The sequence below is a fragment of the Micropterus dolomieu genome, linkage group LG07, assembly GCF_021292245.1.
Source record: "Micropterus dolomieu isolate WLL.071019.BEF.003 ecotype Adirondacks linkage group LG07, ASM2129224v1, whole genome shotgun sequence".
In the NCBI taxonomy this organism is placed as follows: domain Eukaryota; kingdom Metazoa; phylum Chordata; class Actinopteri; order Centrarchiformes; family Centrarchidae; genus Micropterus; species Micropterus dolomieu.
Genome location: NC_060156.1, coordinates 16,581,277 through 16,646,535, shown reverse-complemented (window position 1 = coordinate 16,646,535; position 65,259 = coordinate 16,581,277). Strand labels below are relative to the sequence as shown.

Below are 65,259 nucleotides of genomic sequence, written 5' to 3'. Positions count from 1 at the left end.
TAAGTTCCTTCCAAAATGTCAATCATTAAATCATACTGTACCCTAGTACAATAGAAAGAAGAAAGGCTGGAGAAGGGAGGGCCACGAGAAGCCAGTGAACACCTTCGATTCAGCTGTAGGCTACATGTTACCAACCAGCTTGGCAACATGGACTGGAGCAAGAGTTTCAGAGTGGTGAGTTATTAATCTGTAACAAAAGTATTTTTCATTCATAAAGTTTTAACTAAGCTCTGTCTCTACATCACGGTAACAACTTTATGTCCATTGACTGCCTGAAGGTAGCTAGTGTTTGGAAGGGAGAGGAGAGGTGTGTGCTGCAGCTCAGTGTTTTTCCACCGTTGTTTTTGAGAGCATGTCGGAGTAGCTGCTTGGCGAGTGTTATATGAGGTGCATTTAGCTTTCAGCCCTGTGACGTCACAGGGATGAAAGGGAAATGGCTGGACTACAAACAAGCTGTTTTCAGGCAGTTCAAAGCAGTGTTTTCTGTGGGAGATGGGAACTCCTTTTGGGCTGGACTTTGGGCTTTTTCACTTTGCAAACCTATTACATGCACAAAAAAGGTATATAACTCAATGAAGGAGAAGGAAAAAGCCTAAAAGCAATACAGTTTTTTTCAGTTGCTAACCTGTACTGGTCAAAACTGAAGTCACATTGTCAAAACTCTTCACACAGTCAGCGAAACAGAAGTGTATGTAGGCCAAACTGTGAATCATTTTTCATTGCTTTCACACAAAATGCATTCAATGACCACTTTCTCCAAAATCCATGAACTCTTTTCCCATTACTACTTCACCACCTCCAAAACACTGTATATCTGCAGCACATTTTTCAAATGCTAACACACTGTGTCCAAAACTGTTCAAAACACGTTCAAAACAAAATGTTTGCAAATTTCCTGCATATTTTGATATATATAGAAAATCTTAGTTTTAGAGAAATATGTGTAATGTTTTGAATGTGGTTTTACTGTAAAACTGCAAGCTGAATCTAAAGCAGGACATGTGCTTATATTTTAGCAGAATTGGTTCAAGGGGATGGTGCATCAATTACAGACTGTGGTCATTGGGTCTCAGGTACCAGTGTTAACTATGTAAACAACTGAAAAAAAGTGTATTGCAGCACTAAAATGTCAGGAACTTCTTTTTTTCACAAGTAAATTACTGAATGCATTTCTGATTCATTCTTGTAACATATACTATAGTACAGTCAATAAAGTGAAATATGTTACAGGTTTCTTCCATTTTTTCCTCAGTCGCTTTGGTACATTTGCTAAACTATTTGTATTGGTAAACTATGGCTAAACTTTTGATGACAATGATTGAAAATGCACAATACTGTACTTTTTCTGTATGGCATAGATCAATTTCAACAGTACAGAGTTACAGTAAACATTGCAAGAGACTGGACAGGATTCACAGTTACACTTTTACTGTATGCACTGTAATTTGTTGTCATTGTGATGCAGAAAATAAAAAAACAAGACTATTTTACAGCACTGCATAGCACAACGGAAACAATTACAAAATGAGAAATGGAAACATGAAAACACCCCCTCAGGTTGATGTTCCTGTCTATTGGGCCACAGATTCTTATTCACAGCACAACATCAGAATTTCATCAGTTTACTGTAGGACACATTTACAAGTCTAATAGACATATGTAGGAAAATGCAGATTATGACGTGTTCAACCATTTTGCATCTAGTGACTTACGCAATGAACTTATGTCTAGATGTTTTGGGGGGTAAGACTTCTCAACAAAGAACCAGTATACTGTAATACATTGTGATCAACATGACATACAGTAAGCAATTGATAATGTAGGAAACAACAGACAAATACATAATAATTTGCATAAATGTGTCAAATTTCTCAAAAGACTGAGAATTTGCTTTTACATATGATGCGCACAAGCGACTAGATGATGTGGAGGTTGAACAAGTAGAATTTCAATTCTGATCTGAGAAATGTATGAAGTGACTGAAAACAACTGTATTCTATAATGAAATACTGATTTATATGAAATTTCAAGGATAAAAGTTCAACAAATTTAAGTAATGCTTCCTGTTGTTAGTGTTTTGTAGGTCAGTGTGTTATGAGTGACAATGTATGCTTTCTTCAGCACTATATAGATGATGGCAACATTCTGAACAAAGACAGAAACTTCCTAGCTGGCCTTGTAGTCATTATTTTTGCTCTTGAAATTAATCTGTCTTGTTTTGTAATGGTATTAAGATCTTATTAGTCAGGGTACATAAGCTTCAAATATGTAATAAAAACATTATTTATTGAATGCCCCTCACACACACAAACAACAGCATCGTAACCTCATCCATTTGAAATGCGACATGTTACGAGTTGAGACACGATATCTAATAAATTGGACGTTGATAGGGGCTGTAATGAAAATCTATATGGAGACAGAGGGACACACACGTGAACATGCACACAGCTACACACGCACATATAGACCAGTAAGTCTGTGCGTGCACACAGGCTCTGCTAATGACAGAATCAGTCATAAAAGAATATTCCAGACACTGTTACATAATATTAATCCAACACTCCAGAGAGAACGTTCAAGCAAATAATTTAAAAAACAAGAATATTTGCTTTAATGTATTATTAGAATTATTTATATGAGCCAATGCTCTCTTGTGCAATTAAAGTGGAGAAGGTAGATTCTATGTATGATCACTGGCAGACATACACATACACACATACATAATGATTATACCATCACATAAATATGTAATGTCTATACTGAAATTAGAAGGATGGGGTTTTATATTGTTCTACCCTTCCTTCCTCATCTTTCTCACTTTCACTCCTCCTCCCCCATCCTCTCTTCTCTCCCTGCTCTCTTCTATTGGTCTATTGGTCTGAAATATTAAACATTTCAGAATGATCTGCGTCTATCTTCCTCCTTTACTGTGAATCATACAGCTTCACTTGAAGCCAGACTCTACATATTGAGGAGAAAGCTGTTCTTTTAGGTTATCTTCATATAGTCTGTAAGATTTAATGGCATATTTCTCCCAACATGTTTGAGCTGGTGGTGGGTGGAGATCACAGAAGATCACATGTGCATTATGTGGTTCGGTAAAATACTCTGTCTGCTTGCACATTCATCAGTCAGAGGCTGGCTGTGTGGGTAGTGGCTACAGGAGTAGTGGAGTGGTTTTGGCAACCATGGGGGTGGGAGGATGTGAGGAGGTGGACTGAGTGCCAGAGAACACAGGAAATGTCCTCCTCAGGCACTGGACACCCCCTGTGGGATAAACAACTAAGATCGTCTGCATCCTGAATCAACAGTATTGGAAAAAAACATCTTCACAAACCCAGCCCTCATCAACTGACGGAAAATGTACATTTAAGGCTTTTTTTTAAGAGTTTATCTTTCATTCCTCAAAATCTGTTAGGAATGTGATTAATATTCAACATTGTCCTTATTGCCAACAAATCCCATGAAAAGACCAAAACCAACATTGAAGTGGATTTGATTTGATAGCCTTTTTTGGTCCCAGAGGGGGAATTTGGTTCACACCTTAAAACAAATAAATAAATACAAGACACAAATGCATATAATAGATGTTATCAACATCCAAGAAAGTTAGCATTAGATATTGAGCACTGTGTGTCCATCATTCCTGTATCAAGAGTATATGTGCAATAGCAACTATACCTACAGTTTGTATAAAAACCCAACAGCTGACAGAACAAATTATTTCAGACATCTGTTTGATTTGGCCCTCCTAGGGAAAGTTAACCTCCTCCCTGATGGCAGAGGTCAAAACTCTGCAAGAAGAGGGTTTTGAGGGTCCAGAAGGACATATAGGAAATATAGAACATTCCCAGCATTATCTTGGTCTTGCAGGTTGTGGCCTCATGAGATAGGCCTTGACAGTCATAATGTGTGATAGGAGCTTTGATATGCAAGAAATTGGGTGGTTGACAATCTAGGCTTTCATGTGTGACGGTACTGAAATAAGAGGATTTACAACCGTCTTCCACAGTTTCCCTTGTCTTCATCAGCAGCAATACCTTTTCCTTAGTTACACGTTGTCAACCTTTAATAAATACAGACGAGACACAGCATGGGTCTGTCAGCATTAATTCAGATCATTTGGGAACTTTCAGTCAGGAAAGGCTCTCAGCTAATGAACATGCCTCACATGCACTGGCAACAACAAAGCTGAGTCTTGCTTTATAAAATAATATGATCCTCTACTCAAGATTAAAGGATCAGACATCTCTTCAACACCTCCATCTATAACAAAGAAAAAATAGAAGATGATTATGACGATAAGCCTGACCTGTTATATACAGTATGTCCAAAATAAGTGCCTAAATCACAGAAGATCTGATGACAGAGACTGTGACAAAGGATAAAAATGAACACAAAATGAGACAAACAGGACTGCCAGCAGCAGGAGACAAAATATATAAAAATATGTGTAAACCTGCAACATTTAATAAACTAAATACAGTTATACTCTATCCAAAGCCAAGCAGCGTACGATTAGCTAATTTCATTATTTTGTGTGGTTACAGTTTACGTTAAATAAAGCCCTAATCAGGACAGACACATTTGCTGTGGGAGCTGGTCCTGGATACTTCTATATCAGAGGTTACGATAATGCTGTGGTGGTGGTGTCCTTCTCTTTATTTGGTTTGGGGACATTTATACTTCAGCACCCCCACCCAAACTTAGCTTGGCGTTTCCCAAATTCACTTTTATCTCGTAAAATGTGACATATTCTTTTTGAAAAAACAAGAAAGTCTAACCTAGGACTTTCCTGTTAGGACTAGGACCAAGCAGCTTTACCCTCCAATACAAGAGCAATGTTTATTTCTATTTGTCTGAGCTGGAGAGGATGCTAACATTTGGCCTAGGACATTGAGCTTCAGCCTGAGTCTTTTAGTAATATATCACATATGTAGCTGTCGGAGGTATATAGGCCCTTCATTTTAGAACCCTGTCTCATATTTAAATGAATAAGCTAGAAACAATAAAAAGCCAGCTGGAAACAGCTAACTTATTGAATAAGCATTAATTAGGCAGCTAGCTATGGCTGACAAAATTTGCCAGACTCAAGCATAATTGCGGCAGACAAAAACAACTGTGGTCGACTATAATGAGACTGCTTTTGTTTTTTCGGAACTAAAGAAAAGAAAAGATTACCATGAATTTGTAGGGTAAATCTGCAATTGCTATCACTGTAAGCTAAAAGTAAAAGTAGAAGTGTGGTACTAGAATGGAAATCTTGAGAGACGTGGCAGCAGTCAGGGAAGGGTCGATTTAATGAATTTTCAAGCAGTTATTCAGTGAATTTAAACTAAAAAGTGATGTATAATATATATAAATGTGCATATTATAGTTTGAAAAAAAACTGGTATAGGTGGTATGGGGGGAGAAAATGTCTTCATTAGGAGGAGGTCTGTGTTTGTGCATGTGTGAGAGTGAAATGATAAATGGGTGACTGGGTCAACGAGTGAATCAAATACTGGCAAACCATTCTGTTGCCACTGTTGCTTTACATAACGGTTTGTCAGCTGATAGAGGAGCAGAGGAGTCAGTGATGGAGACTGTAAACATTAAAGTTTCCAGAGCACAGAGAAAGGTCAAAGGCGTCAGTTATCTCTCTGGAGGGGTTCACATTTGCGGTTCAGCCTTTATAGCTTTACCCTTGTTGCCCACGATGATGGAAAAGACTCATAGTACACAAATATAAATGGTTGGAAACACACACAATAAAGAAGGTAACCAAGAAAGGCGAAGTCCTGATAGGGCTGTTACATCCTTCACACATGCTGTCGCCATAGGGCTCCATGTATGTAATTGTATGTTTAATCTAGAGTCTCCTGAGATGTTGAAGGACAGCCACACTCTGAAATACTGTTGAGCCAGCATGTGTTGCCATGGTGTAAGCACATTTTCTGACATGCTCAGACCACTGCTGAAAAACAAGTAACTCCCATGAGCAACCCCCCCAACAACTGTGTGACAGCATGTGTGTCTGTGTGTACATGTGCATGTGTTTTTGTTGATGCAGGTGTTACTCTGGCCTTCACAAAGGCTAATGGAGGGCCCATTAACACCACAACAACCCTAATAGTACTGTAAATACTTGGTCTGCTGGTGTGATGATAGCTTTGTTCAATAATTCAGCAGCTGCAGAGAAAATCAACAATCCAGTTTTCTACAAGAACAAACACCATTGGAGACAATGTCATCACATAATCGGGGTCACAACTCACAAAGGGTACAATATTATGTGCGGTGTGTATAGCACTACCTCAGTATATAAAAGTGAAATGGTTTTATTTGACCCACTTTTGTGGTCTTTTTTTGTTGACAACCTCACCATACATGTGGTTATTGAGCATTCTCAGCATAGCTGCTGGTTGGCTTCAGCATGCATGGCCCTTTCATCTGTTGTAGTTGTGCTTCTTTTAGTGGGAGCACATTTGTTAATGGTGCTTGAGGTAAGTGATGACTTCATTCAGCGTGTAAATTAAGTAGCCAAGTCAGTGAGAGATTCCTGCATCCAGCTTGTAATATTAACTGAGGTAATTTAGCATGAAACATGGTAAAAGGTTATTTACTAAGTATGATATGCTGTTATAGATTTGTCTACTCTGTAAATTACAATGTAAGTCACAGTGTAGTCTTTTAAAACACACACGATACGTACTGTGCAGTGAGCCAAGAGCTCTCTCCCAACCCTTTACACAATGAAGTGACATTAAGATAGATGGCAGTGTCACGCATAATCAATTGTGCGTTTCTTCTCAACATATAGTTTAATAATAATTAGTGGCTAATTTACATTATGATGTGACAAGACCAAAAGCTGAAGAAAGTGTTGCCATTAGTTTAGTTCATCATGACTGAAATACTGAACTGACTGACTGAAATAATCAGTCATGGATGAGATAGTTCAATCTTTCTTATTTGTGTTTAGACTACAATACAGATCATTTTCAACTAATCATGTGTGTTCTCCTTATTGAAGTCTGGTAAATTACAAGAAGGAAAAGTTGTGCTGCGCTGAAAATGTAATGTTAACTGAGTATTCGAGCATTCACACCCTTAGCTGCTAATGTTCACACAACACCCACTATCTCTCAGAAAGAACAGTACCTAATCACTATTCCTCATTGGTGTGAAGACTGGACCTTACAGAGTGTACCTTTTTTCTCTCTGTGGTTTAATACGGCAAACATGAACTGCATGTAAAAATGGATGCATACTGTACATCCCCACACTGTGCTATTCTCCCTGTCTGAAAGGCCCTTTTCAAATAACGGATGCTCTGTTCAGATAAATGAATTTGTGGCACACCAAATATCCACAAACAAATATTCCTGCTCTGCTTTCTCTACATATTAATCAGCTGTTTGATTTCCGCATGTGTAGTTATGTCAGAGCCAGGTTGCAATGGGATGTGACCTCACACAGTGTATTTCATGAACTTTTTGCCCTCTCTCTTCTGTCTGGCAGATCACCCTCCATTTTTATGGACCGTTTCTATGGTTCCCTTTTTGTCTGACTTCCACACTCACCATGTTCATTCCTCAGTCTCAGTTTCCAGTTCTAGACACGGAAGGTCCATGAATGCCAACCATCTGATCATACTAACGGTCCAGAAGGGCTGGGCAGACCGTCCTGTACTGACTGCCAGTCATTTTACCACAATAATTGTCCCAAATGCTGTGCTGCTTCCTGCTACAGCTTAAATTCTGAGATTGCTGTGAATACACTTCAGTAGCTTCTTTAGCAACATTTTGGTAATGTGCTTCAAACAAAGAGTTAGATGACAAGATAGATACCACTTTAATATCTGTCCATGAAATATGAAGCTACAGCCAGCAGCCGGTTATCTTAGCTCAGCAGGAGGAAGCAGGGAGGTTCTGAAGTTTCCACTGGTTGTCTGACAACCTTAAAGTGACGACAAGACTTTAGGAAGTCCCTGCTAAAACCCCCGTAAAACATGTCAGTTTTACACTTTTGCTTTTGTACTATTAAACAAACAAGATATAACGTGTTAATTAGTGAGCTTTAGAAGAACTGGCAGGCGGATTTTGTTACCTTTTCCCTGTTTCCAGTCTTTATGCTAAGCTAAGCTAACTATGTGAGGTAGCAATGTATTATTATAATAACATGATCAAGGGCAGTTGTTTGCTGTCAGCAAATGACATTGTTTCTCTATTCATTTTGTGTTTATCCCTGAGAGAGATAAGCCAGTGTCTCTTTAGTGGGATCTTCCTTCCTGTTGAGGTCTCCTCAACAGATGGGCAAGTCGAGGCAAAACAAGATTTTGGGCTAGAGAAAATATTGACTGGTGCTAATGGTGTTTTAGGGTAATTGCAAAGCGCCATTGAATGTATAGATAACAGTGCGGGGTTACAGGAGAGTACTGATTTGCCTACAAATAAAAGCGGAAGGTACTGAGTGTAAAGCATTGTAGCGTAAGAAGTGTAAAGAATTATTTAAAAGATTAAGCGTGATATATGAGATGAATAAAGAGAAAAGATAGATTGAGAGTTATACTGGAAATCCTCCCACAAATTCACTCCCACTCTTCCTCTTCTGCCCACACACTCTCTGTTACTGTGACGTCCACTCTTCCTTTTTACTCCTCCGCTTGGCTGTGGAGGCGTTCTGTTCTCCTCTCATTCATACACTGCCACGTTATTTCCATATTTCTGAGTGGACACTGTGCACTGAGTTGAAATTTCTGTGGAGGAAGAGGAGATGGCAGAGGAGGAGGAGGAAGTACCATGTTTGGCTTCATCCGAGCACATCAGATTTCCGATCATGCTGAGATCGTGATCAGACATCACATGAGAGCCAAGCTGTGCAGATGGAATTATGTCATCTACAAGGGAAATTGAGCCAAAAACATGATACAGGAATTTTTCTTCAATTACTACGACAGTCTCTCTAATTACAAAAATAATACAGTTTTATTATTTTAGCTAAAAAACAACAAACATTATGCATTTTTAACTTAGTTCCTCCCACCTAAGTCCCTATTATGCAAACCACAGGAGTCATAGCGACCCAGAATGGTCAATAGCCTTCCCTTTCCAATAATCATTGTGAGAAACAAGAATGTGTGCTGTGCCATGCAAAATTGGTGAGATCAGTACATTATGATCTGCCAGTGCCTAAGGAGATATTTAGAACAATCTCAAGAGTATCATTTTCATTTTCAAGTTTAGGGAGGATGTTTACTGTGAACTGCTCAAGCTACTACACTTGCAGTGTGTTCCAAAGGGTATATTATTCATGTGTGTAATTGTGTGATGTGTATTATATGTAACCCTTTGGCACATGATGTGAAATCCTGACCTGAACAGTGAGAGACACTATGAAATTTCTGAACTTTCTTTTTTAAAAAAAGGAACAAAAGAAAGTCATTTTGACACAGATGACTGATGTAATTGATTTAAATGCTAATGATCCTTTATGAACTTCATTTTTTATTAAACGTTTGAATGTGCTTCACACTCTTTTATTTTTCTCTTGTGAATTATCTGCGGATTTGCCCTTCAGTCTGTTCCTGTTTTAGATCTTTGACACACTTTACAGTACAACAAAACATAAACGATGTAATAGATGAAGTGTTAATATAATTTCACTAGGAAGGACCATGCCACAACAATGTATCATTTAAAGGTTAAATGGAATTTCAGAAGGTACAGATGTTTGAGGATGGATGGATATAAAGGCAAAGGGTGATAGTGAAAGAAGGATGTCGTCTGTCAGGCTGCTCTGGGAGGATGTACTGAAGACAGAGGGAAACTCAGTGTGGGGTTCTGTCTCAGATGTGTTTTCACTCAAGCTTATTACGGGACCCCAGATGGTACCTATGAGACATAAGACAGGTGTGCACCAGACTGAATAGGAAGGGATGAGGGGAGGGGGAAGGGAGGATGAAGGTATGTGGGTAGAGATGAACAGAGGACGAGATGAGGTGGAAAAGTGAACAGATGAAAGGAAAGGGAGGGTGGGTCGCACAATCTGAGACAAACAGATCAGGATGGGTAGACCAGGTACAGATAGGCTTATTTGGTGATTGTGATGGCCACAGCCATGGCCCTTACAACCATGTTAAGAGCGGTAACCTCATGCACAGTTTATGCTGTTTTCTTTAGGATTAGTTTATATACTTTTTTCATACACATTAGCCATTTGTTGCAAATATTTATTTGGTTACAAATAACTCACAGGACACTTCATTTCACATACATTATACTTTATTTAGTTGACCATACAGAAGCATCTTTTTGGGAGCACGCACCATTAGTTACTTTTGGATTGTCATTCTGTTTGTATAATTATTTGTTTCTGAGCTTACCAGTGTTGGATGCCACACCTAGGAGGGATCCAGGAAGTCTGCTGGCTTAAAGGGTTGGCACTTGGAGCAGGAGCAGCTTTAAAGGGGAGGTGGCCTAATTGGACACTACCACTGCTTGTTATGTCCGGGGGGGTGGCTTTATTCTCTCCTTAGATATTTTGGGGTTTAGATTTATATTATATTGGGTATTTTTGTTGAGTTAAGGTTAAGTAAAAGTACATTTCTTTTGGAATAAGTTTTTCAGGTAGGTTTTGCTGTTATTTGTAGTTATGTAGTAGTGTTGTTGTTACTCTTCCTCTGTGTGTCAAAATTGGTCTGATCAACCAATATATAAGTCCCCATTCAAGGCCACATTACCACAGACTATTTCTACAGTATAAAGAAGTTCCACTTATAACTGCTCACAATGAGGTCTGTGGGTTCATACACCTCCACTGTACTTGATACCACTTTTTGAAATACGGGTAAAATTACTCTGTAGGTTAGTTGTTAGGATGTTGAAGACACATGATACAATTAGTTAGTGGCACCAAATGCTGCAGATTAAATTATGCTTATGCCTGACACAGAGATGAAGACATGGAGGCTTAAGAGGTCAAAGGGCTTAGGGTTGCACCATGTCCAGTCAACACATGATCATTTACTCATGAACAAGCAGATGGGGAAATGGGGGAGGAACCCATTTCAAAGGTGTTGCTAATGGTCTTTGTGTCAGAGCTAATAATGGAGCTACAGCAGGATGGAAACATCAATCTGGCAGCAAAAGAAGATATAAAGTGAATGTTTCCAGCTAGATATTGCCTCTTCAAATGCTGAAGTAACAATGCAAAATAAAAAGAAAAAAGAAAAACATTATTAGTTTCTCGCCACCTATAACAGCAATGCTATATGAAATGGACAGACAGTAGAAACAAAAAGTTAAGTATTTCTTATCCTGTGTGTAAGAAAGGGAAGCATTTTCGCCAAAGCTCTCACCGTATGTACCTCTGATTGTAGCTGTTGTGTAACCCAGGTTGATGCAAACGTCCCTCTCTTACAGTTGTGTGTGAGAATGTTTGTGGATGTTTGCCCTGTATGGCTTCTGTTACATTTAGTGGCGCGTACTGTGTTTCAAACTAACCTGAATTTGGCCTGCTGTGGTCAAGGGGGTGTCGCTGAGGTTGTGGCCTCAGTGCTTGATCCACTCAGGAGAATAGTTAGGGTGATACAAACCTCCTGACGCATTCCCGCACTATATCGTAAACACATTCTGGAAAACACAACATATTCAGTTACAGGAACTTTAAGTTCTTTTATCAGTTTGAAATATATTGAATATAGTGAACTCTCAGCAACAATCAAGGCCAGTCTCTAATTATAATTCAGTTTGTTCATCGCAACGTCATCTGAGCAAAAAAAAAACCTGTTATCACAAATTGTAATTCTATATATTATTATTTGATCAATTTGCTGTCAGTTTGCTCATTATGCATAATTATGGGCAGATTATTGCACTAATGTTTTACTAGCATAATCCCCAGTTCTCTGAAGGTGATTGTAAGTCTTAAATCAGGTCTTAACTTAGCAGTGTTAGCAAACAAACGATAGGATCAAAAAACTTAAAGAGGTTGTGGACTCCAAAGCCCCTGAGCAAGGCTGAGCGTTGACCCTAAGCACATGGCATTAACATTTGTGTGTATATGCATTGATGATGATCGTGATGATCATGAATTACAGTGATTTATGGGATTAATTTCTTAAAGTGAAAACCCCATCCTCATATACCGGTTTACATCCATACTTTAAATTACTTGTTATTTAATAAAAAAAAAAATAGCACTCTATCTATCTATCTGTATTTTCCAATTTTCAAAACAGCACCTACTGGTTACAAGCCTTCTCTAATCTGGTTTGAGGCTACTTGAGGCTGTTGTCATTGTGTAATTCGTAGGCGATGATAACAATTACATGGTGTGGTGTTAATAAGTGTGCTATATATAAATGTGTTTTTTAGTTATTTAATGATCATTCTGCAATAAATGTGAGTTTGGTCACTTTCTGTGTGATGTGAGATATATTAGGCCTAATTTTCAGTAATGCTCAGTCAGTGTCATACCGCTGCTTTCTACAGATACATTCCTCACAACAATAATCGACATGATATTAATGATCAAAAAGGAATAGCGTTGCTGATGATATTAAATGTTTGAATGGGCCTTCTTTTCATTTTTAGAGTATGAACCAGTTTTGAGCTTCATTTTTAACTATTAAAATTATAAATTTGTATGTCAAGTTGAATACAGTACTTGCCATAGTTCAAAATGCTGCCAAGTACCTGTATATTCCATTAACTTACAATCTGTTGTGTTTAATTGAAGCATTTCACTCCAAGGTAGTAGAGCTCTCTAATAGAAAAAGTGATGCATGAAATGTGCAAGTGAATATCTCGGAAACTCAAATGATTCTCTTTTCAAAATAATTTGTTATGAGACACAACGTCCCGCGACCCTGTACGCGGGATAAGCGGTTGATGGATGGATGGATGGATGGACATAACGTACTATTAAATGTACTGACACATGTATCAGTAAACACCAGACAACAATTAAATACAAGCCGTAAACTAAGCTTTACATTTTCAATCATCACTTGAGAAAAACATAACCATGGTACAAAACAAAAACTGACTTGGATTTTTGAGAAAATATGTCAATAGCTTGTTGTGTTACAGGTTGTGAATGTAGCCTTCGGCTTAACTGCAGACACCTCGGCCTTGCAGCAAGATCTTGATCATGGTCATTAGGCCGTTGATCTCAGTCATACTTTGGTCATTTGGCCTTTGTTGTGGTATGCTGTCCAGGGTGACTCCTACTTCAGTGACCTTGACTTGGCAGGGGTCAAGGCTTGTTAGACATGTTTATGAAGATAGCCAGGGGTCAAAGCCTCTGTTTTCTGTTTGTCCGTCTGGTGACAAGAGAGGAAACAGGGGATAGGATTCCGGTAATAGATGAAAGACGAGAGTGGAGATGAAAGGAAGGGTTATCTGGTTCTCTGCGGAGCGCATCGATCTGTTTGTGTTTTCATGGGGTGAACGGGTTTGTTGGCCACAGTCCCAGCAGAAGTGCTGAGGTATTGGCTGCATCGCACTGTGAAAGTGTTGGTGCAGAGGCTGCACTAAAATTAGGGTTCAAGATAGATTTAAGGTCAGCGTTTACTGCTTCTTGTTGGGATAATAGCCAGTGGCAGTAAAAACAAAAAAACACTGAGCGCTTGTGAACAACTGGATTGGTGGGCTTTGAGATCATGAATCCTCAGTAACTTACCTACAAAGTGTGCTGGTGCTGCCCTCTTGTGGCCTGTGAAAGCATAGTACAAGACATCACAATCGAAACATACAAACCAAAATGAAAAAGAACACCTTTCATAAATGAATAAGAATATTCTACAATACAATTTATTGCAGGAATTACACAGTAAGGGATCTGGAAAATCTAAAATGTCAATGAAGATTTTCTGTTTGTTAATTAGTTAAGATTATTCCCACTGTAATCAAGTTTGTTTTATGATAGCAAACACTGCTAATATTGTATATACTTCATGGAGCATTATATCACAACCAAGCACAACACACAAACAAAAACAGGTTACGGTCAGTGTAGAGTGACTGCTGTAACTTTAACAGTAGAAAATGTTGCATCTTTTAATAGCTCTGAATGGGACAAGGGGTCCAAGAGGCCTTCTTCCTCCTACTGAGCAAGACTGTTATCCCCAAATACTATATAGTAAGGGATAAACAAAACACAAAACTATGTTAAGACCTATATAAAGCATCTTAACTTGCATTGGCACTTAAATATACAGTCCTCCTTATCTGTCTGTGTTAGACTTGGATGTACAACAATGATGCAATAACCCTTCAGTCTTAATGAAAAATACTTTTAGCATTAAATCAACAGGGATAATGACAGTAAATGAAAATAGAAAGTACATGTTATGCGTACGTATATATATATATATATATATACACACACACACACACACGTGCATTTCTTTGGGATCAGAAATATTTGGTTCACATAATGTGAGAAGAATAAATCCTTTAACACACAGCTGTTATAAACAAAGTTCTGACAGAATAAAGGTATAGGGAAGGTGATATATTTGTCTATTTGTTTTTGTGGTTGTGCAACAATATATATGCGGACATCCCAAAACACGCACCTCTTCCAAGCTACTTAAATCCATTCATATATGTACACTCACACACATACATACAAACACATGCATTTACACACATCTGCCAATGCTATTTCAGTGCTGTTTTGTATGTTACTAAGACGCTGTTTGTCAGATGTTGACACACTGCTTTTGGATCTATGAAATCTCAGATACACTCAAGTCCAACATTTTCTCATAAATCTTATAAATAAAAATGGACTTAATAACACACAAAGTAATTCAATAATAACCTGAGGAGAGTATGTCGAATTATGTTAGTGAGGAATGCATTATATTTACAACAGCGTGATAGTGATATATGGTGATTTAGCAAATGACAAGCGTCTGTAACCAGTGGTAAGTCCCATCCTTTACATGACTATGTTTAAACAAGTTAAAAGGTGTGAAAATCTATAATAATAAGTGGCTATATCTTTGAATGCTGTGGCACTGGTAGGGAAGAGAAATAAAAATAAAAAGACAAAATGAATATGGGCAGATACGTAAGACTGAATAGCACCTGACACAAACAACCCTTTAAAAAGAACACCAGTTTACCAGTTTAGGGGGCATGTGCTCAGTGCAGTGGTAAACTGGCAATTCCTTAGAGACATGTTGTGATCTTGTTAGTTAAATGTTCTGCATAGAGCAAAAGGCCACTTGGTCTCTGTGTTCTGATTTGTAGTTTGTTCCGCAAACCACATCTCTGTCCCTCTCCTCTCACACATGCAGGGAAATAGCACCATCCTTTGAAAACAGGAAGTAAAGCCAAGTCGAGGACGTCAGCAAATGCAGTATTGCTCGTAGGTTAGGAAGGAGTTTATGTCCTCTTCATGCACACTTGACAGCGGCTTATATGTGTTCGGAGATTGCCTGCTTTTAGCGTTGTTGGGACAGGCTTCCTGGAAAGAGGTGGAGAGAAAAATGTCACATGTGCACCTATAAAACCAAGCATAATATAAATATGGAGGTAATGTGATAATGGCAACAACTGAAAGCAACAACTGAAATAGTAACTTAACACCTAGCTGAAAAGTGTTTCCCCACCCCCTCTGGCTGAAAGTGTCAAGCTAGTTTCAACTCTGACCACACACAGCATCACTGAAGGGTGTGGTTGGTTGTAGTCAAGGTGTGCTTTGTTGCACCTGTAACCACACCCAAGAGTGATGTCACGGGGTCCTGGAGTACACTTGTACATCACCGCAGCAAGGTGAAAAATTAAACCACTGGACCTTTTCAAGGGTCTTAAGTTACTCTTAATACGAAACAAGAAATACATTGTCTAAGTGTTTCTGTCTTACGTAAACATCTCATTGTCTTCAATGGTGGCAAGCCAAAAGCTGTAGGAGTTGGCGTAGTAATTGCAGGTTCCACGACCGTGACACTCGATGAATGGAGCACTGCGGAATTCCTCCAGGCAGGAACCAGGAGAGGCCAAAGCCTGGCCTGAACCCTCAGCACCTGCACTGGTGTGCTAAACAAACATGCACAATGAAAACATTATTTCACATGCTTTGGCAAAGTAAACGTATGTTTCACCTACCTATAAAGCCCGTTTAAATTTAATTAAAAAACAGCTAATTAACTTATTCAAGCCGATTCTGAAGAGAGCCATTAAACTACATTTTATAATAATGAATACAAGAATTCCGCTTGATCTACTTCCTGGATAAAACCTGGGCTTGGTTGACATATCTGTGGTGTAAGGAAGAACTGAATGTATATGATCATTTTTGCCTTACCATGACAAAAGAGTAGCCAATCCATAGAGAGTCCCACCCATGAGGGCATTGTGGGATCATGATGGTCTGACTGTGAATTGCTATTACCATGGCTGGGGCTTCACACACAGCACACCTGTACACACACACACATATGTGAAGTGGGTATATATAGATATACACACATATATAGATATACACACCTAAAATATAACAGTTTGGATACAAATGCTGCCATACCTGCTAATGAATGGTTTAATGCTTTCACCAGTGATAGGTGCCATGCTCATGGGCATGGGCTCAGGGGAGGTGAGCCAGTAGGAGTAGTCATTACGGGAGGCAAAGTTACACACGTTGTTGATGTTACAGAACAGGAAGGGCATGGGGCTGAACTTCCTTAGACAGCTGCCGGCCGTACCTAAAACACATATCAAGGAGACATGTAACTCATCCTACAAATATTTTACTTACTGCTTCCCCTCCTCTTTTTCTCTACCCCACTTCTTTTCTTTATTCTTTCTTTTCTCTTTCTTTTCTCATATGGTGTTTCTTACCTAAGTCCTGTCCATGAGAGCGTTCGTTGCCTTGTACGTAGAGCAAGGAGTAGCCATCATATATGAGCGAGGTTCCCTCAGGACATTGTGGAATCTCCACTGTTTGGCTGTGACGGGTTACCAGGAACCCGTGATCCATGGAGGAGGGGCCAGGTGGACCCACTTGACCTGGAACACCATCGGGTCCTGGGGGGCCAGAGTGTCCTCTGGGTCCTAAAGACATGGACTAATTAATGGCAACAACAACAACAGCAAATCTTACTCACACCTTTCGTTCCTGCAAGCGTCTCACCCTGTGGCCCAGGCAGGCCAGGCTCTCCTTTGGCTCCAGGCTGACCATGATATCCGGGAAGGCCATCTTCACCTTTTGGCCCTGGAACACCTGTCACACCTGAGATCACAAAAATGATGAATTTATTAGAAAAATGGATGCAAGGATGTGAGCATGAGAAAACTGACATGATAGGGCACATTTGTAAGCAAAAAGTCACCTTGCTGTCCTTTCAGTCCATATGGCCCAGATGGCCCCTGTGGTCCCGGTAAGCCTTGAATGCCAGGGAGCCCAATGTCTCCTTTTATGAAGGTGTGTTGGCCAGGGGGACCAGGGGGGCCTTCAGCGCCTGAAATATACAATATCTTTATAAGACATTTTCCAGTTGTTCCTTTTGATTTGTAGCAGTTTATGGAGAACAAGTTGTAAGATTATCAGAGACATGAGTAAGCACTGACCAAATTTTACTGTAATGATTCTAGCAAGTGAGATAGAGAAGACACTGAAATGTTTTCCCTCCTGTTTTACCTTTTTCTCCTGGGAACCCTCTGTCTCCAAATTCACCTTTGAATCCCAAGTCCCCGACATTACCCTTTGCACCTAGAGTTTGTGTACAAAAACAGTGTGTTTTAATGGTAAATTATCTCAATAAAAACATATCTTTTCTCTCATCACGACACATGTCTTTCACACATGAATGCACACACACACACACACACACACACACACACACACACACACACACACACACACACATACACACACAAACACACCCCTCACCTGGGAAGCCAGGGACACCCTGCAATCCCATCTCTCCCTTCAGTCCGTCGATACCTGGAAGGCCAGGTTGTCCCTATAACACACAAATACACAGTTACACGAGGTGCTGAAGAGGATAAGACTGAACTACAGGCACGTTAATTAGTGTTTCTTTAAAATCTTTTTAAGTCAATTTACAGACAAAAATTTTTTTTGCAGCATTAAAACAGCACTGACATGCATCAGCACTCTTGCATCAGATTATTGTTACATACTATGTACTAGTTCATAACATGTACAGTAAAAAAGCTTAAGTTAATGGAAAACAGCCTCATCACATACAGGAAGTCCAGGAAGTCCAGGGTCACCCTTATGTCCCGTCTCTCCCTGGAAACCAGGGTTACCCTGGTCTCCTTTCTCTCCCTTTAGGCCATCTCTGCCTGGCACACCAGAGGGTCCTGGTGCTCCTGGGGAACCTGTTTGAAGAACACATTATATATATATATATATTTCTATACGAAACTCTCTTCACTAACGGTGGCTCTATACTGGACTACAGTTTGGCGACTGGTCCAAATAATAAATTGCTGGCATGTCATGTATGTGACATACCTCCTTCTCCGGGTTGTCCTGTTTCTCCCCTATCTCCCTTAGGGCCCTCGAGAGAGGCACCTGGGAATCCCCTCTCTCCTGGCTCACCCTGGGGTCCCTCTGAGCCTGCAAGTCCCTTGTCACCTTTGATACCAGGGACACCTGGATGGCCTGGAGTGCCAGGGAAACCGGGACTACCTTTGTCACCTGGAGAGAGAACGATAAGGCCACATGATGAAACTCTGATTGGCTTCAGTGATTGAGGGATTAAATGAATCAATGATGAAGGAACTCTAACCTTTGCTACCAAGCACTCCAGGTGGCCCGGGGAAACCTCGGCCAGGTAAACCTGCAGAGAAGGATAAGACGGATAAAAAATGTTTGGATTGATAGTGAAAGGCTTGCAGATGTTAGGATGAATCAAAACCTGAAAACCCAAAGTAGATACCGCCTTGTCTTTACAATTAGTGGTTGTCTCTACTTGGAAAAGGCATTGCTATCTGAATCTTTAATGGGTGCCTTCCGGTATCTATGTTCCCAAAAAAAATCAGCATCAACATAAATAATGTGGCAGTGGTGGTTTGGGTAAGGGTCCTAAGCCAGAGTGACCCTGTAGAATTTATCAGGCTGACTCAGGCTACTACAGGCTCACTGTATTGTAACAGCAGTGTAGTCACCTCCTAACTTCTTGGACACTCACCTGGGTCTCCTCTCTCCCCAGAAGTTCCAGGGATTCCGTCCACTCCGGGCTCTCCCTTCTCTCCAGTAACACCAGGAGGTCCCTGCAAGCCGCCTTCACCTGGGATGGAACAGGTTAACACACTTTGTTAGTTTTGGTTTTTCTAGCAAGCCTAAATAGGCAGTTGTTTGGGACAGGTATATGAATCCTTTCTTTATCTGTTTGATAAGCAGACCGTTCCCTGAGCTGTCTTTGATCTTTGTGGAAAAACATGGCAGCTAATCTTGAAGGCTCCTTATTTATCCAAGAAATGGGTTTCTGATTAATCTGATTTGAGAAAAAGGCCAAGCAGCTGTATAACGCTATATTATTTTATGCTTACAGTGGAAAAAAAATGTCAAAGTTCGGGCAAGTCAACTATCTGATAAATGATAATGAATAATCCTGTTACTTACCAGGCCGTCCATCACGACCAGGTTCTCCTGCAGACCCTGGCAGCCCAGGGATACCCTTCTCACCTGGTCTACCTGGCTGACCTGTATAACACACACCACGATAACAACTCACATGGAATACAAACATGAATAATTACTTAGTGTTGTAGACAAATAGGATGAATGAGACAACACAGACTGAAATCTGACCTTGATACCCGAGGCTTCCTTTTTCTCCCTTGGACCCTTGTGGTCCTGGCTTGCCAGGCATACCCTCATGACCCCTCTCACCCTTGTCTCCTTGTAAACCTGGGAATCCTGGCTGCCCTGTCAGACCCTGTGAGAGAAGAGGAATTGAGAGGAATGCTAAGTAAAGATAGGTAGGTACAGATGATCATTTAGAGGAACAAGTCAGAAAAGAAGATGTTGAAAGTGCGAAGACAGTAAAACTGACAAAACATGTCCATTAGGACATCTAATCGCCTAGGACTCTGTTAGGCGCCAGTTTACATTCTTTAATCTCGACATTTTAAGTTTATCCATTGTTTTTTTTTCAATAGTGGTTATTTGTGGTTTCACTGTCTGTGTAAATAGTCCACCAAGACACAGAGAGAGGGAGAGAGAGTATGTGGATCGCATCACATTCACACTTTTAACAAACAGTGAGCCAAAATGAAATGAAAACTTTTTGGACTAGAAATACAAAACCCTATGCTGAAAGCATTGACACGTGTAGTAATGCACATTACTAAACATACACTCATACAGCAGAATTTGGTGATCATATGTTTCTCGTTGCAAGCTCCTTGAAAGTTGACTTTTCTTCCAAAGGTACCATGTACACACACTTTTGACTCCAGGTTTTTCCAAGATAGTGTTTTATCCTTTGTACTGATAATTTAACTGTGAGTTGAATGGCCATCCAAGCCTTGCTGGTGCAACCTGTCAATTTTCAGTGCACAATAGAAGTATCTGCCTATGTTCAAAGAATTTGTGTTATAAAACACAACCCATGTTATAACAGTGGGTTACCTTTTCTCCTGGAAGTCCTGGGAGTCCAATACCTGGCTCTCCAGCTGCACCCTTATCTCCCTTTAGTCCATCTGTGCCTCTAAATCCCGGATGTCCCGGTGTACCAATATCTCCTTTAGTACCCTTTGGACCAGATATACCTGCGTGAACACACACAAGCAGACAAAATGGCAAGACATGTACAAGAGTTGCGTTAAACTTGCATTAAACAGCGTTTGTCACAATTTAATGTGAAATGTAATAAAACAGATTTTACACTTCTAAATTTCATGTTTGTAACACACTAAACATGTTTACACACACACACATACACACATACTCTCACACTTGTTGGCATTCCCATGACCCCACATTTTGTGTGCTTCACTTGTGCGTTCTTACCTGGTATACCCATCTCTCCTAGACTGCCTTTCTGTCCAGGTGGTCCCATGCTGCCAGGCTCTCCAGGAGAACCAGGGTCTCCTTTCTCTCCTGAGACAGTGGGATTGAAAATTATCTATTTACCACATGTACTGTAGTCTATGTGGTTTAAAAATCCTAAAAATCTGCAATGCTGTTTAGTTGGTCACCTGGTTTTCCAGGTGATCCAGGATCTCCATCTTTGCCTGGCATTCCAGCGTCTCCAGGAACTCCACGGTAGCCCTTCTGTCCAGTGGCCCCAGGCTCACCTAATAAAAAAAAAGAAATTCGAAACCAAATTGAAATATTTCTAATATCCAAACTCACCAATGGTCCAATTTGTAGCAGATTTTTATGTCACGCATATACTTGTACTGATCCATAGGCCTGTATGTTGTTTTATACCTGTATCTCCACGGTCTCCCTTCTCCCCTTTCATATGTTCCATGTCAACTTCGCTCATGTTCCCAGGAGGTCCCTGAAGTCCTGGCTCTCCTCTTTCTCCTTTAGATCCAGCCTCTCCAGTATCACCTTTTGGTCCAATAAGACCGGGATCACCTGAGAGAGATTGAGGAAAAGAGAAATTCTAACTGATAAATCTAAAAAACCTAAAAATGAACGCTGTATGAGAGAGGCTGAAGAAAGCTAGTACGCAATAAGTATTTTTCACAGTTTGGTCTTACTCACCTCTCAGACCAGGAGATCCAGGTGTACCAGGTGGTCCAGGAAATCCTGGTACTCCCGGTGTCCCTATGACCCCCATTTCGCCTTTGGGACCTGGCAAACAAACACACACTCAGTGAGATTACTGTAAATGAAAAAGAGTAAATTCTCTAAATAATACACCCAATGCAGCCTCCTCAGTATTGCACCACTAAAAGCAAAGACTGAAAATTTCATAATTATTTTCCTCTAAAAGGCAGCCCTGGTTCTTCCTTGTGTCAAATTTAAGGGTAGGTTCAATATTCAACCTTACACATTACTGCCCCTTAGTGGTAAGCCTAATGTACTGAAAAAAAGGCAAAAAAGACTTCACAGTATATTCTCAAACAGTACATTAACTACAACGGCCTAACATCATGTGATTAAACCAGGATCATTTCAACCACATTGTTAAACAGCAACAACAACAATAAAGTCACGTCATACACACCACTGCTGCTGTGAGTTTCTCTTTCTATACACTTTATTAACACTTCCTGCACAGATGTTTCATGGCCTGAAGACCTGAAAGGCATTTAATGTGTAAGATGTACAGGAAGAGTTTCACTGGCAAGATCTTAAAAGTCAAGCAAAGAATGGCAAAGTAGATGCTTCAAATTACCTCAAGAGACAAAGGTTTTCCTGATTAAAATAGAAACCCAGAGCAGAAAATGGTGACGCAGGCATGAATATGTTGTTATAATAAAGAAATTAATCCTGTAGAAATGTACATTATGTTAATTTTACTGGGAACTAGCCATTATCTACACTCACTGGCAACTTTATTAGGTACACCTTGATAGTACGGGGTTGGACGCCCTTATGCCTTCAGAACTACCTTAAATTTTGTGGCATACAACAAGGTGTTGGAAACATTCCTCTGAGACTTTGGTCCATATTGACATGATAGTATCAGGCAGTTGCTGCAGATTTGTCGGCTTCACATCCATGATGTGAATCTCCCGTTCCACCACATCCCAAAGGTGCTCTATTGGATTGAGATCTGGTGACTGTGGAGGCTACTGGAGTTTATTGAACTCATTGTCATGATCAAGAAACCAATTAGAGATGATTTCAGCTGTGTGACATGGTGCATTATCCTGCTGGAAGTAGCCATCAGAAGATGCACTGGTACACTGTGGTCAAAAGGGATGGACATGGTCAGCAACAATACTCAGGAAGGCTGTGACGTTTAAACGATGCTCAGTTGGTACCAACACACCACACCAAAGTGTGCCAAGAAAATATCCCCCACACCATTACACCACCACCACCAGCCTGAACCATTGACAAGGCAGGATGGATCCATGCTTTCATGTTGTTTACGCCAAATTCTGACCACCTGAATTCTACCATCTTAATGTAGCAGCTGGAATTGAGACTCGTCAGACCAGGCAACATTTTTACAATCTTCTATTGTCCAATTTTGTTAAGCCTGTGTGAATTGTCGCCTCAGTTTCCTGTTTTTAGCTGTCAGGAGTGGCACCCGGTGTGGTCTTCTGCTGCTGTAGCCCATCTGCTTCACGTATTGTGTGTTCAGAGATGGTATTCTGCAAACCTTGGTTGTGACGAGTGATTATTTGAGATGAGACCAGCCTGTCTGGCACCAACAACCATGCCACATAAATCCCCTTTCTTCCCCATTCTGATGCTCAGTTTGAACTTCAGCAAATTGTCTTGACCACGTCTACATGCCTAAATGCATTCGGTTGCTACCATGTGATTGGCTGATTAGCTATTTATTTTAGGTGTACTTAATAAAGTGGATGGTGAGTGTATTTGTACAAATAACTAAACAAGAAAAAAATACCCACATGCCCAAAAACAGTGAAAAACAATGCATTGTTGAAAAAGTGTTCAGTTTGAGTTTTTTTGTTAATGTGTTTGCTGTTAGTCTGTCTCACCTGGACTTCCAAACAGACCGTCCCTGCCTGGTAAGCCTTGTGGCCCTGGCAGTCCTTTAGGACCTGGGTCTCCTGGAAACCCAGGGGCTCCCTTCTCTCCTTGAGGCCCAGGCATGTCCAGACCAGGAGGACCTGGGTAGCCCTTTTCTCCCTTAACACCTTCCCTACCTGTTCAACATGCACACATACAAATATGTTTGTTATGATTCGCGCAACATCAATTGACAGTCAGGCGAGGGAATTAAAGAGCATGCATTGCAATCTGACAGCAGACATTTTTTTAAGATATCTTTCATAGTAAGAAAATCACAGACATGGCTGTGATCTATTCAAGTGTCCATGCATCCACAATATCAGGACCCTGAAACTGATTCAGCCATCATTAATCTTATTATTAACACCTGTGCTTTTTCTTCTGTGACATGTCAAAATATCTAAAGGTCTGTATGTTTGGATGCCAAGTTTATGCTCACCGAACGGTCCAGGCTCTCCAGGTGGTCCTTGTGGTCCAGGAGCTCCGGGCGAGCCTTTTCCTGGAGCACCTGGTAAGCCAACCTGTCCAGGAGGTCCTGGGGGTCCCACCTCACCTAATTTTAAAGACCAAAAAAACATAAGATGTGCCTTTTAACTCTGTGGCATGGACTGAATCAAACCAGGCTTCACACCAGAGTTGTTGTAAGTGACTTGCAATACCTTTGACTCCCTGAGGCCCTGGTGGTCCTGTCTGGCCTTCTCGTCCAGCAACACCAGGTAGTCCAATGTTACCCTTCTCTCCGGCAAAGCCAATAATTCCTGGGGGGCCCTGCGAACCTTTTGGGCCTGGGAGACCCCGTCCTGGTTCTCCCTGCAAAGTATAGAAATAAGCACTGATTTGCATCTGAGCTCTGGCAATAGTAGCAAACTGACACTAGTGATTTTATGTGATATTTAAATCATCTGGACATCTAAAAAGTTTATCATGTCCATAACATAGATGATATTATAATTCTGGTTGTTGAATTATGTACTCTAATGTTCCTAAATTAAGTCCTCTCAAATACATATTTGTATTAAGCATCCAAAAAGCAGAAGGCATTCACACCAAAGCTTTAGAAAGTTTCACAGAACACTTATGTCCTTCATCAAAACCAGGATGCTTCAGGTCACTTGTTGAGTTACTTTCACAATGTGGCAGCATGTATCAAAATATCAATCTGTACTTAAATTAGTAAGAAAAATACATTTGCAGCAAAATACACACCTTTTGTCCAGGTGCACCAGGTTGTCCAGTTAAGCCATCCTTTCCTGGTTTTCCTGGCTCTCCTGGTAATCCTTGAGCTCCTGGAATTCCACTGATTCCTAGAAACATGGACAAAACATTTATACTGAGTTCTCTTTTGTTCTGTTCATGTACAAGCACTGTAAGTATAGTTTGTTTACATTTTTCTTAGAAATCTGTAAGTATTCAATGAATGTACGGGTCAGCTTGGAGTAACTTACCTTTCGGACCAGTTGGGCCTGGAAATCCAATTCCAGGAGCTCCGTGTTCACCCTTCAGTCCAGGAAAACCTGGCAACCCTGGGTCACCTGGCAGGCCACTGTCACCTGCAGCCAACAATGTTTTATTTTTACATGGATCAATCATCAACAATCTTCACATGCATTGGAATCTTCACAATATGTTGTTGATTGTAATTGCATGATGATACTCTGCTCCTCCAACCTAATTGTAATGTTATTTCGTTGATCAAACATGAGATTAATTCACGCATTAATCCACAAAGGACAAATTTCAAATCAATAATGTTTGCAGACGAGTTAATTGAAAACATGCTGACTATGCTGTTTCTCACCTTTAACTCCAGGTCTGCCAGGTTCTCCTTGTGTTCCAGGTACTCCCTGAGGTCCTGGGGTGCTCACACCTGTACCTGGCTCACCTTTTATACCTGTTGGACACAAACTATATGTCAATGAATGAATGTACAGTGTGTGTGTGTGTGTGAGTCTCAGATATGCCTAAGTTTGATTCGACTTTTCTTTGACTATATGAGTGCATCTTTATGATATCTCTGATCATGCTCACCAGGTACTCCGGGAGCTCCAGGAAAGCCTTGTCTCCCCGGATTGCCCTTCTCTCCAGACTCTCCTGGTCGACCGAAGCCTGGCACGCCAGGTGGACCCCGCTCTCCCGGAGTCCCAATAAGACCAGGGTCCCCAGCTGGTCCACGCTCACCCTTGATGCCCTCTTTTGCCTGAAAGCAAGATTAGAGAATGGGGATGTCCAATCTATTTTGTTTTTAAGATTGACAATAAATCAGAGAGACTGAATAGAGACTGAGAGGGACAGTAAAGTTGGGTGATCTGTGTCTCAACCCATTACTGCCCACATTGCATACAGCCATTTTTTTAGTTAATATAACCAATACTCATTATAGCAAATGAAAGTAAACATGAACTTGAAAACAAGCGTTTTAAACATTAAGTGGCCTGTTTATTTATTTATTTTACTGTCCTTTCAAAGCTTCTAGGGACAGTCATGAAATGCTGTGATAGATTGCATTGGACAATTTTAGCGCATACTGTCCTAATATCCTGATAGTTTGAGTCATCAAACAAACCACACTTACGGGTTCTCCTTTGGGACCAGGAAAACCTGGGGTGCCATCTCTCCCTGGCAGTCCATCTCTCCCTGGCTGTCCTGGTGAACCAGACTGACCAGGCAGTCCTTTGTCCCCCTTCAGACCAGGAGCAACGAAAACGTCCCCTGGCTCACCAACAGCACCAGGAGCGCCTATCAGTCCGGGAGGGCCCTGAGAACCCTGCACACAGGTAAAAAAAATGTATCATACACTAAAGAAAATTTAAATGACATGTTCTGATATTTTTCAGTTTTCCTTAATGAAATGAGTGATAAACTATGAAAACATTCACAAAACAGCTCAGAATTTTGTCCTAAGCATCTGAGACGTTATTCTACTCACATGTCTTCCAGGTTCTCCTGGAGAACCAGATCTACCCTTGTCTCCCTTGCTGCCAACTGGCCCAGGAGGTCCTGCCAGGTGAAATAGATAATTGTACATTCTTAGCTCATTAAATACTTATGGTAGTGGGTGTCGATACACAGGAAGAAATGGTGGAATAAGAAAATATCCAATTCATTGTGTTTGGAAAATGACAACTAGAGTCGACAAATGGGGTCAGAAGTCTCCAGCAAAACAGCCAACAACATTTTGACAACATAAATTTGATGTCAAACACCTTTTGATTTGAAGGCACCCACTGTTCACTCACCTCGATCTCCTTTAGGACCCTGGGGGCCAGGTAATCCAGGTGGGCCGAAACTTTCACACTGAACACAGGTATCTCCTGTGTCACCTGTAAGGCACAGAAATTTGTTCTCTTGCAGCAGTATTGATGCATGTGGTACATACAGCATTAACTGTAGACATTCTTACCTTTCTGTCCCACTTCCCCTCGTAACCCTGGAGGTCCAGGTGGACCAGGAGCTCCTTTAGCAATGTTACATTCATTAGGGTCAACTGTGAGGCCATGTCATAACACACACACACACACACACACACACACACACACACACACACAAACGAGATTAGAAAATCATTTGTAGATACACACTTTATGTGGGTGTACCATGTTGTCATTTATTTAAATTATTCTAATATTCAAAGATAAGACATACTCGGTTGTCCAGGTGGTCCAGGGGCTCCACTGAGACCTGGTTGTCCTGGAGGTCCAATGAGAGACTCTCCTTCCATACCCCTATCTCCTTTCTCACCCATGTCTCCCTTCTGACCCCTCTCTCCACGAGGCCCTTCAATGTGCCGGCCTATAGTAGAAGGCAAGAAAGCCAGTTGTGCGTTTTTCAGGTTAGTGTGTGGCTGACATACAGTATGCAGCCTCAATGCTGTGTTGTTATATTATGCTGAAATATTGTTTTATTTTACCTGGTGGACCCGCCTCTCCCTGAGGACCAGGAAAACCTGTGGATTAGGAAGAAACCAAAAAGGAAATAAAAACAGGGATATAATGGAAACTGATCCAAGGTTGGTGTTTATGCATGTGTGTGTGTGTGTGTCCGTATTTGGAGGCACACTATAGCCTCGCTTTACCTTTTTCTCCATTTAATCCTGGGAGACCACGAGGACCGGGAGGACCGGGGGCACCATTACCCTGAAATTAGACAATTACAATGAGTAAGGGCACATGTTTTTTAAGATTATGTTTAAGTTTTATTACTTTGATCTACCTAAACTGAGATTAACTCAGAACTCTTTACGTGCCATCTCTACTTCTAATGCTGACTATTACTGCAGTACTGGTGCAAATTATTTGTATTGAAATAACTGCAAAGAAAACAATTACACATGGTAGTATCATATCCTTCTGTGTCTCGCTGTCTCGTGTCTCTATAACTGCCATTATCTCTCAACTTAATGCCCGGCTGAAAAGCAGTGAACACTCATTGCACTCTGGTTAAACTTTTTCAATCTGTTGCACCTCTGACCACACCAAGCTTCACTGATGGATGTGTATGGCTGTGGTCAGAAGTGTGCTCTCTTGTACCTTTAACCAAACTCAACAGTGATGTCACAGTGTACAGACAGACCCTGGAGTACACTTTACATCACTGTAGCAAGGTGAGAAGATACAAGTACTACTAGAGAAACTGCTACAGGTCAACTAAAGAAAATGTGTGTGTTAACTTGCTCTTTAAGTCCCTCATATGGGTCAGGCTCCTTTAATTCTGGATCCTACGTTTCCCATAATGCAACTCACTAGTGTCTTTTGTTAGATCCTCCCTGCCTGGTAAATGCCCACATCTTTAGTACAATAGTTTGTAATGCAGGCATTCTATTAAAACCTTTAGTCTCCAAACTGACATTCCTCAAATCAAGGCCAAAGGCAGGGTTTTAGAAATATTGAGGTCAGAAGTCAAATATCCCCCAGAGAAACTCAATTAATTTCATAACTGTTATGTTATAGTTTCTGTACTTTACAAGTCCCTAGATTAGGGTCTAAGTACTATTACAAAGTCCTTTTCACACTGCCAGGATATGAAAAAACTGAATAATTTTGCTATTTGTTAATTTGATCCATTACATTACTATAATTTCAAATTTAATAATATTTAGCCTTACAGTTTTTCGCTTTGGTACATTTCTCAGAGCAGAATTGAAATTCTCAAAACTACTTGTTCAACCTCTCGTCACAAATTGCAAATGCTTTGACACATTTATGCAAATGATTATCTACAATTGTTGGCTGTTTCCTACATTATCAACTGCTCATGTCATATTGATCACAGCGCATAAGACTGGTTCTCTGTCTTACCCCCCAAAACATCTAGGCCTAAGTTGACTGCATTAGTCATTACATGCAAAATGGTTGAAAACGTTGTCATAATCTGTCATATTTTTTATACATGTCTATTAGAAATGTTTTATTTTTTTATAAATGTGTCCTGAATTGATAAAGATATCTGTTGTGATGTGGATGAGAATCAGTGGCCCAACAGACAGGATGTCAGCCTACATTTCTAATTTTGTAATGTGTTGACTGTAAAACAGTTTTGTTTTTTCTGCATCACAATGACATGCTCTGTTGACAAATTACAGTACAAACTGTAAAAGGGTAAGTGGGAATACTGTCCAATTTCTTGCAATGTATAACTCTGTACTGATGAAACTGATAAATGCCACACAGAAAAAAATGCAGCCCTGTGCATTTTCAATCATTGTCATCCAAACCTTAGCCATAGTTTACATTAGAAAATCCTACACTGTTTTATGACAACATGGCTAAACATTTTGAATATCTTTTTATTTTTAATATAAACAATGACAGAAGGACTCATTCTGATGGCACTGACATGTTCAATAATATAAATATTTACTTTTGAGAGATAGACTAAGGATTTTGGGCAATTTACAGGGTTTTGCAGGTAATCCCCTTTCATGTGTGAGCATGTTAAAGGGACTGATTTAATATGTTGTGACATCTGCTGGTATTTCTCATCCTCTTTGTAGCTGATGGAAAAGAGTGAGTGGGTGAAAGTGAAAGGAAGCAAGGAAAGGAGAAAACGGGAGAGGGAGGAGAGAGATTACTTACAAAACCTGGTGGTCCTCTTTCTCCCTTTGAACCCTGAAACAAGATACCAAATTTAGATCTTAACACCTCCAAGATCATTTAAGTTTTAGATTAAAGCATTGAATATGTGCAGAGTATATAAAAGCTGCACTAGATACCGGAGAACCAGTGAATCCAGGATTTCCAGGAAAGCCTTTTTCTCCCTGTATAAAAGTATAAACGTTCTTTAGCGATACATATTTCATAAAATAAAATAAAACAACAGTTGGGCATAGTACAGCAGGTGAGTAATACTTTAAATTTTCGTTACCTTTGGCCCATCCTCTCCATCTTTGCCAGGTTTACCCTAAAATTACAGAAACAGATAAACACTTTTATTAGTTTTGTTCTCACTTGGATTGATAATATGGAGATATCTACATGCAACTGAATCTGTATCTGCTCAAATGGGTGCACAGAGAAACTTAAGTGAAACAAGTTTAAGGTTTTTTGTCACATTATAAAAAAGCTTGTTTCCATGTTACAGTCAAACTTTTGACAAATCTGCATACAAATCTCACAGTGACAACTAACGCTGAACTTTTTTCTTTATTTGTTATACCATTATACCATCCCATAGAGACACATTTCTGCCACTTACTCTTGGTCCAGGCGGGCCGTGATCACCTTTGACACCATCGTGATGTGGGATGCAAAAGCCCTGCAAAGAAAATCAGGTGTGTCAAAAAAGTATAAAGTTGAAGTAAAAGATAACAGCCTGTGAGCGCAGTAATGACAGACATGCACTTCAGCATTTGAAAGCAAAATACTAACTTTTTCTCCTTTGTCTCCTGGAAGTCCTTTTTCACCCTTTAGTAATAAAAAACACAAACACATTCAGGAAATAATACAAGTCTTAAACAGACATTTAGCAATTGCAATTTATTTATACATAAAAATAGATCAATTTCTGTTCATTTTTTTAAAAACTGAGTGAGTACCGGCGGTCCAGCCACATGCACTGTGGTATGTCCCTCCACTGCCGGTGCTGGAGGTCCAGGAGGGCCGGGTGGGCCACGAAATCCTTGTTCACCCTGCAGGGAGACAGCAGCGATCACAACACCAGCCAAAGCCAAATACATTTTCATCAAAAGAAAAGCAAATTCATTGAGTGAAAATCAAGTATCTCCAAATTTTGTGATTTAGATACTGAAGAGTTAATTGTTCCTTAATGTGTTGAGAGAATTATCTTACCTCTTAAACTAAACAGCTGGCTAACTGGCTCAAATTAATCAAGATTATTGATGAAATCTATATGATCAAAATGTTGCTCATTTAAATAAATGTATGGTTTGAAGTCAGTGTGCAAGCGTTACTCTGTATAGAGAGCCATTTCATTCAAAACTCCACACAAACTGCATACCAATTTGAATATTTTTGGATAATTAGATACAAACTTAAAAGTAAAAGTATGTAAGATTGTGACATTTCCATCAGAGATGGGTTTTATATTTAGAAACTTTAGGAAAATACCCCTTGTTGTTTTTTTGTTCAAATTTTTATTGATCATACATTCTGTAAGGAAGAGGCAGATTGTTTCTGATTTTTCTTCCCCCTGCTTGGCCATTGTTCCATTAGCTCTTTGTTTGTCTTAACTGTGTACTCTAAATCAGGACGGGGCTGTTTAGCGGAGAGCGAAGGCTCTGTTCAGGTCTTCCCCGTGCCCTTATCCTATGAGGATTTTTTATCTTAAATAGGTGGTATTATGCTTATTTTCAGGTTTAAAATCCTATTTAGAGGTTGTGCCAAAACAGGTTTACATGGTTTCATTTTCAAAAAACACCATATTTTTTTTCATACTGCACATTGCTGCAGCTCCTCTTTTCACCCTGTGTTGAAGGCTTCGTTTTAGCTATGGAGTGATACGTCTTGTCTCTAAATAATCTTTGTTAGGAGTTGCACATGCACAGTTCCTAGTTAAGGACTACCAGCCAATCAGAAGCAGAGAAGGGCAGGTCAGAGAAAGGCTGGTAAACAGCTGATTCAGCTGTACTACAAAGAGCTGTTTTCAGGCAGCTCAGAGCAGTGCTTTCTGTGGGAGATGGGAACTCCCTTTGGGCTGGACTTTGGGCTTTTTCACTTTGCAAACCTAGTACATGCACAAAAAAGATATATAACTGAGTAAAGGAGAGGGGAAAAGCCAAAAACCATAATACCACCTCTTTAAATAAAAATCCAAACTTTAAAAAAAAATGAATGAAGCTGTCTTACAGTCCTTAAAATCAAGAAGACCTTGTGACCCCCAGCCAAATTTAATTGGACAATGCACGCTATCCTGGTGCATGCTGTCAACTGGTGCTGTTGATTGGGTTGCACTCTATGTCCACTGGGTGGCAGAGCAGTCTAACTGTGTAGGTGGTGAGCAGTTTGGGTAGGGTTTTGAATGAAACGGCTCTTCATAGCTCTTTTAATTGATGCTGCTTTCCAATAACATTGCATGTACATGTGATGTGCCTACGACTACGGCCCCTCTGATCAATACCTGAAATACCTTCACAATCACTAGAAAATACAGGACATGGCCACAAATTATCAGAGACTGCTGGAATTTCCTTTCACATTTCAATTTTTTAAGATAATGCCATCAAAACTTTACTTGAGATGATATTATTTCTTACCTAAGGAAGAAAACACATATGGTAAGAAAGCTATCACACCATTCTTATTGTTTTATTACTGAACTGTAAAGTGCTCCAACCACCTCTACAGGAAAAGTATCATATAAGAAATTTAAACAATGCCTTTTTTTTAGCAAATATATAAAATAAAACTAAAATTCTTACCTTATCTCCTTTCTCGCCTTCAAAGGCCAACCTGTCACCCTGCAGATAAGTAAAAAAAAATGTCCTATGACATCTCACTTGGGTGATTAAGAGGATGGTGGACTTTATTTTACAATTGTAAAATCTTTATGTATGATTAGTCTTACCTTGTCTCCAGGTGGACCAGGGGGGCCAGGATCACCCTGTCAAACAGTTATTCAATCAGTCAAGCAAACTGACAATACTAGTACTGTATCTAACTGATGAGCATTGAGAAATTATCCATCAGTATTTTTCAGGTTAAAAAATCTACTGAGATGATCAGTTGTGCTCTTTAAACGATAACCATGTGTTTCTGCACAACCAATATTCCTTATCTGTCAAAGTTTGTCTGTGACTCTGTAGGATGATAAACAGTCCCTCACTGTAGGTGTAACTCACTTTGGGTCCTTGATAGCCACGAGGTCCAGGAGGTCCAGTAGGTCCAGAAGGTCCAGCTGATCCCTGGGACAGAAAGACGTGTGTAGGTAGAACTTTACATGAAAATTCAGATTACAGTGTCTCAGTCTCCTTTCACGAACACACACACAGACACAAACGTACAGGTAATCCAGGTGCGCCAGGGAATCCTCTGTCTCCTTTCAGGGGAACAATCCCAATCACACCACCAGGATCGCCCTGTAGGAGACAAAACAAAAAATAAGTGGTGGTGAACACTTGTGTCTCCTCATGCAGGAATCCTTGTATTGTTTTACAAAATGTACATAAAAGATGTTAATGCTTCATAAATTTCAGATGACCTTCAATCCAGGAAGTCCTGGGATGCCCTGAAAAGAGAGGACAGTAGTGACATATCTACAGCATATTCTGGAAGGATGCAATATTACAATTTTGAGATGCTGTCATCATTTTTCTATATCATGTAGAAATCATATGATTCTAATGTTATGGTTGTGATGTTGTAAAAACTTCACAGACTAGTTTTCATAGTGTGGCAACAACTGAAATGTGTGCTGGGCAGTGGAGTGGTGGTTGATTGTCATGTGAGTCACAGTTGCTTACAGGAGGTCCCTGAAGACCAGCAAAACCGGGAGTGCCATCCCTTCCTCTGTCTCCCTGAAACACAAACACAACACAGTCAGAAGGTACAAACGGTGTTAAGGTTTACGTGACAAAATAAAACACCAGGCGTCAGGTGAACAAATACTTCGAAACACAGTAGAACATTTTAGAAGTGGCTTACTTTAGTCCCATTGCATCCTGGGATACCTGGCTGACCTGGTGGGCCGTCATTTCCATTGATGCCCTAAGAGCGAGAGTTCACAAATACACAATGTGAGACAATTTTCAGGTACATCGTGACAAACTGCCCCCAGCTTCTTGGTCATTCTACTCGGTCTTCAGAAATGACCTCCCAACAGACAGCGTCCAAAATTCAAATGCAACCTAAAAAATAATAACATCATCTAACCGTATTTTTTAGGAACTTACTGGTAGTCCCGGGTTTCCTGGAAAACCTGGCAGACCAGGAGGACCCTGCAAGATCACCATATCAGTATTATTGTTTCAAGCCAACATCAAAACTAATACAACAACATAAGCAATAATTTGTGGAATAGAAGTCTGTCTCATTGAATATAATCCTGTATTATGATTTTGGTGGTTAGTAACTTACCCGCACTCCTTTCAGTCCAGGACCCCCAGGTTCACCCAAATCTCCCTGAGAGAAATAAATGACAACATGATCATCAGAACAGAGAAAGATTTATTCTTAGGAGCCATGAAGTCAGCTCATATTTGTAGTGACAAATGACACAAATGGAAATACTGCATAATCACTTAAATTCAATTCAACAATCAATAGTTTGTTTTGTGTTTTAAAAATTTCGTAATGTATATTTGTGTTTGTCCCATGTTTTCATTAACTGTGAGGGCAAAATCAGTTCACAATGTTTTTAGGCCAACCCAAACTTACGATTGTGTGAGCTATCTGACCTCGGTGAAGTGGAAAGTGAATCTCATTTCCTCTTGTATTGTACACATTATGATGATCTAAGAGAATCTTTGCTTCTGAATGTTACACGGCAAATCTCTGAAATATTTTGATATGCTGACGATCAAAAATTTGCATGCTTGTTTAACTGTGATGTATTTAAGTTTGCAAACTTTGTCTCAAAAGCTTGGAAAAGAAGGCAAGCTAGTTTGTTTAACTAGATTTAATTTTGTTCTGTGTAAGGTTATGGGTTTATGTGGGTGGTTATCTGAGTAAATATGAATGCATCTATGTATGAACACATACATGCATGTATCTGAATACATATGTACCATTTATTATTATTCCGCTTCTAATCCTTGTTTCTATTTGGTTAGCACTGTATATGATGTACTCTGGACCTGGCTATCTTGTATATTTATTTTTTCCTGTATATCAGTGTTGGTGTCTTGTAAGCCCATGCGGGCTGGGCGTAATCATACGCATGACACAATAATAAAGCTTCATTCATTCATTCATTCATTCATTCATTCTAATTTAAGGTTATTCATTTTAATTGGTGTGTGAGTTTGTACTGACCTTGGGCCCCATTTGCCCTGGAGGCCCTTCAGGTCCCTGCATACCGGGGAATCCCATATTACCTTGAAGGCCAGGAAATCCACGCTCACCCTGTGAAGCACAGAATGTGAGTTTGATGGTAAAAGGACAAAAATCTTTATATTAACAAAGATTAGAAAGAACAATTTTAACCACAAAATGTTGAAAGAGTTTTCAAAACAGATTTCAAGATATTTTATGATTTAATAAATCTATCTATCTATCTATCTATCTATCTATCTATCTATTTCAGACACTAATCACTAAAGGTGTCATGAAAATAAATATAAGTGGAAAACACAATGTGATCTGTGAGTCCAATTTTTATGAATGTTCTTGTTTGTATATTATATGAAAAGCAAACTTTCATTCTTTCTTTCCTCTGCTTAAGTTTACATACAGTACACGTGGGTCAAGCCAGTGCCAAAACAGCCAAGCATATTTTATTTTATTAAAAACAGTATTGAAAACAATAAAAACAAATATTGGTCTCAACAAATATCATCTGTGTCCTTCCCAGTGACCTAAATCTGCCCAAGAAAGATTCATATATGTTGTTTCCACTATCTACCACTAGATGACAGCATTGCTTATAAAAGAGAGGAGTCATGCTCCTTCTTCACTGCACTCCCAGAGCTGCCAAGCATAAACTGCCGTGCACAGCTCTGCTGTGTAAAACTTGGCAATAAATAAATAAAAATAAATAAGAATAAAACCATATTGAAACTTTTTGGATCAATGTCACACCTGACTACCATTAGTCGGGAGAAACACTGCATTTTGAACTATGGGAAACATCATAGGGTTGCCATGGCAACTCCTGTTGTGTAACGTCAGAAAGTGATGTCATTGGAAATAAAACTTACAGGAGATTTTAGGAAGGCTGTTTGGGGCCTTTCAGCAACTTTCAAAACACAGAGGTACTTTGAAACCACAGTGGATTGGCCGAGCTCCACCGAACACAGTCAGTACATCTGTTGTTGTCGGGAGAGCTGAATGTTTGGCGACTGCTACTGTAAGGAGGAGCCATAAAAGGCCAGACTGTTGCACTTTGAGGTTATAGATAACAGTCTTCAGTCGTCTGATATAACTGAGCCAAAAATACGCATGTATGTTCAAACAGTAGGATTCACAGTAGAAAAAAAATCTACTTTAAAGAATCAGTTCCCAACTTTCCTTGCTTGACAGCATAAAACAAAGCAGCGTCTACTTGTGACCCCTTGTTAAAGGTTGCGTTTTTCTTCTGGTTATGACCAATTTAACCAGACTTCTTAATTTGATTATTGTAGTGCTTGAGAGGACATATCATGATCTCACTCGGAAAAAGGTAAAGATAAGACGAAAGTCTTGTTGCTATCCTATTAATCTTTTGTGACTCCTCACGTTTAGCTCGATAAAACTGGCCCCCAGGTTGGAACAACTGATTTAAATAAAGAATTTGTCAGGTATTTTGGCTGAGAGATCCCTTCTATAATAAAGTGCAGTTTATAAAGTAAGTAAGTATTTATCTTCAGACCAAGGTCACTGAAAACATATGTACTTGTTTTTGATTGAATAAAATATATCAGGCTTTGGCTACAAAGGAAATACTTGTCAGTTGGATGAATTTATTGTTGGTTTTGGTCTTTTATGTGCTGATAGCTCAAAGGCTCACAGCCAGTTCATAGCAAGTGTCCCCACTATTTATACATCTGTATGTGAGCGATTCCCTCCCTCTGATGGTAATAAGGCCTTCAGCCCAGCTGTGTCCTGACATGCTCTAATTCAAACTGATATTTGTTCCCGTCTTGGTCTCTGCTCCGTGACGGAGCCCCATCCACTGCTTTTCCACTGAGGCCTAGCTCCAGTCTGTCCCACTGAGCTGACCCCATTAGTCAGAACATACAGTAGGAAGCACCGTCACGGCTGCTTCAGCCTGCTATGAACTTAAAGAGACTGCACTTTGCATCAACTGCAACTGCAAACTAACATGAAGGCTTGATATCCAATAATAACAAGAAAATGCACAAGGATTGATTGAAAATGACAAATGAAATGAGCACAAATCTCACCTTTGCTCCTTTTACACCACTGCAGTCACATGTTCCACATGATGCCCCACAACCCTGAGGATGAAGAGAAAAATAACAATAAATGATCCATCACTCGGAAGACAAAACATTTAGAACAATCATAGAAAGACAGTGTTTTCCAGCTGGACAGTACAAGAGGCACCGGCTGAGTGTCACTGTATGTCATCCATCAGATGTGTGCTACAAACTTTTCATTCTTCTATAGCACAATAGTATACTGCCTCAGCCAGATGGCTCATAGACATCCCGCTGACACTGCAAATCACCACAGTGAGCAACTTCATGCAAGCCTGCTGATCTTTCCCAGTTGCTATCAAGCTGCACGGAGCTAAAGAGAACGGCAGAGTTGGGGGGAAATTCTCTGTGGTTGTGTCACTACAAATTACCCTGTTCACATAATATAAAACAACTATAGTGTCTGTAATTTTCTTGATGGTGGTGTTGATCAGGTATGTGAACAGGTTACTTTTAAGCCACATGAAGGGTCACTGATTAGGTTTGTAGAACTACATGCAGGCAGAGGGTGTTAAAGCAGCTGTTCTTGCCGCCCCCCCCCAACCTCCCTCCCCGGACTTCCTCTCCTCTGGGTTCTCCAGGAGCTGGAGCCTGGGAACTGGCCTGCACTATCTTGGCTCTCTCCTCCATTGCTCCTCTCCTCCATTTCCCTCCATCATCCAGCTGTTGCTAGACTCACGTGCAGGGCATCCAGCCAGAAGCCTGTCAGAGCTTTGGACAGGCTCTGCAGGCCTGAGCAGAGAGAGCACAGCTTCACTACCCAGAAATATTTGACTGTGTCTCTCGTTCTCACACACACACACAACAAATTAATGGCTCCATCACCATTCATCGTGATCCGTTCTCAACTTTCTAAACCTTACAGTCATCTCTGCATAGGTCATTCTTAATTATACATTTTCTTAATATCCTGTCCAAGTCTTCAACATATTCCCTGTCTTCCTTCTTACACGCAATCCTCTCCAACATACCTGATAAGTGAATCAATGTGTGGCCCTAAAACCATGGGAAACCACAGGGAAACAGGACCTCCAGTCCTGACTGCCCCCACCCTGTCCCAGTTCACTTGTTTTTCTCTATTTGCAGAATATAACACGTGTGGCCTGCAAGATTACCCATTCCCGCTCTCTCAAACACCTCTGACTCACTTCATCTCACCTCCCCACTCCTGGTTCTGTAAGTGTTTTTCCCCCCCCCCCAAAGGCCTAATTTCTGTTATACCACAGTAAAACGTAAAGGACACCTGCTTCAGATCAGATTAGTATCATAAGACAAACAGAGGAAAAGGAATATTGACTCTCAGAATTACGCACATGTGTGTTTTCTTATGGAAAACCTGCTGGCTCGCAGTAACAGCTCCTGGTGCTGGATTAATGTGATTCTTTTTTGACATTTCACCAAGGGAGTGAAGGCACGCTAACACAATGAGGGAACACGTTCACATATTGTCAGCACCACTTAAGTAAATCACAGCTGCTCATGGTTAAGTATTGCTTAAGTCACCCCTCATTCACCTGTTGTTCTCTGTCTCACAGTTTTTCCATTCTCTTTAAGGGACAAGCTGAGCAGACATTCCTACATGTTGGAGGGCATGACCAGGAAACCCAAGTCTCAAACTGACAGGCACTATGATGAGGACGCTATGCGTGCTTATGTGTGATGAAAAGCCTCCACCCTGTCACGTCTACTGCTAGATCTCTGGAGAACAGCGCAGTAATCTGCAGGTAGATCAAGGTAGTCTTTCTTTGACTTGCCCTGTTTATTTTCCTTCTATATCCGTTATGCTCTGTCATAAACCCAAACACCAGATGGGAGACATAGGGACAAAGACCCAACTGACATCTGCACAAAAAGAGCTTTTTGCTAATGAGTCTTGCAGTTCTCGAGTGGATGACTCGTCTGATTGGGTATCTGAGCTTTGCATAAAAAGGGGACCTTAAGAGGACCTTTATCATACAGATACAGATCCCCGGGTATTTCAGATGATGAGGGTTCTGATTATCTCCCTGGTGAAAGGTGGATGATGGGCTTACCAGTTCACACACAAGCCCAAGATGAAAATAACGTACTGACAGGAGTGGAATGTAAAGTACATTTACTCGAGAATTATTTAAGAATATGAATGTACTTTTAGTCAAGTCATATTCTGAATGCTGTATCTTTCGTGTAAAGGAGTATATTTAAATTGTGCTACAGGCTACCGGCACAGTACAGAGTCTGCTAGAGCGTCAGATTGTGAGAAAATGAATGTGGTGCTACTCACGCCCAAACAGCATGATCTTCAAAAGAGCAAACAGACTGAGCAGAAGCCTCAGTCTCTGCGGTGTCCACTGTGAATATACAGTGGCTGGTGAGTCACTGGAGAACCTTTATCAGAGCCAGTAAACCTCTGTAGCAGACAGCCTCTTTGGACAAGTATTTATGTCATTCCTAAGTCTGGATGGCAGGCGTGGATGTCTCCAAACAGTGAAAAATTAACATGACGTATGTTGGCAGAGTGTTTACATTTACTGGGTGCTGCACAAAACAGTGCCTTACCATAATTGTGTGTATGACAGTGTATTTGTGATTGTTTACTGAAGCTGGATCTGGCAGGGAAATAAAGTCCTGAAAGTTTGCTTTGAGAGAGTCTGAGATAAAAGCATGAAATGCCAACAGAAGAAGAGAACGAGTAGGGTGTAACTGAGATTTAGGACATAGTATTCAGAGGCACTTTCACAGGCATTCTTAACGTAGTCCTTGGCCTTATGTGTTAGAGGTGCAGGATGTTACTTACGTTCAAGCCTCATCCCAGAAGACCTAATGTTTCAACAACACTTGCTCAATATGTATGACATCATTAGATACACAACTCCAGCTCTGAGATGGGCCCAGGAGAGAGGAAGTGATGAGCAACGTTTACTCTCGAGATTACAGGTCTGGGCCAGAGAGCGATGTCGGTCCATAGATCCTGACATTAACACAGACGCTCTTAATGTAAACCAAGGGAGAGTGTATAGAGCTGTTGCATAACTGGATCCTAATAACACAATAGCTGCACCATCATGGCTGAGGCCAGCGGCGCCTGTTACCGAATAGCTTGCATGGATCAGGCATTATAAATTTCTATTGGAGTTTACCAGATTTCAAATGAGTGTAGTCACTTACTGGACAGAAATAAATAATACACAATGTTCAGACAAAATAAACACCACAAAGTAAATTATTATTATTTTTAACTTTGGCCACGTTTAGAATGAACATCTGACATTATAATATACTATCATAACAGAAAAGAAGGAAAAGAATAATAACACCCTTTAACTGTATCTCTGAGGCCTTCAGTGAAAAGAATTTTTTAACTTTTCCACAGCCAATCAATACAGTCGCAAGTCTTAACACACACAATCAAACTGAATTCCTGACCTTATAAAACAGCTATAACAGACTTGAGGCTTCTTAACTAAATTCTGTTGCTGTATGACTCACTGCCTCTGTTCTTCTTGCCAAAGTGGGCAAATCCACTTATCATGTATTACAGCCAACCTCCAAATATGGCAAGTATATGTAACTCTTTTGTCTTGTGTGAAATTCATACCATTTCTACCATTTCACCAATTCTAGCCTCCCGCATACATTTTGTCCGCAGGTTTCATCAACAGTATTGCGGCAATACTGATTTTAACCTCATGGGGGCAGACATATTCCCATCAGGAAAGCGCTCCACATTAACTGTACATTTCCAACAGCTGTATGTGTTTTCATGTGTATTCCCTACCATGTTAAGGGAAACTGAAGGTCACACAAACATCTGGTCAGTGTCATCTACAGGCTTTTCGTAAAACAACATCACATTCCCAGCACATTTCTGCCATAACCTCCCACTCCTGCTGAAATACATCCCAAACCCCTTGGGGTATCCTACGCTGAGCACAAACATTTGGGAGGATTTGTCATTTCACATCCCCTCTTCTTTTTTGCATGTGTATGCTCATATTCAGCACACACACACAAACAAATCAAACACCAATGAAAGTCTTCATATGACCTTCTAACATAATGGCTATTAGACAAGTATAATGAGATTCAGTCAAGGCATCTCACTCACAAAAACAACCTCAATTCACACAGACACACAAGGTAATCAAAACAAAAGGTTAAGAGCAGTGTCAAGAGCTATAGCCTACTTTGGGACATGACCTCATATAAAGATATGAAACTGACATCCTCAGCCAGAGTCACACACGGAAGTTCTGTCTGCTTTTATCAGGAAACAAGTCCTGCGGAAGACTGTAGTTTTGTTGTTGTTTAAGGAAAACAAAATACAAATGTCAAAATCTATGTAGCCATGGAAAAGGATTTGACTGGAGAATTCCCTCTCAGTTTATCTCTTCGGATGTGAGAGGAGCCTTCCTTCCACACTGATATGGATTTCACGGAGGGGGAAACCAGATAACTGTGCAAACTCAGTTACTTTGTATTCTAGTGTTTTGTTGTGCTCTTCTCACATCCATACACTTACAGAGCTTTAACTTTCAAAAATTCAGGGTTTCCACCACGAGTGCGACCATATTGTCAATCACAGAGCTCCTACCTTGGAGATATGTAAAGGGCAACTTGTGGTGTTTGCTGCCTGGATTTCTCACATGGTTTAGTACCAATCCCTGAGGTCTAGACTGTCATTAACCCTGTAACTCAGTTGTTGTGCCTTGAAACTGTCTCCCTGATCCGCCACATGGCTTCTCTGCTGTGTGTACTCCAACACAAGCTTCCCAAATGTAAGGAGGAGTACGCAAGTTAGCCATATTGTTGCATCACTTAGTTTTGTGTTTACATTTTATTGTATGTTTTGGGCGTTCGGCTGTTTGGGTTGATTTCAAGTTGGCTGATCTAATTATTCTTAATGACATCCGATGAGATTTTGGCTTTGTGTCCTGCCAGCAAATATTGTGCAACATTGTGAAATTGAATGTATCCGTGAACTTTCACATAAACATCTTGGTCCTTTTGTGGACTCTGCGAGTCCCACTGAAACAACAAGTAGAGTTATATAGTACATCTCTTCTTTAAGAGTTTTGAAGTGAGGTTTACAAGCTCCTGTGTCCCTCGCGTAATTGGTCTAATAAGTTTAACCTGTGTATGTCATTGCATAAAGACTTATGGCGGTAGACCAAGAATCATGGATTCCATATGGAGACAATCAGGATAGATTTACTCCATACATGTCAAAAGGATCCCACTTGGCAGCAGGGCTCGTTAAGCAACGCTAAATGAGATAGTTATGGAGTAGACTGCAATACAGACAACACAATACCTTCTGATAAATGTAGCAGGAACAATATATACGCAAGCACATGTGCACAAACTAGAAAACAAACACCTATTGATGCTATTACTCAGCTGATTCTGATGTCATAAAAGCTATGAGATCAGTGTCTGTCTGTTGACTCATTCCAGCTTTTTTGTGGTTTTGGATATTCATTTGTTTTTTATTGACAGTCAATAAGATCAAAGGTGATACTGAACTATGCTATTCCCACAACAGTCTTAGGCTTCACACACTGAAGCAGGAGAGAGAGAGAGAGAGAGAGAGAGAGAGAGAGAGAGAGAGAGAGAGAGAATGAGAAACAAAAAATAATAAAAGATGAGAGGTGGAAGAGATATATGTTTTTTCAGACTGTGGTGGGTTGAACTGTGCTGCTCTGACATTCCTGGCCTTCTCTGGTACTGAGAGGCTGGGATTTTTTTCTGTCTGACTGCCATACTTGGAAGACAAGGCTCCTGGTGCAACTTGCTCTGTAAACAGCATGAGCGTGTGTGTCTGTGAGAGGGCGAGTTGCACATGCACAAGCTGGAATGCTACGATATGAAACAGCATTGTTTAATCCCAAGATAGATATCAAGTTAAGCCAAACAGTTTTTCATGTTAACTGCTCCTGTATCTAGGTTCTCTGAACATATTTCATATGCTTTTGTTTTTACTGTATAAAATGAATGTATGAAAGCACCATTCGACAGAAAATGATCAAATCCTAATAGACGAGAAGAGCCAGCTGAAGTGGCTTTTTGTTGCATTCATTCAATAAGAAAAGTAATACACTGTACCTTCCACTGCAATTAACATTAAAATCAGAATCTGAATCACCTTTAATGGCCATACAATGTATGACTCTGGTCTTACATTGCTCTCAATGTACATACACACTAGCTGAAAGTACTTGAAATGCTTAAAGGGATATTTCAACATTTTTGGAAATACACTTGATACACACTTGCTTTCTTGCCGAGAGTTAGATGAGAAGATCGATCCCACTCTCTTGTCTATAGGCTAAATATGAATTTAGAGTTAGGGGATAGTTAGCTTAGCTTAGCACAAAGTCTGGAAAAAGGGGGAAACAGTTTGCCTGGCTCTGTCCAAAGATAGCAAAACCCAGTAACACCTCTAAAGCTTATAACAGCTCATATGTTTAATTCACACAAAAGTGTAAAAAATGTGGTTTTACAGGAGGTTGACCAGGGGGGCAGAATTTCCAGTATTTGTGTTAAGCTATGCTAACCAGCTGCTGGTGGTAGCTGGTATAGATCTTCTCATTTAACTATTAAACTGTTCCTTTAACAAATGCCTTCTTGACTGCTTGACTGAAATGTCTAAAAGAGATAAGGTCCTATCTCATTTTGCGATACAAATGATGGACACACACTGTGGTCAGAAATCAGTACTCAGGCAAGTTGAGAGTCCTATACCTTGAGACATATTGTACTGTATGTATATTCTGCAATAAAACAGCTATGTTTTCTGTTTCCTTTATTTAAGGAGTCCTGTAGGGCACATATGCTGTGACCAACTTGATGTAAAACATGTCCTGTTCTTGATGCAGGCAGCAGGTTTTCATCTACACCACAGAAATAATTCAGGAGTTCTGTAACCCAAAGCAGATGCATCTGTAGAGAGCTATTCACACACACACACACACACACCCACACACACACACACACAGGCCCAAATTATGTCTGCACAAAAAATGCATATGAAGGAACATGTAATGGATGTAAAGAAAAAGAAAAATGAATTCCATAAAACTAAGCAAGCTTTATGAGATCAAATCTTTATCCCCTGGAAAAAGCTAATACTATAAGAAAATGTACCAAATGACACATATAGGAACATGTGCACACACATTCACACACAAAAGTTAATGAACAAGGTTAACAAACACCAGTCAGTCAGTGCCAGTCTACTAATGCATGACCACACGTGACCAGGTTACAGTGTTGCTTCTCATCAAATTTGGGGCCAGGCAACCGGAACAACTTTAAGTGGTGGGTTCTCACTGTTAACAAAGCTGCATCCCTACCAAAAGTACATATCACCAACTTACCAATGTCATGCAGGCTTTTGCCAGCATCCCAACAAACACAGAGAGACCTAACATGAGCACAAGTCTACGTAATTCAGTGAACAGTGCACAGAACTGCAAACAAAGCTCATCCTCTGGGACATGCAGAAGTTGTTGAACATGTCAGCGGACATGCAACATGAAGCAAGAACACTGTACAGTCGTCTTTAGTAGAGCAGTGCTAGCCATGTCAACAGTTCACCCAGGAATTCTCACATTCAAAATTAACTGGGAAAATTGTTTTAGACAATTTCTCAGGCTTGGCTGGTCAGCACAACGCTGTGTGTGTGTGTGTTTCTGTGTGTGTTTCTGTGTGTGTGCTAGTACTGTCTGTTTGTTTGGTAATATGAAAACCCTAGAATTGGCTGATCTTCAAGTGCTAGTGGGATAACTCCAACTGGTGGGAGAGACTTTAGAAAACCGTTCTCTGCTGATCACAAAGGGGGTTCTATAGATTCAACTGAAGCCAAAGAGCCGGGGAAAAAGTCCACTAGTCTAATGAAACAATATCATTATAATTAATTACAATGCTTGGTTGTCATGACCAACACCACACACTATTGGCCACCTTTCACTCAAATTCCACACCACGTTAATGCCTCTAACATATCCTATACAATAATCCCGCCTTAGATTAAAAAGGTCCCTGACCTCTCTTAATCAGATTGTTCATCTGCACCCCCTGTAGAGCAGTCACATGACCTTCACTGGCTCATCCTGTTGACCTGTAACTTCTGGCCAGGCAATTAGAGGGGATTAAGACATTCAAACAGCTTTCAACACAAGGGTCATCTTGATAACTCAGCTCTTCCTCAGTCTGAGTGTTGATGTGTCTGTGTAAGGATGTACATGTGAATGAAAGATTACCTTGTTAACAAATCAGGCAAGACCCCTACCTTGGCCTTAGAAGGGAGTTTCTAGCTCTAGGTACTGCACAAACACATACATTTACACTCCACTAATCCACCCAACAACAGCTGATTTCAGGCTTGCCCTCAAGCTGGCTCTTTGTGGAGGATAAAATAAACTTTTTGATACTTAAATGCAGGAGATGCTGTGTCTCTTTCATGGAAAACTTAAAGTTTGAGAAGTTTATCTTGTTACAGTTGTGTTGTCTCAGCCAGTGGAGGAGAAAGGCCTTTTGGTTTGTGTGCAGGGCTCTGTTTACGTGCCCACACATCATTGGTCTGGGCGATTATTGTCCAGTAACAAAAAAAGAAATATTCCTCTACAATACCCCAGGAACAGGATTAGTCCATGTGCTAAAACAGGCAAATCGAAAACTGTCTAGCGCTGTCTAGCTCTGCACTCATTTTGTTTGCAGGTGCATCAGTTTTGGATACATGTACAATAAACTCGGACAATAATCTAGAACTGATCTGGTATTGAAGCAGTTAGTTGCAGAAAATGTTAGGGGGGGGTCGGAAACAGAGAGACGGGTGAATGGGGGATGGTGGGCTAATTACTTTAAGACATTTGTTTTCTCTGAGAAAAAGCCAGTTCTGTTCATTTGAGTGACTGCAGAGCTCTGATACTTCAGCTGTGCTTGTAGCTTCTCTATGAATGTGCAGCACTGTGCCACAGGATGTGGGATTTAGGAAGCCATTCTTCCTCTAAGAAGGAAGGCCTCTTCCTTGCCTTTTATGCTCACAAAGACAAGAAGGGTTGGGTCAGCCTCGAGCCTCTCTCAAGAGTGCTCTGGTATCTGGGAATAGCGTCAGCACGTGAGGAAAAGGAATGACCTCTGTGACTTTGTACCACCCAAATACATCCAACCTGGAATTTTCTCACACTCACCTGTTTTCCCCAGTTGTGTTACTTGGCTTGTTTCGTAAACTTACACAAACAAGCAGTGGAAGCAGTCATTTCACCCCATTAGTTTTAAAGTTTAACAAGACTAAGAATCTATAGCCATGCTAGCTGTTCCTTTAAAGCTAAATGCTAACGCTGGCATGCTAACTTGCTTGGAATGACAATGCTAATATGCTGATGTTAAGCAGGCATAATGTTTACCACGTTCATCATTTAAGTTTAACACTTTAACACTAAACACAAAGCACAGCTGAATGTCATTTTAACTTGATGATGGTGTCAGATGAAAAGTCAGAGGTTATCAAAGTTATTACAATTCATCATGAGGGGCCATTAATGTTTGTACCAAATTTCATGGAAATGTGTCCAGTTGTTGTTGAGACATCGTGGTGCTAAAATAAAAGTCAGGGGATCACCAAAGTCTGTATATAATGAAGTGCCAATCAGTCAAGTAGATGTTGAGCTATTTCACAGGGTGTGATAACTTTGACCTGCTGGTAGCACAAGAGGAAAGGTCAAGGAACCTACTTAGGATTAATGCTTTGGGGAGCACAAATGTCTGTATAAAGTATCATGGCAATCCATCCAGTAGTTTCATCCAGAACGATAGACCAACATTTCCCAGAGCACGACTGAAAACAAAAACTAAAAGAGAAAACCAAGTCTCTCATTCTCTGAAACAACACACACGTGTTACATTGAAGCATCTGGGATTTGAGTTAGTCATTTATACAGAGAAGCATTACCATCACTGTTGTACAGAGTGACACAATGCATCCATCAGGGAGTATACTGTACATATTCAGGAAGTGTGTGTGTGTGTGTTTATTTCACATATTTTTAACAAAGGCTTTTCCATTTGTGCACATATGTTGATGGTTCCCAATGAGGAAATTCCCTCCTCTTGTAAAATTATCACTGACATCAGAAGCATAGCGAGTTTTATGATGCGTAACTGACAATGAACAACAGGAATAAGAATAAGTGCGAAAAAAGAGAGGAAATTCCAACGAGCAGAGAAAGACAGCCTTTATCCCTGCACTTCACTTTAAAGTCTGCCACAAATTAATGGATATTGGCACTCTTTAGCCCCATTATCATACCATACACTACAGTTTAAAATAGACAAAGCAGCTCTCTATTGTTCTCCTGCTTCCATTTAAAGCCCTTTATCCTTATCTACATAAGAATTACACCACTGCCGTTTGAACACATGGAGAATGTAACTTAAAGATTTCTCCGCCCTGAGGCCTTACCAATGCTGAACAGATCTGCCCTTCTATCAGTTAAAATCTAACCCTGGACTGAACTATGCATTGAAAGATTAGCATATCTCCTCTTTTCCTGATGGGAACTACATCATGTGACCGGCTCACCTTATTTCCTACTCAAAGTTATCTGATTAAGTTTGGATTTTTTTGGAAATTCTTTCGCAGAAAAAAAGCTACATAAATGAACGATTCTCATTGTCCAACAAGTCAACGGAGCAGAAACATAAAGGAGCAACACAAGAGGAGTATATATTTATATGTATGTATAAAGCATATGTTCTTCCAGGAAACATCTTCAAAGTTCCAGGTCCTCTGAATTACAGTTGGATCTGAGTCACGGCCTGCTATTTCTATCAATCCTCCGTGTAAATTTTGTGCCACAACAGTCCAGTACTATCATGTCTTGTAAAAATAAAGAGAACTTCAGCTCAGTTAGGATGAGAAGAGAGTAAGGGACAGACAGAGTTAAAAACCAGATAACACAACTTCAGGCATCACTGTCATGTTCCGCATGATAAATGCCTCCATTCATCTAATGCGCAGACTTAAGCTTAAGGCACCCCACACCACATACGCCACATTCTGGCAAGAGCCTTAATCAATTAACTTTTAATAGGACAAATATGAAGCATGTGATTGTGTCATCTGTAATACCATGCAGTCTTAATGTAAGTGTCTCTCTTTCTTCAGCACTGGCGACATCAAGTTTTCCCCATACTCATCTTGGCTCAAAGTGCCATCACAAACTCCATCAGTTACACACTAAGTACACAAACCAATATTCTTCATTGCTCTCTCTCATAATCACCCCAATTCTAACCTGCACTCTTAAAAAGGTCTGAGATAGGTGTGTGTGTGTGAGAGAGGAATCTGTAGGTGTGTATCTCCCTCTGGCAAGACAATCTGAACAGCACTGTGTAGCGTGTGATGCCTCGTTTTCTAATCTAATCTTGTAATGTGAGTGTGCTTCTCATTTGTGAGCAGATCGTCTATTAAATATCTCCTCGTGTGTGAATTAAACCTATTTCTAAATAATTAAAAATCAGCATGGACTTTAACCGCAAAATAGGCTAGTCCATTCTTTTGGTCCAGAGATGTTTTAGCACCAGGACATGTATCTGTGGAAAAGTCCTCAATTTGGGTCTCACAAGAAGGGGTCCACCTGCTCCTGCACCACAAACCTGTCCAACTGTCATGTCTCAAACCATGACCTTGCCTATGAATATACATAGCTGTTCATCTTGTTGTTCGTTGACAGCAAAAATGTAACCATTTGAGCATAAAATCAACGTTACACAGACCTTAAAACCAAAAATGACCAACAGTTATTATGTTTTTTACCCTCAGACTCAACATTCAGGCAATAAGAGATATAATTTAACCAACATCCATGAACAGCTGCGTTCATTGTAGATTTGGCAAAACCACAACATCATGCAAAACACAATCTGTTATCTGCAGCGATCTTTTACCATCTGACAAACCATAACAACCCTGACTGACCTGCTGATACAACATCAGTTAAGGAACACTCAGTTCTGCAGTGTGGTATAAAAGATCAGGTATTCAATTTAGCCTCAGATTCTATCTTTATTTAATTTGGATTGGAACAAACTGTATTTTTCTTTCAATCCTTTCATGTGCTGTATTTTTGAGAAACAAAAATAAGACACAAAATACAAGGAAGAGGAGAAAAACTCACGTAACTCTTACTTACATGTTAATGACTTAGAAAGAGAATAAATCATGCAGCTAGGTCTGTTATGTTGACAGGAATAAAGCAAACACTATGATGTTTATCTGAAAAGATCAACCTCTACATGTGTATTTATTTTAGAGGAACAAGAGGGGCACTTCTATGGCATAAATAGTGCATTTTGATTGTTGCCATTAGTATTTTTTTTTTTACACATAAAAAACCCTTTCCTAAACTTTCCATGCAAAGTTCCATGTTTATGTAACGCAGGAGCAAGAGAGGGTTTGTTGATTTCTGTGTAAGATCCTCAGAAACATCCGAAGACCTTTCACTGGAGCTCAGGCTAGAACAAAAGCAGCAATATTTCCAGGTAAAGCAAGAAAAAAACTTTTTTATACAGTATGAACAACCAACCTCTGATAAGACATTTTGACATCTGAGAATTATTACTGTATGTAGTCAGACAATCAAGTATGGGATACAGCTAATAATCACTGTAAACATATGCATTGAGAAAATTATAAAGAATGTGGTAGCTTCTTAAAATATGAAGGCTTTAAAATTGCACTGGTGGGCATCCTGGTGCACTGGCAGTTAAAGATGTGTACCATGTACCCACAACCTAGTTCGATTTCCAGCCACACTGTCAAATGAAAACAAAAATGCCATAGAAAATCTCCATATGAGCTGGCTACGTTTTGAGTCAATTCATAATGTATCAATAAGATGCAGTAACCTAGACTAAACCAAGTATTGCACATGCAAAGACTCACAGAGGCAGGTCGCATAGGAACAGTTGAAACAGTTACTTTTTTATATTGGAGACTAATGCGTGAACAATGCAAACCTTAATTTTGCAGGTCCTGTAAGGTAACACAAACACAAAGTAGCCACAGACCTAAATATTGTCTGGAAGGGTTATAATAAAGTAGTCAAGCCATTTGCTTTTTACGGAGGCCTTGGCTTAACACTGTTCTTTAGTCTTGCTCCTGTCCGTTGTATCTAAAACAGGACCATAAGAGTGAAGCTTTTCAAGGCAAAAACTGAGAACAGCTGAAGAAAGAGTCATCCAAAACTTCACTCTTTGCCTCACGTGGACCAATACAAAGTCATAAATCTAACAATGCCATCATCACTTTCTTTATTATCCTCCAGCAGTTGGACATTTTGGCAGCAGCAGGTGGAAGTGCAGGTCAGAGACCAGGGAGTGAGACGAAAAGATTTGCTACGGGGTATCATCTCTGACTTCAACCCACATTCCTCCACTTCTGGGGCTCATAACCTCGTCAGCTCCTTCCCTCCCTCTCTCTCCTCTGGCAGCGTTCCCTTTACATCCCCTCAATCACTCCTCACCTCCCACGTCCCTGACAGACAGTTGTATCCATTACACCATCTCCGTCCAAACCACAAATGACATTTATGACTCACCAATTTCATAGTTTAACTGCTAAATTGCACTTTCACCATAACAATACACTTTGGGGAAGTAACTGAAGTTGAGTCTCAAGGTAGTTAATGTACAGAAAATATTAGTGTGGGACAAAAGAAAGTGGTTTATGTGTGAAAACTAAAATGCGGCTGTGACAAATCTAAATGAAATGCCTTCCCGATGATGCTTGGACCACAGGGAATTGAAAAGGGCTTTACCATACTTAACCACTGTTTAATCCTCTCCTCACTTGGCACAGACAGGGAAATCTCACAAAGAAACACACACAGGCGGAAAGTGGGGCATACCTGCCACACTACTTGAGTATCAAGGTCAGGGGAGATTTATCTTTGCAACCCAGAGACGCCTGTCAAAATACAGGGACACAAACACAATCACAACTCTTCCAAATGTAGGCATTTTTACAACGCTGGGGGACAGGGGTCAGGCAGGTTGCGCCTTCCCAGGCTGCATTGCTTGGTTGGTGGCCAGTCAGGATAACAGGGTCAGCTGTTGTCTCTGTAGGGGGTGATGGGGAGGAGGCTGGTCTACAGGATCAGGCCTAGACCAAACTACGAGCAGCCTTGTCGGCACTTTGGGCAGTGTGACCCTCAGATCAAGTGTTGATAATGATTCTAAGCTTTCAACAGACAATATACACACATTCCTCAGGTTGCACAGGGATTAACAGCTCTCAGTGCTGCTTCCTCCCTGGGGTTCACCCTGTCCTGGGACATCGTGGCCAAGCCGGGAGCAGGAACCTGGCAGCACAGAGAAACTCGCCTTTCCCATCCAACATCCCACACACAACTCTCACTCGAGGAATCTGCTAATCTGCCCTTCCTCCTCCTCCTCCTCCTCCTCCTCCTCCTCCTCTAGGAATTACAAATGACTCATTCTGACCAGATTAAATGACCGCCAAGGGAGAGAAACTGTATTCTGTTGATATTATATAAACAGCCGGGAAATTCACTCAGGATCAAATGATGCAGTGAAAAAAATGGGAACAAAGGTCTACAAAGATCTAAACAGTTGCTTGTTGCTTCATCCTTAAATGAAAAAAAAAGTATATAGAGGCTAAAGGGAAGGCAATATTTATCTCATCATTATTGCCATGCTAGGCTCAGGGTATTCACATTTGTGTATGCTTATATGCATTAGTGGTTGACCGGGAATTGCTTCAACTGTATATCCACTCCTGGCCTCAGTTTAGCCCCACTGATTGTGAAGGAGCCTAGACAGGAGGCTCTGATACTCACTCAATGTCATGACTCTGTGTATGTGGAGACAAAGAAGATATAAACACAGCTAAGCGACTCGGAGACATCGGCCAAACACTGATTTCTTTTACCGGAGTCACATTTATGAAGAGGAGGGTTAACTATGATGTATTTCAGCTTTACTATAAGTCATTGTTCTGGATATAAGTCATAAGGGAAGCCCCTTTCTGTTCAAAGTGCAGCTTTGGATGAAAACCCCTGACAGGATAACAAACTTCCTGTTGGCGGACCTCCCACGGGTGGATGGGAAAATATGCAGCTCCGAACAATAAATCCAGAAAGTTGACGTACTCCGATTTTGTGTGTCATCTGATCAGTGACAAGATGTTCAGCCAGATATACAACTCCTAACCCATTCTCCCATCTGTCCAGATGTCCTACGTCTGTCTCTTGTGTGCACTTCTAAATCAAGGGAGGCAGTGGATAAAAGTTGCCTCTGCTGCTTTATTTAACCTGATATGGGCGCTCAACATCATAGACTTATATCCTTAGCAGCTCCCTTAATCAAATTAATAAATAATAAGCCACATTATGTTTTGTGGATAAAACACATGATAATGCTATAGGTTCCCTTGTGAGGTGTTTTCATTTATTTGAAACATCATACATTGCTCTATTGAGCAATAATACTAACTGATTAACAGGCTGTTCTTCCTCATGTTAACGCTTTTTACAGTCCACCAATGTTTCCTCTCTGTCACCTGGATTTCTGCTACTCTTGTGTGAGAAATATTTCCGCCGCGAAATCTGCCCACGCTTCAAAATAAATCACCACATCTGACAAGCCTCTCAGCAGAAGCTGACCACTGTAGAGGTTGCATCTCAGCATGCATGAACATACAGAGCAGCAAGCCTCTAAACTGTTCCCAGGGGAGACATGAAGCACCAGGTTTTCTCCTCCACTGCTCTTTTTCTTTAAACTCGTTCATGGATTATCTACTCTTAAATAGGGAAACTGGATCTAGGAAAGTATCCAAAAGGTGCCAGTTCCTTCTTCTTGTCGGATAACACCTAGTGTAGCTGTTAAATTGCCATTTGCCCTGATATGGCTTTAATATTATTGTGAGTAGTCCCACACCAACAGCTGGCCTTGTGTTACCTTATGGTTCCCATTAATTCCACACAGTGAGATAAAGAAATACAATTTTGGGAAATGACAGCACTTCTTTTGGAATTAGTAATTTGGTTGAATGCATAGTGGATACAGTAAAGCTAGTTACACTTATAAGCCTTTATAAGTTATAAGTGGACATTGTTCTAAATGTTTATGGTAAAATTCCTCAGATTCCTTAAATTTAGATTTCTAAACTTGTTTCTTGTCAAACATCAAACATTCTGATTTGCAAACTGAGAGTAGAGTTACAAGCTCTGTCAGTTATATCCACAGGAATATCAGGAAAAGCTTTTACTGTAATTATCTCCCTGATGACTGTTAATATCATCGATATTAATTCATTTGTGATGAGGTAAATCACCAACAGCAACAGTGGGGAAACAGGACAATCTGATGACTGGACTGGAAGAAGACGACCATAAGAGCATACACTGTTTGTCTCTATTCTAAAGAGAATAGAGACTTAACTAAACATACAAATGATTGAGGGCATGCACATCCCTGTCTTCCTCACACCTCGCTAACACTCATGCTAACTTCAGCTACTGTAGGCACTCTGCCCCACCCTCTCGCTCTCTCTCTCTCCTCTCCAGCAGAAGTGAAGGAGGCTGGACTGGGAGCAGATTCAACTCTAAGTATTTAGAACTGCTTGACTGTTTGAGAGACTGACCAACAAGAAGTGTATTACAAACATCTGAAATAAAGAAAAACAGAGTTTGAAACACTGAAATGTGTCTATTTTAACGACTACAGCAGTATTGTGTATGAGCACACTTAACGATTTATTTAAACAGACAAATCAGACAAAACAGCTAGTTGCTCACAGGATACTTGTGTACATGCCTCGCCTAAATACCCAAAGAAAGTCTAAAATCATCATCAGAAAGTGATATTTTCTGCACAAGTAGGCTATAGTTTTAAGCTCCCCACAATGTTATAGATGCTTCATCCACTCACCTCAGCCCCTGCCAGGTCTACACTTGAGTAGAGAGCCGCCAGCAGTAACAGGGTGCCGCACGGTAACAGCATCGCGGCGGTGCGCAGTGGAAACTGTGTGCCCAACTGTGCAGAGTGCCCACAAACAACCACCTGTTTCTTGTCTTCTTTCTTCAGGTATTTCACGGTTTATCGGCAGAGCGCGGGCAGCACGTTTGGCCGCATCTTTGTCCGAGACGTTATGAGGTTCTGATCAATGCAACTTGGTCTAGTTTCTGCTGCACCACACCCCCCTCCCAAAACGACCACCCTCACCCATGCAAACGGACTCAACCCTGCTGTTACAAACACTTTGACTTTTCTCGGTAAGGAGAGGGACTACACGGCACATTTTGGTGTTTTTGTGAGAATATTTGAGCAGGTTTTGGCGCCACAGGTACCTGTTCTGAAACTTTTCAGCTCGGAAACGCGCGCATCTCTTCCCCTGCGATATCCATTTCCTTCACCTTACCATCGCGCGCACGCCAGGGGTGACTGTAAGTAATGTAGTTCATCAAACTGGTGGCAAATTATTGACATTAATTCGTGAATTTATCATTGCAACTGTTCCACAAGAGCAGTTCCATGCGGAGCACACTGTGAAATAATTATTTACAGCAGATAAGCTATAGTGAAAATAATATAGTTGTAAATATATTTAGACAATAACCAAATGAGTTGAGAGTGATTATTGACGTTGCCTCAGGTCAGGTAGTCATGCTGTAGAAGTGTATCCACAAGTGAAACAGCGGTGTGGAACTGAAGCTTGCGCTCCGCATGAGTGGGACCATGCAAGAACAACACAACAGAGGACTGAAGAATCTGAGGTAAGCAGAATATGGGCGCTTTTCACTGCAAAACATTACCCCAGTATTACGTGTTTAATCGTCATTATTTACGCTGTCATTTTCACTGACTACAGGCTGCTACTTCTGTGCCTCTCCATCGCCATCCTTGCCTCCAGAGTGCACGCGGTAAGTTTTCTCTCCCACGTGTTGTTGGTATTTGCTTGTATGCCTTTACAGGCAAACTCAACTTGTTGACAATTAAGGTTTAAAAATGAACCTGATGGTGTTTCCAGGCTTGGTTTGACTTTCTTGTAACTGCTGGCAGGCTCACGCAGACTGTGGGAGTGTGGTTTGGGGAGTTCCTCCAGTAGGAGGGTTCTTGGCTTCACATGCTGGTAAACAGCAGCAAAGCTCAAAACAGTTTCTTGTGAAATTGTGTTTCCTGCCTACTCATGTTGCAATTTTAAATTGTTGAAATTAGGACATTCATTCTGTTTTGCTTTGACAAAATGTATACACAGAACAGAAATGGGGGTTGATGTAGGGCTACAAGAAGTTGTGCTTTGCTTGACCCTTGACCTGGCAGGGGTGTGGGGTCAGGACCTTTGCAGGCATGATGATGAGTTGTTGAGCTCTATGAGCATGAGTTTGTCATGGTGTGCTTATGTGTTACAAATTAACTTAAACCAGTACTCTCCTTAATGAGAAAGGCCTGTGCCACATTCTTGTATGTCATTCTTGTTGTCAGTCTAACATTTCCCACTATTTAAAGAAACAAAGATACATTATTACAAGACAAAACAGTAGACACATAAACTGTACTTACCTCAGCATCATGACACTAAAAGTCAGGGAAAAGAAGATTTAAAGATCTGAATCTTTACAGAATCCGTGTAAAGTTGTGATTTGGAGTTAAAGGGTTTTTTTTCAAATCTCTCTTAAAACAATACTCACAAACCCAAAGGTACATTGCAAGAGTTGCTAGTGCAGTAATCATTCCTCAAGTGATCCTTTCCTAGCAGAACTCTACTGTAAGAAATGGTGGTCAAACCCCACAGTCCTTATTCTTTCCAAAGAGCTTTTCTGAAGTTCAGCTGAAATTAATATGAGGTTTCATCAGGCTCAGTTAGACAAATAAAGTATCCTCCCAAGGTTTCAGTCTTTTTAGTATGAAATTCCCTCTTTGTGTTACCATCCATACACTGTAGCTCATCAAGGAAACACTGTCCAGGGAAACACAAAGAGTGAATGTTGTACTAAAATAAAATTTGCAAAAACCCTGGTATGGTACTTTAAGGTGGACAAGGTCACAACTCCATAACTTGAGTGAAAGTATAGATACTCCTGGTCAAATTATTGCAGTACAAGTAAAAGTTGTAAAAGTGTTAGGTTTTGTTATATTTGTTGAAATTCTTTTTTCATCCCAACAGCAATCAAATCAAATGCTCTGACACAAAAATGTGAAAAATTCGGTATCTGTGGCTGTCGCAGGACTGTAATAAGCATATGCAATCAATTAATTTGGTCAGTATACTGAGTGAACTCTGCCTGAGCACTCACTGCGCATGAAAATGTGTTTTGGGGTATTGACCTTGGAGGGAGGCCTGAGTGTGATTTCTTTTTTTGGTTGGACACTTTCAAAATCTAGCTGTCTCTTGCTTGTTCTCTAACATTGCCTAACCAAGCTTTTAAAATTTAGCCCCAGGGGATGTTTAATACCAAGTTTCTGTACCCATCCATATAGTACTGTGTTTATTTGACATGATTAAAAATATATCCTGAAAGAATATGGCTGGATAAAGCGTCCCTGTATGATACGTGAAGCAGGGCTGTGATGTTTTGTCCCTAATTCCAAACTGAAGAAATTATCCCCCATTCACAGGTCAGGCAAAGGTCAAAGGTCCCTGCAGCAGCTTAATATCCTGTCGAAGTGAACATGAAAACCTCTATTCATCACTCGTTTTAAAGCGTTAGTCTAGAGTTCTGTGGAAACTAGATTAATAACTAGTCACTATCACTAGCAAATATGTGTCCAGATTATTGCAAATTTTAAACAAATTTGCAGTAAATTGGCAACAAAAAAAGTGACTTAATAAGAGTTTCCATCCACTGCTGAATATTAGGAGCATCAGGACAGAGCTGAACAAGAAAGAACTGGTGGTGCTAATTCTCCATTCCATTTAACCATTGCAGAATAAGAGCTAGCATAAATGTAATTAAATGAGCATTAGTGACAATGTGGAAGAATCTATTGGTGAACGGACCCATGGTCCACATAATGTTTTCTTTGTATAGGAAAAAATACATGCTCATTATCAGTAGAGCACTTCCATGTGTATGTTGACATTACAGTTCTCTGTTCCCGCTTTGGAAATAACCTTCCTTACACACCTACATGCATAAACACCCTCACCTGAAGTTGACCTCACTTAAAAATTGTCAGAAAAGTTCAAAAAAATGGTCATTCATTAATTAATCTCTCTCTCTTTCTCTCGCTCTCCAGACCTACTGACTTTGCATGACCTACTTTACTGATGCTGAATTCATATGTGTACTGTGTTTCTGTGTAAATGTTAGTGAGCGTGCACCATCTGAGTGTGTTTTGCTTCTCTGTTTGTTGCAGCTTGTGCAAGATGTCAGATGGCCAGTGGTTCTGTCAGACATTTAATATCATACTCAAGGCTCTCGGATGAAAAGTTATTTTCTCGTGTGTGATGAAAAGGCCAGTTGTGTCTTGTTTATATCACATTTGGTCAGGCTTTGATTAAAAGCATGTGACACAGCTCAGCTCCTCTGTGTATTGTGCAGCTTCGCTCCAAGGTGGTGATACTTGAAGACAGCAGTCTAATTTTAGTTTGCTACCATCCATGTGCTCTTTGCAGGCAAGTTAACTGTCAAATGAAGAAACTGCTCACATTGATTATACAAATAGCTCAAGTTAAAGCAAAATAGTTTCAATTTCTAGGTGTGACGTACAACAAGCATCTGACTTTCTGCTAAAATATCTCCAACTCTGCACAGGATAATAAGGAGTCCGTTTCAGAAGTTATGAGCCGTAGGTAATGAGGCACTTGAAGAGCTGACTTTACATGTAAAAACAGTGAAGATAGCAGTAACCAATCAAACAACACTCTCTAAACTTTCCCATCTGACACAGAATTTCTCAATCACAAAATATATTTCAGAAAATATGTTTCTGTTTAATATCAAAGCCAAATTTCACTCATGGGACTGTTTCAGTTATTTTAACCAGACTCCAGCCTCTATGTTGTTCAGCTGTTTCCCACCATCAGTCTCCACAGTTTTACATTCCCTATCTATTGAAAATATTATTTAATTATTTATTTTCAGAATTTTCATGTTCCTGTTTTTTTGTAAACAAGTGGGATTTCATCGGGTGCGATGTGACTCACTGTGTCTGCAAATTGAGTTGCAAGAGCCCCTGTAATTCAGACAAAGGTCTGGGTTATGCTAGAAAGGTATTGCATCTTGTCCAACCACATCAGAAGGCAAATGTGTTTATGCTTGTTCTGATCGCCCACACTTAAAGAGAGAAGAGGAGAGGAGATGCAATTATCATTTAAATATGGGAATAGGGGTGGTTATAGTGCAATGGATAAAACACATGCCATTGGTGTGAGAGACCTGGGTTCAATCCCCCACTGTTATCCATCCACCATTGTGTCCCTGAGCAAGACACTTAAGAGGAATATGACGTCTGACAAATTTAAGTCACTTTGGATAAAAAGCGTCCGCTAAACGAATAAATGTAATGTAAATGAATAGAGGCACACATTTTCAGACATTCTCTCCTGGAAAGCATTCATAGTGTTGCCCTCGGTTGTAAACACAAAAAGTGACAGAAATAGTTGTGTAACTAATGAAAAAGAGAGTTTGTGAGAGACATTCAGTCCCTGCACAGCTGACCAGTTACGGGGTGAAGTGGTTCAGTGTCAGATTGTTAGTTTCCGACGTCAGAAAGGCATCCACCATCTGACAAGCAGTTCTAATTGAGTATATCAATCTGACAAGCACATCGGCTAACAGTTATTTTCATTATCAATCAATCTGCTGATTATTTTCTCAAGTAATTGATTAATTGTTTTGTATGTGAAATGTCAGAAAAGACTCAAAAATGCCCATCACAGTTTCCCGGTGTTTAAGGTGACATCTTCAAATGTCTTGTTTTGTCTGAGCAACAATCCATAACTCAAAGATCTTTAGTTAACTATCATATATGGCAAAATGTATGTAATAGTCTTGACAAAAGTAACTAACAAATATTTGGCATTTTTGAAAATCATTGAAATTATTTATCAATTGTTAATATTTCCAGATAAACTAATCATTGACCCGACTAATTGTTTAATCATCAGCCACTTTACAAAGCAACCTGCCAGGTGTGCAGAGCAGAATGCAACACTATTAATGAGTCTCTATCAATGTGTGGCCATGCAGGACAGGTATACGTACTTTTACCTTTTGTGTTTGAACGGCACTTTCTACAAACTGTTTTGTTTGAAGTATACTGAACCCTTAAAGTCAGCTTTGATGGTCAGAACTGCTTTGATTGTAAGGGTTCATATTTTAGGGCCTTGGGGACAGTTTCTACGGTACATCAGAGGATCCGGTTTAATGGATTTCCTGCTCTGCATTTTACATAGAGATGCCAGACTTAAGTGGGAAAATTGAACCAGTCTGTTCATGAGAGCAAAAACATGATTTTGTGCATGGATGCATGAGCACCCCCTCTTCACACATGCACATAAACCATGCACACAGATATCTTTTTATCAGTGTCCATGGGCAGAGGAGGGAAGGCTCTTGAGGCAGTAATGTTAACAGGATGTTTTGTATAGAACCCTTTGAGAGGCTTGGATTCTTGTGTGTTTGAGAATATATTTCAAGATGTGATTTGAGCAAGATGGAGTGAGTGGGATGGTGCTGACAGAGGATGTCTGAGTTGTGGGAATTTGGTCTGTGACCGTGGAAGAGACGTCTTTGGCCACAGAATCCTACAGTACCTGGAAGCCCTGCAGCAACATCTGCTCCAGCAATTACACTCGTTCCATCTACTGTAAGTGGATGATTGTGATAATGTTGTTCCTGCATGTGCCTTTTTGGCATGGTTCACTTTGGAACTACGCAATCAGATTAAATCAAACTCAGTATGTTGTGAAAAGAGAATAGGAAAAAGATGCAAATAATGGAAATGCACTTGAAATTGGTTACACAGCCATACAGTTCACTTGGGAAAGTTTAAAAACAAGCTTGCTTCTAAATGTGAACGAATGATGTGTTGTGCCGTCACCCGATGGAAAGCAGACACGTGACTAACCTCTTGAATGTGATTGTTTTATGGGGGGAGGAAGGCGTGTGTTCGGGGCAAGGGGAAGATGTCTGCCTGTGATAAGGATAGAAAAATGACCAACACATCCCCTGCCAAAATAGTGGCTGTGATATAGAGTGTGCCTGGCTGTAACAATCAGGGGAAGAGCCCATTGTGCTGTTATGCAGGAAGCCACAGCCTTGGATGAGAAGCCCATGTGTTGGGCTTCCCTATTACTGGTGTGCGCGAGCACGAATGTGTGTGTTGTGTGGCAGATGTGTCATGACTTTTCCACTGAGGGGTTACCCTCACGTCAGAGACAGACCTCTCAGACCTTTCTGCATTTGTACTGTGTCTGTGTACATGGATCGGCACATGCATTCATCACATGTAAATGGTTAAGTATGTGTGTCTTTTGTTTGCCTAAGTATTGTTTCCTCAGGAATAGCATTTTTTTCTTTCGTGTGAAACGTGACTTTGTGGTGGTGGTGATTATTTTATTAAACTGTTGTTCTGCATTGTGACAGCAAGGAAAGTCCTGCTGAGCTTGGCTGTTTGCCCCCATTGTAGGGCTGCTCCGAATGTCATTTTTTGAGCTTTGACGCTTTGATAGTAATTCAGAATGAATAATCAAAGTTGTTCTCATAGCTAGGCTAACTTAGTGGTTCTTACCAAATCTTTGTTTTTTGTAATAGCACGGCAGGCAGATCCAAGTGCAGGACTAAGAAAGGGAGAAATATTTATTGTGGGGTTAAAAGGATCGTAGGCCTATATTGAACAGGTGAAGAGCAGGCAGAGTGAAAATCTATGTGTGCCGAACCGGGTTGGTGGCTGCTGGTCAGAGCAGAGTCTGATCCGAGCAGGTCCAGAGCAGAATCCGGGAATAGTTTAGCCGGGCGGGGGTTAAGGCGGAGAGCGCACAGGATGAGCGGTGTTTCTGGTAGCAGAACTAAATCTAACACGTTACTATACAAAATTCACTTTTAATTTTAATTATAGCGACAAAATGCTCTTCTTCTACAATCGGCCTAATATAATTAGGTTTATTTTAATGCGTTCATTGTGTTGCTGTTTGTTTCCAGCCTACAGTTTGATACTGATTCATTTTAAAATGTAGGAAATTTGACTGTTTTGATCTGTAATGAAATTAAGCAATTGTAAAATGAACTAGAACAGTTGTAAGTGGGATCCAAGCATCCCGGCGCAAGCAATTGGGCAGTTTTTTGTCGGATCAAAATTCCCTCTACAAACTTTGTTCGGCTCGGTCCAGAGATGGTCCATACCAAGTTTCGTGCCGATCGGACTTGCGGCTTCGGAGGAGTTAATTAAAATATGTTTTCCATTTTTCGCAATTTCGCGAAATGAAAACGTCTTCGCACAGGGGCGTGTCCTATACCATCGGAATCGGCAGCATCCCCCAAACACGTAAACGTAAGGTTTATGAATGTGCGATGTAGTGAGGCGTAGTTATTGGGCAAAATGTCCTTTGGTTGGAAATCCCATTGAAATGAATGGGGTATTTGAGCTTTGATTATAGCGCCACCTTTTGGCCGAATTGTACGAAATTCAGGTGTCATCAGGGCCCCATGGGGAACAACTGACCCAAATTTGGTGTGAATCAGACTTGTGGTTATGTGGAGATATAAAATGCATGTAAGTCAATTTGACATCTTTAATGTGCAATAACAGCGCCACCTATGGGCATATTTGGGTGAAGTTTGGTGCCTGTAGGGGACCATGCTGAACAATTCGGCACTGGTTTCATTTCAGTGTGACTTTGGTTATAGAGGAACAATTTTCTTGGATTAAATAGCGCCCCCTAGGGGCGAGTTGCACCAAATTTTGCACAGGCCCTCAGGATGGCGTCCCACATAAACGCTGCATATTTGGTGTCGATCGGCCATTCCAAAGCGAAGATATTACATCATTTCCTGTTAGTAGCGGTTTTTGCAAACGTTTGCTAGCATATAATTGCGACATTTTTTGTTGGATCAAAATTTCATCTGCAAACTTTCATCAGCTTGGTCCAGAGATTATCCGTGCCAAGTTTGGTGTCGATCGGACTTGCGGCTTTGGAGGAGTTAATTAAAATAGGTTTTTCAGTTTTCGCCATGTAGCAAAAAAAAAAATCTAGGTGGAAATGGGCGTGGCCTATTCCACAAGATTCAGCTCGATCCCCCGAACACGTGAATATAAGGTTTTTGATATGCGCCTTCGTAGGTGGAAGTTCCAAGCCCAAACGCGTTGACCTTGCTTATAGCGCCCCCTAGAGGTAGAAGTGTACGGATTTTGGCGCCTGAGGTACTCTTGAGGCTGTGAACCTACCTTGTGAGTTTCGCATCCCTAGCAGTTACCGTCTAGGCCGCAGTGTGAGTTTTATGCACGGAAGAAAAAAATAATTATAAAAATCCGAGTGAAAGCAACAATAATAGCAATAAAGCAATAAACACCATAACGTCCACACTACTGCTATCATCAATCAGTTTAAAATGCCCCCACACAGCTGAGGGCTTCATTTCGTTTTCCCTGTGATGTGAACTGGAGCGTTGTGTTGACCGCTGTCGGCGGAGGTCAGGCGCGCAAAAAAACCCCTCAATAATCGAATATCACAATTGAAAATCGAATGTGTACCCAACGGTCGAATATTCGAATATTCGGGTCCAGCCCTACCCAATTACAAACAAATTGCCTCTTTAAACGAGCATGCGTGCACAATTATGAACACTGTTGAAAGCAGAATATTGTATTGTATAAAAGGGCAGTAAATCTGTATATGAGATTTGTTTGGAGTTTCATGTGGGGCGCTGAAAGATGTCCTTAATTAGTCCGCCAATTTGCTCTGCCTCATTGGCAGGATATGTGAGTGTGTGCCTAATTTTCTTTCTCGCACGTGCAAAGAGTGTGGGCAGTGTTTATCCGTGGGCTTTGTGGTGTTCGGTTTTATGGGAAACATCCTGAGTGCAGAATTGTGTGAAGAGAAAATAGCTTATCCAGAGAAGGTCTCCCAACAGGAAATGGAAACTGGGTGGAGTTAGTGTGTCAGAATTTCTTTACAACCCTACTGGACTCCACATAGTTTGACTTCTCCAGAGAGTGTCTTCTCAGTTGTATATTTGCAATGTAAACTCAGTCTGGTTCATACTGTACATGAAGAACATGAGAAAGAGAAGGGAATGTATTTGTGATTTGATTTGATAATCTGTTTTCAATCTTTTCTGGTCTCATTCCAATTCATACACTTTATATACAATCAATCAGGGACAAACTTTAAATACCCTAAACCCATAGACTAAAATATATACATGTTATTATTTTATTCCTAAAGTATTCATGTGTACCTGCCAGTGGATGTGGACGTATGGCTTGATCCCATCTGTGAACATGTCCTTTAAATTACTGTACTACATTTTGATCTTTACAGTCCTTCCAAAGTCCCAAGTGCAAGAGCAGAAATAATAAGACCAGGTCAAATGGGAGTCTGCTAATCATACAGTGTACCTTGTATAAAGTCTGAGTCTGTCTCAATTAGTCCTTTTGTTGGACTAACAATGTTTAAATGTATTATTATTTTATTATTTTGATGTTATAATGATGTGAAAATATGTAAAGGCAAGAGTTCAATATCCAAGGGAACAGGGAGATGAGAATACCAGTGGTTTGTTGTGGATAATCGCTGTTCATGCTTCATTTTCATTCCCGGTCATGTGTGACAGCCAGCAGTCACACACATGTACCCCTGTCCTGGTACAATACATACTGCACAGTGACACACACACACACACACACACACACACACACACACACTCTAAATCTCCTTTTTTCTCTCTCTTTGTCTTTCTGACAGAAGTAGTATTTATAGATTGTTTACTTCCATTTCAGAAAAATATATCTTTATATACCAACCAATGTACTTTCATCTTAGAAGTATAGTATATACAAGGGTTGGACAATATAACTGTTAGGGTTTGTGGCTGAGAGGACTCAGATAAAGCCATGGAGGCAATTGTAAAAGGAGAAATCACAGGGATTTATTGATATTGATACAATAAATGTGCAAAGGCATAACTCCAGACAGTGAACCTCTGTGAGCAGGCAGGCAGGTGGAGACAGGGCAAAAACCAAGTGAGACAGATGAAATAGAGCAAACCTGAGGCACAAGAAAACACAAGGTGTCAGGATTATCTCCAAGCTCAAAAACCACAAAACTTAGCTTTTTCTATGAGACCATAGCGGGTGTACCACTGAAAGTGAACGGCAATCTGGCAGAAAATAAAGTGTAGACCTGGCATTTATAAACTTTAAGGGTTGTTTGGGGGATGACTCTCAGGTGAGTCAAGAAGCCACAGGTGGTTTTGTAATTGGAGAGTACAGTGCCATGCCAACACACATACACACACACACACAAACAGAAGACTGACAGGAGACAGATAAACACAAGGAGGGGAAAGTGTAGAAAACAAACGTAACTAATAGGGTGGCATAGCCATATCATGATAACAATGCAACAATACATACTACCTCACTGTCAAAGATTATGCCATACAATTTAACTAAAAACATTTTTGATGAATCTGCCTATTATTTCAAAATCATCTGGTCTATAAACTGTCAGAAAACAGGGAAAGATTCCCATTGAAGTTTCTATAGCCCAAAGTGATGATTATATTGCCTATTTTTCAACAATCCACATATCAGAAGTTGGCATAAGGGAATATTTTGTATTTTTGCTTGAAAACTGATTAAATAATGGATAGATAAATCAAATAGTTCCCAGCTATGTTTCTATTGATTGACTAACTGATTACTCAATCATTTCAGTTCGATGTGGCAGCCATCCTTTGAACATCTCTGGGTGCATTAGGCCATTGTGGAAAGATATTTCCCAATGCTGATTGTGGACAATGTTAGATATTTACATGATTTCTGTGTCAGTGTGATGAAAGGCTTTGATTAGTGAGGTATTTAAAAAAAAACATCTGATTGTTTTAATCACTTTCAGTATACATAGTACATCT

General features: G+C 40.4%; 1 protein-coding gene across 1 annotated transcript; it reads right to left on the bottom strand.

Annotated features, from left to right (window-relative positions):
• Nucleotides 1-13,780: 13,780 nt before the first annotated feature.
• col4a1 (collagen, type IV, alpha 1) lies at nucleotides 13,781-54,331 on the bottom strand. Its single transcript, XM_046053487.1, has 52 exons — nucleotides 54,110-54,331; nucleotides 37,139-37,192; nucleotides 35,070-35,159; nucleotides 34,173-34,217; nucleotides 33,989-34,033; nucleotides 33,741-33,803; nucleotides 33,560-33,613; nucleotides 33,298-33,324; nucleotides 33,101-33,175; nucleotides 32,939-33,001; nucleotides 32,665-32,700; nucleotides 32,519-32,557; nucleotides 30,677-30,769; nucleotides 30,510-30,545; nucleotides 30,337-30,396; nucleotides 30,007-30,042; nucleotides 29,855-29,899; nucleotides 29,718-29,750; nucleotides 27,719-27,779; nucleotides 27,554-27,589; nucleotides 27,289-27,435; nucleotides 27,047-27,130; nucleotides 26,883-26,966; nucleotides 26,573-26,643; nucleotides 26,219-26,410; nucleotides 25,675-25,843; nucleotides 25,445-25,537; nucleotides 25,092-25,196; nucleotides 24,853-24,950; nucleotides 24,306-24,456; nucleotides 24,086-24,199; nucleotides 23,613-23,780; nucleotides 21,694-21,783; nucleotides 21,412-21,564; nucleotides 21,177-21,275; nucleotides 20,989-21,078; nucleotides 20,608-20,747; nucleotides 19,786-19,912; nucleotides 19,597-19,677; nucleotides 19,163-19,261; nucleotides 18,761-18,811; nucleotides 18,484-18,669; nucleotides 18,214-18,347; nucleotides 17,893-17,965; nucleotides 17,641-17,712; nucleotides 17,333-17,461; nucleotides 17,134-17,232; nucleotides 16,842-17,054; nucleotides 16,528-16,705; nucleotides 16,309-16,423; nucleotides 15,868-16,040; nucleotides 13,781-15,468 (listed from the first exon to the last, which is right to left on the bottom strand). Exons 1-52 carry the CDS (start codon nucleotides 54,179-54,181, stop codon nucleotides 15,387-15,389), a joined length of 4,923 nt encoding a protein of 1,640 aa, XP_045909443.1. The 5' UTR covers nucleotides 54,182-54,331; the 3' UTR covers nucleotides 13,781-15,386.
• Between the last annotated feature and the right edge of the window lie 10,928 nt (nucleotides 54,332-65,259).

Coding starts and splice junctions, on each gene's coding strand:
- col4a1 (XM_046053487.1), bottom strand. CDS start 54,181: ATGCTGTTACCGTGCGGCACCCTGTTACTGCTGGCGGCTCTCTACTCA. Junction 21,565..21,693: donor TGGATCTCCTGGTCTGAGAG/GTGAGTAAGACC, acceptor AATCTCTCTCAG/GTGATCCCGGTCTTATTGGA. Junction 15,469..15,867: donor GAAGACAATGAGATGTTTAC/GTAAGACAGAAA, acceptor ACCTCTTTCCAG/GAAGCCTGTCCCAACAACGC.